General features: G+C 32.9%; 2 protein-coding genes across 2 annotated transcripts; both read right to left on the reverse strand.

Annotated features, from left to right (window-relative positions):
• Positions 1-27,982: 27,982 nt before the first annotated feature.
• On the reverse strand, positions 27,983-30,095 carry LOC128243208 (putative nuclease HARBI1). Its single transcript, XM_052960812.1, has 4 exons — positions 29,981-30,095; positions 29,141-29,367; positions 28,867-28,974; positions 27,983-28,200 (listed from the first exon to the last, which is right to left on the reverse strand). Exons 1-4 carry the CDS (start codon positions 30,005-30,007, stop codon positions 28,035-28,037), a joined length of 528 nt encoding a protein of 175 aa, XP_052816772.1. The 5' UTR covers positions 30,008-30,095; the 3' UTR covers positions 27,983-28,034.
• A 25,145-nt stretch (positions 30,096-55,240) lies between these two features.
• Positions 55,241-60,638, reverse strand: LOC128244246 (probable G-protein coupled receptor 139). Its single transcript, XM_052962266.1, has 2 exons — positions 59,676-60,638; positions 55,241-55,306 (listed from the first exon to the last, which is right to left on the reverse strand). The coding sequence occupies exons 1-2, from the start codon at positions 60,636-60,638 to the stop codon at positions 55,241-55,243; spliced, it is 1,029 nt and encodes a 342-aa protein (XP_052818226.1).
• Between the last annotated feature and the right edge of the window lie 7,489 nt (positions 60,639-68,127).

A 68,127-nucleotide genomic window follows, 5' to 3' on the forward strand; every position in this document is an offset into this window, starting at 1 on the left:
ATGGAGATACATTACCAAGAGCAATGTAGTTGTTTACCCAAAATATGCGTTCCTTGAGGCAAAACTCTATATTAGTAATAACCGACGAAGGATTTGTTGAACAGATACGATCTTTTAAAATTATTGACTCCACGAAAGTGCTAACCTCTGACCATCTACCCATTATCATGTGTTGTGACATCAAACCCAGTTTCACCCCAGTTAGTCCCCCATGGACCACCATAGCCTGGAACAAATGCACGGCAGAACATTTTTCACAATACCAAGCTATTCTGTGTGAAAATCTTAAATGTTTTGAAGAAACAAACAGTGAGCAGTGCGACCCTGATTTTTTTAACTCGATAATTATGCAATCGCTGTATACTGCTGAGAAGTGTCTCCCAGTAAGCAAGTTTAACAAACGTGCAAAGCCTTACTGGTGCGAAACCGTGAAGAACGCTCATACACACGCCAGACATTTACGGCGATTGTGGATTGAAGACGGTCAGTCGCGCGGACATGGAAACCCGTCATACAATTTGTATAAAAAGGCAAAAGCAAACTTCAGGCGCATCCAAAGACAAAAACAAGATGAAAATGAAAATAACTCGTTGGATGAGTTAAACAGAAACGCTGAAATTGACTACAAGCAATTTTTGAAGTTACTTAAAAAGCGTAATGGGAAACAATCCGAAAGATGCAATGAAATAATATTTGACAAACACTCATATAAAGACAACGAAGTAGCCAACGGTTTTCGGCATTACTTTCAGACTGTGTTCAGCAGACCCCACGAAACATTGCAAAAAAACAAATCAATAATAAGACGATGTTAACGAGTATTCTGTTTTGCGAACTCTTCAATAGTCATATACTTACAAAGCAAGTTACATTGACTGAAGTTCAAGAAGTTACCAAAACGCTAAAAGCACAGAAATCACCTGGGGTTGACAATATTCTCAACGAACACGTACTCAAGGGAGGACAAATCATCAAAGAAGCGCTAGTACGGTTTTTTAACGCAATATTATTCCACGAAAATGTACCGGGAACTTGGAAAACAAACATTTTTGTACCACACTTCAAGGAAAAGGGAAAAGAAAAAACAGATCCAAGCAGCTATCGGCCGATTTCATTACTTCCGTGTTTTTGTATTTTTTTTGAAAATATGCTTCTTTCAAGGATAAATACAAACACCAATGTGCATAGTCAAAAATTTCCATCAGCTCAGCAGCAAGGTTTCAAAAAAGATCTCAGTTGCATTACTACCTCGTTTAACATTCAAGAGACGATCTACCACCAAATTGAACGTTAAAGCAATGCCTACGTTGCCTGCTTGGACCAGATTAATTTCGTTTGGCACATTGGACTCTTCTTCAAGTTAGGCAAATTGGGATACACTGGGAAATTTCTGAGACTCTTTATAAGCTCGTACAAGGACCTGAAATGTGTGATAAGAGTGCAAAGACTTAAATCAGAGCCGTTTGACGTTCTGCGTTCTGTTAGGCAAGGAGGGGTCCTGTCAACATTTTTGTATTTGGTTTACGTCGACCAACTTCTCGTCGACCTTGAACGAAGCAATTATGAAAGTATGGTTATGTCAGTCAAGGGAGGTAATCCATCGTTATAATAATATCTCACTAGTATCAGTCACTCTACAACGCCTAGTAGACATTGTCTAAACATATTGCCAGAGCTGGAAAATTGAAGTCAATGTCAAGAAATCAAACACGGTTGTCTTTACAAAACGACGGACTCCACCACCAATTAGAATACTTTATGGAAACATGTACATTGAACAAACAAGCTACGTAATCCATCTTGGTATAAGCCAGGACTATAATTTAAAATATACCACTCGCATTGAAGAACGATTACAGAAGACGAGAAACGCATTTTATTCCATGGCTTCGCAGGGAGTTAATCCTTATGGAATCAATTCACTGATCTCTATAGATCTATATAAGACAATTGTCAAACCAATAGCATTATATGGTTGTGAGCTTTGGTGTAACATGTCTACGACAAATGCTAACTTAGTCAATAGGTTTTAACAATTTATTGTAAAAAAGATACTGGGGTTTACGATATTGACTAGATCTGATATGTGTGAAGCGACACTATAGTGAATACAGCAATTCAAAAGAACACAATTGACTCCTTTGTTCATATTTTGATCCGACCCTTAAAACACTTTATATATGATTTGCAGTCGGTGTATTTGTCCGACGGTTTCTTTGGTCGGCGGGGATGTCCACATAGTCGTACTCGTGTACAATTTGGTTCAAACGGACTTTTCGATCATCCATATTCAAATAGGGTTGTGTCTGTATGCTGTCGATGGCACGTGCAGACACGTCTGTCTTCAAATGTAAATAACGCATTATTTAATAATAAGAACTAACATGAGAAGCGACACACACTAATTTCAGAGTCGTAATGTTTACGTAATTTAATAAATAAGAATATGGAGCTATATTTGTGTTTATATTTAAAAAGGAGGTTTGGTGACAAAATGGTTTTAACAAGCTGTAAATGAAATACCATTATCATTTTGCAATACATTTTATTAGGTACGCTGATGATAGCTGAGAGTGTATGGCACTTTGCTTAATCCCATGCTACCCTCAATGGCCTCTTACAACACGACACAACAAGTGTTTTATGATCCCTATTCACTCTCTAGTGGTATGAAGCCACCGACGGTTTGTTCACTTCGAATAATGTAACGACTATACCTAACCCCGATCAGTGAAAGCTCTAAACCAGTCAGAACATTTCAATGATGTTAAATATCAGATATATTTGAACAAACGTATTTAAATGGAACAATTGTTAGTTCAAGGATTAAACCATTTTGATAACGTTATCTTGCAAGATTGTCAACATGGAATTAAACTTTATCAGGAACACTGAAGTGAAACAATATATGATTCTTAGTCTAGAAAATTACTGTTAATGATTATAATTTAAAGAGACCTTACTAGATTGATAAGGGCAATTGTCTAAACATTTGACTGAACATCATCGTATGTATGTCTTCTCCGCTCTCTATCTGCAATAAAACAGAATAAAAGGTCGGAACTAAATAGCGTACTTTTTTTTCTAAAAAAACATTAACATTTTTAGTATGGGGTAAAACTCGATAGACCAAATGTTAATGTGAATGTCTGAATTAAAAACAAATCTTCAAAATTACCATGAGGTTTACATCGCCTAAATAGAAGCACGGTACACATTGTTACCAGCACAACAAAAATTGTTCCAGCTATGGAGTAAAGGACCGACGAATTCCACTGTTGGGTTTCAACTGGTGCAAGGTATTTAGTTGATTCTGCAAATGAATAATTTTGTCAACTCAAGTAACTCAGATTGGTAAGTAAGGTTTCGTAACTATTGTTTTTCGTCCATCTTTTATTGTATTTATAGCATATATATTATTTAGTATAATGGCAACCAACATACCTTGAGAATCCTCTAATGAAATTATGTACGTTTCAAGTTTCGAATGTGAAGCATTTCCACAATCTGTAGAACACTGTATCCGTTTACCGTCCAAACCTTTACTAATGAAGTAGAGTGCATTTGAAACAGTTGTGTAACCCAAATAACTTGCATTTGTCCATTGCGCAGACGATATTGAGGAAAGAAAAACTGAATTGCTGCTCCACGCAATTTTACAAGGCATGCATGTATCAACAGTTGTGCAGGTTAAGTAAAGTAATTTCATAAACTGCTCTGGAGAAAAATCTGAAACACAATACAACAAATGAACCTCCAATAAGGTAAACGGAAAAACTAAAAACTAAAAATGGAATGATAAGGTCAAACCTCTTTCAATTTCGCTAACACATTTTAAGTGACGAATGCACACATTCATGATTCGTTTTTTATAATATTACTCTCTGTGGATAGTTGTTCCACTGTAAAATATCGAACTTATTTGTTATCCGTAAGAGACATTTAGCTATCAATTGTCTTGGTCTTGGATATCCTGAATATCACTCAGAAACCACAATTTCTCGTACTGACATTTTGAAGCTGTCAACAATTTCTATACTACATATAGAGTTGTTGAGCTCTGTATCTAAACATGATATCACTTGTTGTTTTGAGTCATAATAAGACAGAGGCCGTACATTGTACAAAATGTCACAGCAATGCTTACAGTCTATAAAGACATTGACTGTCACAGTGTTATTTTTACCATTGCAATCATGAAACAGTCGCATTCAAGGAAACATAATTATCAAAAGTAAAGAGGAGTTAGAAAGGGGTAAATACAAAATAAGTCATCTAATGTACAAATGTATTGACTGACGTCTGGTAAGCCCTGTAAGTATCTTTAAAAGGATATATTTGAATCGTTTTTACTGTCATCGCGATTTTTTTTTATTTCGCCTTTACATGTATTATTCAGTGTTAACAGGATTTCCTGTGTATTTTAGTATCTGTCATTTTAACAATGTTATTTTGTTCATCTTTCCAACAAAGCGTTTTGTGACATAAGCTTATAACATTCCCATTGTAAATTTGACGTTTAATGTCACATTCGGACTCAAAATAACAAGTGATATTATGTTATAATACTAATTCATTGAGAATTGAAACACATGAAACGATAAATACGAATAAAGAGTAGTTATGATACCTTTTAAGATATCCCCTTTTTAATTCTAGTTACAAGGAGGCAACACCCTTAATGAGAATACTATGCTAGACAAATACAATCGAGAAGACGGAAAACATTCTAAGTAAGACACTAACAGTCTCAGTTTTATTGGATTTTCACTAACAGTCCCGGTTTAATTGGATTTACATGATTGACCAACAAATAAGATCGAGTACGTACCTGATAGAGATACTGTGTAATCTTTGTTTAAATTAAATGGGAAATGATCACATCTTGTTGAACATTTTATAGTTCCACCAGCCATGTATGTATTTACATTGTAGAGCACGTTGGAAACATAATGGTTACAATAACTCTGACTTTTGCCATAAGTCCAGTGGTTGCTTTGATTGTATCTCAATTTATCATTGTCGCTTGACTATTCAATTGTGCAAGGCGGATTTGATATATTCGTTTCATATGAAATGTTTAAGAACCAAACACAAACATTATTCTTGTATTCATGTATTTTGTTTACGGACATTGAAAGCTCCAAAGGCATATCTGAAAAAAAGAACAGAATAAACTCTTCTATGAATTTAACTGTTTTCAATTCAGAAAATATAATATAAATGTGTTGCATTGTTGCATTTCGTGGCATGTTAAATAAACTTTTAAGATACTAATGAAAACCTATTGCTCATTGCTGTTTTAACACTTTGACCAGCCCAATTGCGTTTATACCCCGATAATGACATCCATCCCGCAATTAATTCCTTAAATAGTTATCTTAGGGTATAAACTATTCTCCATGTACCTGTATGACTCATTTTGTTTCAAAATATATCTACAAAAATCATTATTTAGGAGTCAGAATATTCGATGAAGAAAAAGAAAGGTACCTGAAAATTGAAGCTGAACAAAATTCGTGAAGCTATATGAACTGTAATTTAAGATGTACGTTCCTTTATCTTTTTCCTCGAAGTATAATATAGTCAATATGTACTAATATTCAGAAACTGTTCTCTCTTCGTAAGAACCTTCTTGTAGATGTATCTTGTGGGTGTTTTTCTTCCACGCTCGTCTACCGTTAGATATTTGGTGCTTTATAGAAAGGTCAGACGGAAAATATCCAAGTTCTACGTCCATGCCGCGAACAACCGGGCTTAAAATCACGAAAGCTCCACATCGTCTAACGATATCTGTAAATCATTAGGTAAATAAACGTTAGTGTTACAACAAAATATGCTTGTAGTGTCCGTTGTGATTGTGTACAAAACAAACAATAGCAACTTCATTGACAGAAGCAAAATTGGAAACATTACATCTCTTTTATTTTTAAGGTGTCTTCAAAGAATCAAACAACAATGAAAAACAAAAGAGAAACAAACTCATGTATGTTGTATCTATATACATAAGTATATAAAACAATACTACTTAATTTACACGTTAAAATAAACTCCAATGTTTACCTTTCATATTCAAAGATGTAAAGCGTGTCTTTATCGTTTTATTCTTTGAGCAAACGGCGTAGATGTCTGACCTGTTGTACTTAATTGAAGCCATCCCTTTTAAAAAGAATAACCCGTCCTCCGAATATGCTGTAAATGTTTTATCATTTATTTTTTGAGATTGTGTGCGACCATTCATTACGTATCTCCATTCTAAGTCACATTCCCAAGGATAGGACGGTGTTGCTTTTATTGTTACCTCCATGTTCAAAAAAGCTGGTTTAACCACTGATATCGTTCCATACTTATTTTGTGTTGCACAGATGTACCCAAACAAAGCTGAAATGTTGGAAGTAAACCATAATGTTCCCATGACGATTTCACACATATGTGAAATATACGTATTGTTATTTTCACATATCCAATAACGCACTACCAGAAAGGACAATTTCGAATTTGAAAAAACAGGAATCGACATTCAACTCAACATTAAAATAAAACAAAACTTTATTGAGTTGCACTTTGGTCAATTGACATAGCCCAGTAACGATACCAAAATGATTAAAAAAATATCATTACTTTGAAACTTCAACTTCTTACTACATCTGCCGTAAAAAGCGAGAGCTTAATGCTTTCTTCCTAATTCTGTCTAAAATACTTACGAATTGTGCATTATTCGTATGCTCAATTTGCACATTGTTATCTTGTATTTGCTTGCTCAAGCATATGTTTGTATGTTTTCATGTGTACAAGTTTAAAATAATACTGTTTTAACAAACTAGAAATATTTTTGTCCACTTTACAGAACTATAACAACAGATTCCAATTGAAGGTTTTAATCACACGACCACTATACAATTTCAAACTTAACACAACTAATTTTAAATCAGTGGTTACCGTGACAATATCTAGACAACATACCGAAACTAGAAATCAACAGATACCGACAACACTAATCCATTATACCTGCACATTCATGTAATTAATTATTTTAAGGGAACCATTAAGGTTTAATATGAGCCGCTAACTTTTCCTTAATATATACGAGATTTGTTCCCCAATTGTTTCAGTAAACAATTATGGTCCGAATTTGGCTCAATTGCATTCTAATTACTTAAGTCGCATTGTTTCAATGTAATGACGGCAGTATAAGTAAGCACACAATACAACAACACTTCAAATAAAATTGATCATGGCCAATAATAACCGGAAATGTTAATATTTTTTTTACGATGCAATGGACATGAATCATACATTAAACAACATTTGAGTAATCCCATTTAAGCAAATACTACAATAATGACACTAGTGTTAAAAAAGAGCTTTGCTAAAAATAATAATAATAATAATAATAATAATAATAATAATAATAATAATAATAGTAAATTATATACCTATATAATATATACATGTTTATGTCATGCACAAATTAAAAATTGTCAGTATTGTTATATTTTTAAATTCATGTAGAATCCTGATGCTATTAGTAAACTGGGATACACAACAATTTTAGGTGCACTATAAAAGAAAAATATGATTGATAATACACATATTCAAAATTAAAGGTTTAATTGTGCTATTCGTTCATTTTAATAATTTAACGTGCTGAGAGCGACTAAGTCGCGCCTCTTTAATATCAATACCAGCGCTTCTAGCGACCTATTGTAAGGGAGTGTCCCACTGAGTGCCTCGTTTTTTATCGTAAACAAATAAACTTAAGTATATATTTACTAAATATATACAAGTGACGTCATTTGGAAACCTGATACATAAACAGAATGCATGTTGATCAAGTTTTAGACCAAACGTTTGAGGATTGTGATTTTAGTGACGGAAATAATGATGACAATGATGGAGATGATAATAAATTAGAACAAATTACTTTGAAAGCAGTGCTCGTGGCGGAAATGGACATGCAACAAGCCCCTCGAGATTTGGGATTACAAGTTGACACTGAGAATGGGTGGAGCCCAGAAGATGGTGAAGCATTTGATCTGCCATTTTCGGGACAAAATGGGCTTACATGCAAGTTGCCAGAGAATGCAAAAGCAATCGATTTGTTCAACATTATGTTTGGCAATGAAATGTGGCAGATTTTTTGTCACCCAGACAAATCTCTATGCCGAAAATAAGCTTCCTACAATGAGGTTTAAACCACACAGACGAATGCAAAAATAAACAACTGTCACTAGCGACAAAATGAAGTTTATTATTTGTATTATTACTTTGTCAGTATATTGTCAACTTTAGTACATTTATTATTATTATTATTTTTGTTGTAAATGAATATTTGTTTATCCCAAAATAACATTAAAAATGTGGTAATAATCAAAATCGGAAATGAAGTAGAAAACAAAAGTAGGAAAAGTGTATAGCTAAAATCCATATGCATGTGTACATTTTTGAGTCTTTTATGCCATGCTAATAAAATCTTATTTTGAAATAATTCGTAAGCATTCGTTTAACTGTGTAACGGCATACATGTATATAGATGAAGTACTAATTAATTACATTCATGTTTATGTGTTGCATCGTGTAGTTGTCGATGATAATAGTCAGGCGGTTACCCGCAATATTTTATCACCAGTTTGAATAAAGAACCGTAAAAAGTAATGACATTTTGTTTTTACATGAGTCCATCTATTTCCTATTTTTCATTTCAGGTATTTTTGCAGTGATTATTGCAATGGGGTGAACGCAGAAGACCGATATTCATGCGTATTGGACGAGGCAAGAATGTATGTCAATACCATTTTTCAGCTCTGTTATGACGATTTATGTCCAATACTGCTTTGAACGATATCACACAATGAAAGACTATAAACTTGTTCAGGAGGAAGATTGTGAATGATAACCAGAAATACTACTGCAATATTTGCATAGAAAAACAGTACTGAGTATTATGAGAGTTGAAAAACTTTGTCTGAGTGGGACATGTTCAGTCTAGTGGATTTTTATGTACACTATTTGTATTTTATTCATGTATTTTCATTTCTTTTCTGTATATAAATATTTTTACCACGGGCAGAGATAAAACAAGTACCCGTATGGAACTCTTTTTTATTGTCATCACACAATTACCTCCCTTGTTGAAGACCGTCGTCTGTAGCATCATAGAAACGTTGTCTTGTGGCAATATTTCGATTCCTTATTACTTATATATCGCTTCAAATGGCACCATAAAAAGTTTTCACGCTCCATTCAAGAAATAATGCTGCACTCTACTCAGAACTATTTCAAGATTGATTTGACTATCAACATAATCTGAAACACTACGCGCATATCCATGACCACCACGAATTATCACAAATCTATTCGCACTTATTTTTACTACGCACAACAGAGTTCCAACGAAAAAATACAATTTTACTTTATTTTGTTTAACTGAGGTGGAAGAAAAGGCATCTATCATAGCCGCTCGTGTAAGATAGGTTCATCCCAACCCTCGCGCAGGGTGTTCTGCGGAAACACGATAAACCTCGTTTCCGCAAACCATCCTACGCTCGAGTTTGGACGAACCTATCTTACACTCTCGGCCATGGAATATACTTATAATCTAGGGATTAGATGCTAATTAATCATACTTTTTAAGTATCAAAGAATATCACTATAAAAAACAAATGTCCAGTTCAGTGTATTTTAAATTTATATATTATCTTGAGTGACTCATTTGTCTTGCCTTCCAAGAAAAATGTTGTTGTTTTTTTAAATGGAATTTTGGGAAACAAAAGTGTATGCATTGGCGAAGCTACACGAAAGCCTTGTAGGCCCGGTCCTACAACTTTTAAAAAAAAATGACAAAATTTAAATGGCCTGAAAATGCAAAAAAAAATCTGGCAGCTACTCAAGCACATTGAACGACTGAAAACTTTGTTTTATATACTACTGAAAAAACAACAACATAATTTTGTCTATCGTTGAACAAGGACGCATTTCATTTAAATTTAGTAGAATGTACACTTAACGAAGCAAACGCTTGATCTTTATTGCAAAGAAGTGGTTCCCCGCTAATGATATTGGTAAGTGTTTTTGCATGGCGTTCTCGCTACTACCTTCCCACATTAACTGTTTAGCCCATTGATTAGGAAAATACACTACTTAAAGTATATCCAAAGACACAAAGTATGTAGAAAATAGCAGACTCGCTTTTATTGAATGTCTTCACGAAAGGTTATGAAAAAAAGCCTAATCTGGGTTTAAACTAGTGCTGGGAATCGGACAGAAAAAATACTATCGATAATTGGTTTATAAAAGCGATCAATGATCGGTTATTAATCCATTTAATCATTATTAAATCATATCTGGTCATCATATTTAAGGCATACATATACAGTACATGCATCAGTTTTAAGCACCAATATTCCCTTACAATATTGTTTGTGCATTCCTTTGTTTAAATTACATTATTTATTCAGAACGCAACTATCCTTTAGTGTTAACAAGTTACTTTTACAAAACATGAGACCACAGGCTCTAATTTTTGTCTAACATTTAGTATTGTATACATGTGTAAAATAAACACAAAGGAAGATATCAATTTCTTTTTAATAATCAGTCAGTAACAAGTAAAACAAGCAGTTAACAATTTTATATGTTCTACAAGAACATTTTTTTCGGAAAACTGAGAAAACTAAATTCTTACATGGTAATAAGTAAACGGTAACATGTTTTAAAAATCATGAGAACAAACATGAGAAGCTGAGAACCAATCCTTTAAAAGTTAAATTACAAATAATATTTGTAATAAGGTACTGTAGTGACTTACTGACTTGATAATATAATGACTAGATAACTTAAAATAGTAACACCTTAACATTTCAACATTAACAAGCATTAATTAGAAACAAAACATATGTTCATGACAATTATTTACTGGTAGTCGGTAGCGATTACATCCCTTGTTTCTATAATCGATTGTTCAAATATCACTATCGATTGTCGCCGACGTAGGCCTTTCCGATCAATTGTTGATTATAATCGATCATCGGTACAACGCTAGATTGAACAAACACATAACCACTGATTTACATATGTAGGCATAATCGCTTGCGAATGACTTATTTAATTTATTTTACCATGACCCTAGTATCAACCCAATATATATTGAGCGGCGCTATGGATGGCCTTGTTAGGACTTTACAGAAGATACGAGATGATACCTTGCTGTGCATAGTCTAAGATCACAAATATAAGTTGGTGATATAAGTCAGTAAATCTTATTCATTACAAAGAAGTCAATATTTAAGTGAAAGCGGACCAAATAATCTGCCAATTGGTTAATCATACGAAATAAATTTAATCAGCATGCAAACTGATACTTGAGTAAGGTTTCTAATTGCATGACTTCCTCGTTCACCATGGAGGAGTCCCTCAGTATTTGGCTTAGTTTAAATTTACTATACATTCCTTCGTTGTTGTTTTTTTCGTTGTTTTTTTTTCATTTTGATGAAATCGCGTATTAATATATTCTTTAAAGCGTATTCTTGAACAACGTATGCATCTGATTTATAACTCTAAAATGTAAGTTCCTTTTTTTGCCATTACTGTTTGATAGGCATTGTTGTATTTTAGGCTGACATGGATTTGGAATAAGTCGTTCGCGAAGCTCAAGTGGCAGCAACTATCCTGCAGAATAAGCTAGTCGGCGAATCTGTGTACCAGGTAGTGAACTACATATCCGTCGACATGGCAGCAAAGTTTGAGGTTAACGTTTGTTTCAAAACAATTATTGTTATTAACACGACAATAAATATTTTTCTTCATAGTAGCATTTAAACTAAACATTAAACGAACAGCATTCACTATGATCACGAATACTTTAATCTACATACTTATGTTCTTCAAGTTTCGGAAAGAAAATTATGCCGTTTATACACGTAAGCATGGTATCATGAAGCCATCTCCATTTTGTAATTAACCTGACATTTATATTGTTTTATTATTGTTATCCTATATACACTGTCAGTGACTGATGAAATAATCGGTACTTCGAAAGGCCCGAAGACAAGAGCATCGTTCCAACTACGGCATCCGGGCAACCGAGGAATACTGGCGGGTGCATGTATATTACGGCTGGATCGAGTGATAAACAACGGCCACGTGTTTTCCGCGCATAGACTCATACCGTCCCATTTGCACCAGCTTAAACAAGAAAGTAATAACGTCTTGTTTGAGTATATGAAACCGACATGCCGTGGTGTATGGAAATTTCCCTAGCTGAGACCAATTATTTTTAGACATTTCCTTTCAGATGTTTTGTTGTCTTCCCGGAAATATCAGGTCTGAAGCTTTCTGTTACAAATACTGGGGATTTACTTCAGATCATTTTTTAATTAAAACAAAGCTCCATTTATGTTTGATTTTCGACTGTATGAATCAGAAAACAATATGAAAACCTCTATGTATGATATGAAATGCATTGCTGTAATAATCTAATATATGAATTTTTATTAGAAGTCCCGCGAGGCCTTGGATAATATTATATCATTTCTATTTAAAGCTACTATCACGCTGATTACGAGCGTTTTGACGTTATCTCACGTGGAAATAAAATCAAATACATTTTAGTGAAATACAGAGCACAAGACAAACCGTCATGATACAATGCGCATTTGCGACAAGTTATATACGGATCAGGCAAGGAATATTCTAGTAACAGCCATGACATTCACGTTTCTATTGACGTTTATACCGATTTAACTTATGCGTCAATACACTAAGTCTCACTGAATTTGTAATTTAAGTTAATGGATCTTGCTTAAGCCAATTACACTGGAATAAATTCTTGTCACGTTACTATTATTTTGAATCACTTGCCTGTACGCAGAAGTGATTTAAAGATTACGATATTTGAGCTATATCTGTAATATAGTGCTTAATATGTAAAGCATATATATATATATTAATTGGACATAATATATACATCATGCTAAGAGTTAAATGATTAAAATGAACTAAATTTTAATTTGTATCAAATATTCCTTGCTTAATTCAACAACATAGTTTTGTTTAAGACATTTTACAGTGAAATATTCATGTACACATGCATGTTATAATATAATATAAAATAATATTATTTAGAGAACCTTTTGCCTTTAACGAGTATTTGAACTACCAAAACGTGACCCTAAGTGGCAAATTATTTGCATTACTTTATATTTGCCTTTGGTGGCCGGATAAAACATCACGCTCCTAATCGAACTACAGCAAGAGAAAAACATGGAGATATAATAGTGTCTTTTTGTGCCTTTTCTAATGCCTTTTAAGGAATTCAATTAATCCAGAGAAGCGTCATCTATCAACATGATTCATTTTAGAAAGTCAATTTTCATTTGCTCGCTTATTTTCTCTATTTAGACAAATAAAGCGTAACGCGTCAGCAATTGTTGGCAGATTAATACTTTGAACGTAATTGAGCTAATGAATACTGTGTGTTGGTTTTCATGGAAATAGTTGATATGCTAACGTCTTGCAAAGAAAAAAATGGACCCATAAAGTAAACAATATTGTTATGGTAATACCATTCTACTAACAACACGTAATAAAGTATAAACACAGAAATAAATGCATGATATAATGTCGCACACGGCCTAAAAAAAGAAAAAGAAAATAGTGTTTGTTTTATTGATAAGTTTCCTCAAGTTAATGCATACTTTGATAAGATTTACCTTTTGCGTTTTATCTTTCTTAAGAATTGTTGGGATAAGAGTGAGGTTTGTGCACATAAACTGGTTTAAACCCCCAGTAAATTTACATTTTACTGACCGTTCCAAGGCGGTACCTAACAAATCTTGATAAACATACCAATTATTTATATATATATATTGTTTCTGTTTGTAGAGTTTTGTGCTGTTCTATGTTTCTTGTTTGTGAATTTGTGTTCTATCTCTTTGGCGTTTGCCCATTGCCACTAAACCGGGTTTATGTTTAACTTTTTTCTACTGAGCATGTTTCTGTAGCTTTTTGCATATATATTTGACATAAACAACGTTTTTTGAAAACAACTGGTCGATAAACAACATGCAGTGATTTCCCTTAATGAAATGGGATACCTGTATTTGGAAGTTAATGTCCAAAACGGCATACCAGAATTACGAAAAATGATTTAGGAAATTTTAAGGAGCATTCCTTACAATGAGTTTGTAAACATGATTGATTTTCGCTTGACTAACATTGTCATTTTTATGTGAGGCACATTTGTTCGTCTTGGTAGTTGTAGTTTATTACGGAAAATGCATCATAGTCAACGTGTTTTGCGTTAAGTTGAGTTAAAATTTTAAGTTTTTTATAGTTCTATATCTGGCTACAAACTTGATGTAGTATTTGCACTTCATTCTTGTAATAATTTATTTGAAATTATCGTGTGCAATGTAGAAAGGGAAAATTCGATTAGGTGCAATATAAAACGGTTACATTTCTGCACATTTCAAATTATTGTTCTGGTATTGTTTTGTTTCAATAAAGTAGTTTATTTGTTCGAAATATACAGAAAAAATGGTATTGTTGTTATTTTATTGCCCTAGTGCATCCCCGTTTTGAGGTCAAGAATCTTAGTAAAATAAACACTTCATCAAAAGAAGTATGACTTCATTATATAAAAAAGCAATTTTATCAATACTTAACTGTTTAAGTTGAGCTTCTGATTAAACTTTATCTCAATTTATTTCCGATTTAAAAAGGAATTTAATTATTTTTCGAAAATATCTTATTTAATGCTTGCTAGCTCTTCTTGGTAGTTTGCATAAGCGCGAGACAACATGCGATCAATACTTATATTTTCATTTTAAATAATTATTCATTACACTTAAAAATAAGCTGTATCTTCTGCACTTAAAGAAATGTAACCAACAACAAGAGTTTACATAAAAGAATAGCTGATATTTGTAACGCCGTATATCATTGGTTAAATGACGTCGCGATAATCCAATGGGAGCACATTATAAAAAATAAACGATGACGTCATAGCTCCTTGCGTGTTATACAATATGAACGTCAAGCCTTATTCGTACAAAGGACTAAACGAATGAACATATTGCTATTTGTTCTGGTCGATGTTTCTGCAAAACGTGAGGCATACATAGAATATTGTTTTACCGTCTTATCATCGGTACATTAGAAACAGAGGTTTCTAGTCATTATGACCGATCGTACATTTACAGACATTATACACATTAAGTGACAAATTTAAGATTAAATCAAAGATTTATTGGTTAACTACTATCGAAAAAAGGTTATATTAGGTAATATAGTTCTTTCGGACATTATTATAACATACTTTCCACCGCTAAAAAAACGTCATTTTTACATGGCCTTTTCCGTTTAATTAATTGAGTTATACGTAATTTATCAAGAAATTAATATAAAATGAAACAAAAATAAACACAAAAAGCAACAGAGTTCTAGCTTGTCCATCAATACTCATAGCACAGCTACAATGCTTTCAGATGATATGGATGCACGTGAGTATTTAAATAATTAGAACTTAGTACTTATTTATAACGAAGGCACACACCTTAGGCATGCATTGTTAAAATTAATTCTACACCGATAAATAAATAGATAATTTGCTCATCAACACTTTAATCACAATAATAGTACGTAAATGTATTGTAACTACATTTGTTTTTGATTACTAAATGTTCAATTTGTAGACTAACATTTTAAGGGAGGCCCAATGGACGGTGAGTTCATTTCCAATCAATTTCATTTAATGTAATCACGTCCTTTGAGTTATTTGTTTTGTACACTGGCTGATTCCTTACAATATGTTTAGATAAAATATTTGCAATAACTGCCAAAATATCAGTGTATAAATGTTAAGAATACACAAAAATGAGTGTGTCTGACTGGAAAGTGTGATAAGCTCAAACACACTTCACTGGGAGGGCATCGTCTGTAGGTCTTATATTACAATGTCAAGACATTAAAGCCATACATCTGTGTATTTTCAGCTCCTTTTAAATGGAGTGGCCCGTTTCCTTTGGATTGAGACAAATTCATTTTTGTGTTAATACATAGTTAATTGATATAAGTTTCAATGGATTCTTTTTTTTTAAAATGGTAATACCTTCCATTACTAAAAGCATACTGCGTAAGTGTAGTTGTCAGTTTTCACAAGAATACGCTCTCGTTATTATATAACCAATGTCCTATTTATACTTCAGTAAGTTTTCAAGGCTACGCAGATGATATACATTTAGGAATATGATGGTGTAAACGTGATCCTAGTTTCAACTCAATTTTGTATTGGATGAATTTTAATACAACTTTTCCAACACGATTAGCGACTTTCGGCAAATATAAATAATTTCAGTAGGTTAGATCAAAGAGCCTCGCAATGTTGGCATGTTTCACCTCTGAAGAAAGAAAGGGATATAGTAAGCTCTCGGGGAAATAAACATATACTTGTACTTGGTCCACAATGTAGTTATTTATGAACACAAATATACAACAGAATATTGTCGAAGAGCTGAATGTTGCATATACCTGTGTTGTCAATGATTGTCTCAAACCTATAGGTATTATAAAAACAATAGTGTGGCTACATTTTTTGAATCGGAGTAAGATTTTTAAATGATAGGTTTGCGAGAATGTGTCTACAGTAATTTAAGCCAATAATTAGCTTGCTGTTAAATAAATGGCAGTGTTGTTCACTGGAGCATAGATTGAAAAGAATTGAAGGTATGTACCTCAAAAGTCATGTCCAGATATATTTCATTGAGGAAAAGTGCAGAGAATATGAAGCATAGCTCTGGGTACAGTTATTTTTTAGTTATTTTAGTTATTGTCCATTGTTTAATTGTAATCCTTTGTCGTAAGGCGAAGTTAATACGACAATGTTCTTAATTCGGCGGGGGATTTGGCAGTCTGTTGCTGCGCTTGTTATATTATGTTTTACTCTAATATAGCAACCCTTTGCTTGACGTATGGTTATGTGGGCCAATATTAAACGATTTTGGCATATCTGTCTTTAAAGGAATGCTAAACACTATATACGAGTGTATCGGTGACTACCTTTATCACGGCACAGCGATGTAACGGCCGTGTATGGTTCTAGGTACTCTTCTATGTATAGTTGAACCCGACTGGCCTGTCATCAAAATATGTATTAAATATAAACTAGGTGTAACGAGTTGAATAATATCGTTTAAAATTATGTAACACTTTTTTTTTTTAAAAATCATCAATTGCATTGATTCAATCAGGTAGAGCCTTCGAGTAAAAGTCAAAAAGGATGAAAACGACATATTATCAGGATGTGAACGTGTTTGTGTAAAAATGTCTGCACGCACAACAAGGAATGTAATTAACTGCAATTCTCTACTAGTGCTGGCACATGAACGTGTGGGCAACAGTTTGTGTAATAAGTCATCCAGGTACATGTACATCGTATAGATGAAGAGATACAAGTACAAACGCTTGAGGAATTTGTTATATACGAGTCTCAGCGAGCAAATAAGTACACGCTGAAAGCGAAATCTTGGAAAACGGCTAACAACTTTACAAAGCTACACGTACACGTCGCGTTTGGCCACCTCTCCATTATGATATTCATTACAATACTGTTACGTTCATGTAATTCTCATAATGTTTAAAATGAAGAAAACATAGAACATAGTAGGAATGATCTATAACTGAGGTAACAATTTGCAAAATATTGATATGACGTCACGGTTCTAAAAAAGATTGGTCTGTATGGGACGGGCCAGGTTTTTATAACATCGCTTGAGTCACATCATTTTGTCGTCAAAGCTGGATGGCTCGATTTAAAAAAGGTTTCCACATACTTTGTTCTTTTGTTACCTTCTGTCAAAATTGTTGAATAAAACATTGTCTATAAACATGTCTTTTGGAGGATGTGTGCGATGAAAAGTAACATCAGTTTTGCATCGGATCAGAATAAGTGCATCCTAGCTATGCACATGCGTAATTAAAGAACGATTCCTACATACCCCTGCGCTTGTTAGACCAAACCACACAACTATTTCCTTCTTTTGCTGTACTTCAATCTCTACTTATCGTATGAGAATATCTACCAGGATACAGAGACGTTTCCTAAAACATGAAAACAACATTAAATGACGTCTGGGTTTTATTGCGTCTTGGAATGTGCAGAACAAACACACTGACAGCTTTTCATAACTTTTGTAATATTTATGTGAAAAACTACAGAAACAAGCTCAGTAACAAAAAGTTTAAACATAAACCCAGTTTAATGGCACTGGGTAAACGCCAAAGACATTCAATTTAAGACCGATTGTATTTGTTTGATGCGTCCTTAGATATTTTCACCCGGTAAATGGTTCGTTAGCCAATCAGTGGAAATTATTTACTTTAGAGTGTTAGCCATCCGTCCAATATTCACCCCAATTCATCTTATGCCCTTGCCAAATGCTTATTTTTGTCTAATTTCTACAAAAATGGAAAGAAACTTGCAGCCAAATGCGATAACTAACGTGATATTTCCATATTCTATTTTGACGCTCAGATTGTCAAACCCGAACCAAAGTTACAATATCAGCTCTCTTACTGGAGTATTTGTAATCCGATGTTCACGAATCTCAGTAAGAACGGATTAAACCCCAAACATATTTTTGCAACTTCACAGCGGCGTTTTTGTTAGTCGAACGTATATAAATGGTCCACTAAGCAATGCGATAACAATGATTAACTAAACGAGTTGTTTGCAAGCCAGACAGTACGAATAATGACAATTTAACTCATTGACCTTGACGCGTTCCTGTCATATCAATATAAGCTGGTATTTATCTTCCCAAGTATACAAGAATTGCTGTACTCAATACTAATACTGATGTATCTGTTTTTCCTAGAATAACGTTTTATTTATAGCTAATCAACGTTTCCATCTTTTCGCATAGCTTAATTCAAACATCTCGCCATCTTAAAACAACAACAACAAAGTTATGTTTGATATTGAACTGTAATGCTTTTTTGTTTTTGTTTTTCAATTTGAGTCTGCAAAAAGATTTAAAAAATACTAAAGACAAATTGAAAAATAGATATACTGGTATTCTGAGTTGGATGTTTTACGATAAAAATGCCCATTTATGTATATGGACATTAAGTTTGTTTTTCATGATAGCTATTTCACGTTCAAATTAAATGCGTATGTGCAAGTATTTTTCAAATTTAGAAAGTTTGGGATCACTTGTCGGTATTTTGAACACAATATGTAATATTTCATGAGTAGAATAATAAAGTTAATACTGCTATATTTCTTACTTACATTTCTTCCAAATAAAACGTTAACAGGTTGAGTTCAATAGATATACCTCTTGTTTGGGGGTCTTTAGGTTATTCCATAGGTCTTGTATGATATGGCACTCCCAATATAAGTGATTTTTAGTTTCTATTGCTAGAACACATGTCGCATAAGCTAGTGTTAGATAATTGGCATTTGAGTTAATATTCGTTTGTAGGTATGATTCTGTTTATTAGCTTGAATTGAAAAGCTCGTATACATGTATTAATTGTCGCAATGTATGGCATTTTGTAAATTTCTTTCCAGACTAAAACCTTATTTACAGAGCTTTGTTTGTGCTTAAAATGATTTTATTCTGCTGGAAATGAAACACTTAAATGTTAGGTTGAAATGATACTTTTTATACTCACATACTGTTTTCATATTGTTCTCGCTGTGATAGGTTTTAAAAACCTTTCTTGGAGACATATTACGCAAAAGGAATTTCATTGGATTGTAAAAAAGAAAATGAGCAAAAGGGAGAAGTGTATATTTGTCATTGAGGCGGAAGAAAAACTTGTTTTCCTTAATTTAGTCTTTAACCACTGAAATGTCCTTAATCGATTTTATTTTACAATATTTTACAAAATAAGCTTATCGCTAGAATTTCCAATGATTCTGAGGGCCTCAGATGACCGAATATCGTATGAAATGTATAAGTTTATCGTCACACAATCATAGAAGTTTGGCATCGACGCGCAGACCTTCGAAATGGGACCAACGTCGAAAATTATTTACGAGGCTGATTTCGTTTTTAATATGTTCAAGACTTTAAGACAAAGGCTCACGACAGACAGTAGTTTTTGTTGCAAAACAGCCAAATTTCACACGAGACACCAACGACTTTACGTCTAATTACCCAATTAACTTTTCTATACCAATTTCATACCTATTTTGACACAGGATTAAACCATGGAAACACTCCCATGGTTATATCAAAACTGGTTACCGCCTTCATATCATATCAAATACATGAATTTAAAAAAATCAAAAATTAAACAAGCAGTTTTTTTCAAGAATTAAAGAAAGGCGCATTTTTTTTCAGCGAAACACGACGCCGTTTTTCCCGCGAAAAATGACGTTATAGACGAATTAAAAAAACAAAAACAACGTAGAACAAGAGAAAGAAAAATATATGTGTGAAATTTCATAGCGGTAAACGAAGAATTGATGAAAATATCGGTTATTGTAGCTGGAACGCAACAATATGACAGACGTCTCAAAATTGACGTCAGTGGTATGTTTTGAAGAGTCGTAGTTTCAAAACTGTTCCGAGTATTGAAAATGTATGTCCCTAACTGGGCATATGCTCTTCTATTCGTATACCAATTTTCAGACAGTAACTCGAAAATTTGTTCATAGTCGCGTTCCGACCTTAACCAGTATGGCTTATGTTTGCCTTAAATGTTTCAGAAATCCAAACTTTAATGTAAGTGCTTATTAGGCCATGTTCAGTCCAAATAGTATACATTTTATTGTTATTCAAATATCCTTAAGATGCTTTGGAAAATCGCACTTCTTGAAAGCTTTGACATAACTTTAATTGTACAGAATGATTTCAATCAGTCTTTCTCCCATACCACGAACATTTTTTAGTCATTTGACATTGCGGTATATACAGCTTGTTGGTAAAGGTCTTCAGATTAGGTTTTGTCTGGCAAGAATGGACTTGTGTAAAAGTATACATTTAATTCGGGAACAGTTTATGATCAATAATTGTTTGTCTCTTTAAAATTTAGACCGATAATAGGAGTTCCAATACCATATATAAAATTCAAAGGAGTAAAAAATAAATAAAACAAAAGTAAATAATGCCATGCGGTTTTGTGGTAAGATGAGTACAGGTAGAGAAATAATTTGAGTACATTCGTGATACTGAGGCCAGGACTACTTTATAATAATGTATATGTTGTTCATCTGACAACTCTTCAACAACTGTATTAAATAAAAAATAGTTTTATTCAGTTTACGGGTAATATGGCTATTTTGTCAGCAATTGATATAAATAAATCACTTAAATGTTAATGGAAGTACCTCGGGCATTTATGAAGACGCAATTAAACACTTGTCAGTTGCAGTAAATAATGTTTGTTTGTTTTAGTCGGAAATATAGTTGTCCTGATGAAACAATAATACGATTCAACACGATACAAACAGGGTTTTATAGCTGATTTCAATGTGTTCAAATTTGGAAAATAAAGCGCGAATTGGTTTTATTTAAATTACTTTGATTTTTTTCAATTATGGTCCGAACCACTGGTTTCCTTATATACTGATAAGTGAAAACGGGAGATCATATAGTAATAACTGAGGATAAGTATATAGTTTTCTTTAGACTGTAAAGACCGGACAGACGGACGGAAGGACAATGCAATGGCAGTATGCTCTCCCTTCGGAAGGAATGGATTTACATTAGATCAGTTTCGTACTTTGTCTAGGATTTTGAAATCAAAACTCGGTTTAAAATATTGGAATAATATTGAAAAAAGAATCTACTGATTGAAATATAATGAGTAACTTATTGATTGATAGCTTGACTATTTCTTTAAAATCGTTCATTTTTTCAATTTCGCTTAAAAATATACCATTCACTTTGATCTTAGACGAGATAATATTATAATGACCATAAATTTGTTTGCAAAATCAATATATATATTTTAAAACTAAAAGTTGTTCACAATATTTCACACTAGGAATACAATGTTCAATTGTAGAAGATTATCGTTGTGGTTACTTTGAGTAAATATTACCTCTTTGTGACGCGTTTTATTGCAAGGGTTTATATCCTTAAAACAGATGTTACCGACTATTGACCTTAAAGCACGCGTATTATTACTGACTCATATATTATAGTTATTATTAAATCATCCACTCTCTTTATTAAAAATCACGTCTCTTCCAAAACGGATCACCAGAAAAATAACATTCTTTTACGAAACTTAATTAAATCAATTCGTCTGGAAAAGGTTGTTTCTTTCCCTAAGTGAACTTAGAAAGTATTAATTCGTATATGATTGATTTGCTCAAGAATATATCATTATACACTGAAAAGAGGAAAACCACATTTACGAACATTCACAAGGCTGTTGCGGGTTTAACATGCGACAATTGTAGGACAGTCAATTATGAGGGCATAAGATGACCAAATACTACGTACAACATTCGTAGGTTTGTCGTAACACATTCGTAGTGCCGTTGAGCATATGACATGACAGGACAAACAATTCCTACGAGGTTGAATTTTTTTGAACATGTTCGATACATTTTTCAAGGCACATACACGTTCTTACTTCCATAGTTTATTAATTTATTTTGGCCATAGACCTTTTGCATACTTATTTTACGACATTAGTTACGGCGACATTATCGATTGTTTTTTAGTTACCGTTTACATCATCACCTTAATGGGTTAACTTTGTCAAGATTTGTACCCTTTATAAACATACAAGTAAAGATAAGGTCCGTGATGGGTCAGGGTCTAGGGTTAGAGCAGCCGAAACATTCCGTAAAAGCCAAAGGAACCTTTTCCCTCCTCTGCACTCACTTGTTCTGTTATTTATCTTGTCACATGTGTTTCATACCATATACGACATGTAACCATATCAAATATTTTAATATAATTCAACATGATACAGATAAAAGTCCATTAAATATCCTAAAGATCTTCATAGAAATATATTTACGCAGCTTTCATTCAAGATCAAGTTATATAGTTTAATATATACATGTGTTAAAAACATTACGTCCGACGTCGCCATTTTTGGCTATGACCCTGTAAGAGGTTATTAATAAAGCAAATGTAATTAAAATAATAAAAATGCTTTTCTATAGCCAGGTTCTGCGTGGTAAGGTAACAAACTTGTAAAAACATTTATGACTTACAAACAAAATGAAGGATATGTAACAAGCCTTGTGTCAAGTTGACGCAATGTTATAACGCTTCTGGTCAAATGTTTTCTTCATGTAAGCTGTCTTTCTGATTTTACCTGATATAACAGGGGCAGGTCTAGAAATTGAAGTTAGAGGGTGCATTACATTTTGACATTCGCCCTTACCACATACTTGTATTAGTAATGTTTTTTTATGTTGGCAGGGTAGTTTGGTTGGATACTCCACAAAGAAAATTTAATCAATTTCCTTTTATAACAAAATATCTCAGATATTGACATCAAAACATAATTTTGAAGAGTAAGGGGTGTGTAGCGCCTGCTGAATCAACTATTTTATAAAAGTAATTTTATCAAATCATGCCGTCAAAATAACGTCACGGACACACTACTTCGACATAAAACGGAAGGAAAACGTACGAGGAATTCAGAATCAGATGTATCGTTTTTCATGAAATAAATACATCGAATGTCTTCTTCTTATTCTTGAAAAATATCACAGAACTTGTCATGTGACCAACTGACCAAAGATCATACGCACGTGATCAACTAATTCAATGAAGCAAATATTATAACTATGCACCTTATACTCATTCCGTTTTAATCAGTATTAATGCGTTTGAATAATAGCCCTTCACATAATTACATTTCAAAAAAGGGCAGGCAAAAATCAGGTAATTGCTTGATGCACTCATACTCTTAAAATATATTTACCACAATTAATAATATTGTTTTAATATTCCAAAAAGGATGAATACATTTCGAAAGCAATGGTTCTCATGAAGGATACCGAGTTTAATTTGAAAGAAATGAGCATAAAGCACGGTATATCTATCTTATGAGACAATAGTAGACCACAGTAAATACTTTAGCATTTACCAATCATTTAATATCTTTACGCTTTCTGCTATTAAATACACGGCTACAATCTTGTTATCAGTAATTAATATTTTCCATAAATGCATTATTTAGTAAGAAGTTAAATGTGTATAAGTCAAAAGTGATACATAGGTATGATTTAATTTTGAATAAGAGTGTCACTTTAAGTGAAGCTGTCTTTTATACCTGGGGCCGAATTCAATATACTTCTTAGTTATTTTTTAAGGAAATATCTTAGTTCACAATTTTTAACTTATGTAAGATTTTTCCCTAAATCCTTATTCAATATACAACTTAGAAATTTCTTAGTGAAGAAATTTATTTGGTCAATTTATTTCTTAGTTGAAATATTTCGTTCAAAAATGATTCGTATTTTTTATTTTCATGGGGTATTCCTCTCTATATATAGTAACGGTGCGCATATAAGGGTCATTAGAAATGGCGGATTGTTGTAGATTTATCATGTGTGTAATGAAAAATGTGTCAGTTAAATGTGTTACACACGTGTGAAACAGTTAAGCCGACATGTAACATTGGAAAGTGTATAATGGTTATTCGTTTTATGGATCAGTGAAAGGTTCAGTGTTGTTTTCGTTTACTTTCCACGCATTTTACCGATGACCTTTTCGTAAGTGTTTGCCATGCCGTTCAAAATGGCGTTTAAACATTTGTAATGATTGTGAAAACGAAATGGTAATTAAAAGTTCATAAATGTTCGAGATCAATGGCATGTCGTATTGCAAATATTCAGAACAGATTGAAGCTGTTTTTCTTCGACTGTTTCTGTTTTATTTGCACTCCGATGCAATCGACGAGTAATGGAGGAAATCCCCGGTCCGGAAAACCCTGCTTAAAAATAGAACCCGGAAGTGAACTTGCTGCAGCAGACGATTGAAAGCTGTCAAAATGGAAAAGGGTGCACAAAAACCACGACGGCCGAATTTTACCCAGCAAGATTGCCTCCTCCTTGCTCAGGTCATGGGGGAAGAACATCCTGAACTGAAGATGTCTTTCAACAGTGTTGTAAAACATCGATTTACAAATGGTAAGGTTACACATTGCTAATCTAGTATTTGAAGTTGATCTTTTCACAAGCAACAGTTGGACTGAGGCAGGTTTCTGTACTTACCGTACTGCATTGCAGTCGCGTAGCTGCTAGGGTTAATTTGGGATTATGCAGGTCGATGCATAGTGGGGTACGTGTAGGCACGGGTGTTTAAAATCAGTGCTACACGCCTGCATTGTATTTGTTTGTTGTATTGTAAAACATAATAATTGTTAAAACTAGGATGTAGTCCACATATGTGTTCAAAAGCATCAGTAAAAAAATGTTGGGTACTTTTTCTCAAAGAAATAATATTGTGAATGTGTATGTCTATTCATTTACCTGTCAAGATTATTTAGAGAATTTTTCAGAATTGAATTAAAATTTAAGGCATATCCAAAAGAACATACAAAGAATTGGTTTTATTTTAAAACCTTAGCAAGCAAATGTGTATTTTGAAGGAATTACCAGTCAGACCAAGAAAACTTGCTGGAAAATGATCCAGGCCAAGTTCAATGCGTCTGGATCTGAGCAACGAGATGCAGACCACTTGGAAAAAAAGTGGGACATTCTGTGCGCGCTGCACAGGTCCATCTATGCTGACCACCAAAGGTCACTGGCCATGACAGGTAAGCTGACAAAAAAATTCATAAAATAAAACCACCTGAAAATAAATTTGTTTCACTTTAATTTGAATCAGTTAACATCATCATGATTGAAGCATGACAACCAATGCATCAAGTACGGGGCCTAAGAACTGGTAATGTACTAGAACACGAGAACATAGTAAATGTAGTAAATAAAAAGGAAAAAGGCTAAAATTAAATAAAACAATATGGATTTCGATTCTATGCAATGTTAATATCATTAAAGTATAACGATAGATCCAACCGACATCATTATGCTGAATATCTACTGTATAATGTATGCATGGCCATTATATCATTATCAATGAAATCACAAATTTATGAGTATATGATAATAAATGGAATATACGCGGCAAAAAAAAAAATACCCGAACAAATGTGTTTTATTAAGGCTTAACAAATAAAGTTAATGGACTTCACTAGTCTTGTGTAGTTGTGTTGTTGTTGTCTGTTGAAAATCAACTGCATGCAAGGTATGATGTACATGTTATCATTATGCTAATTCATTGATTAAAGGGATGGGACCAGTGCCTTCAAAATACAGCCTCATCACAGAGGCTGTGATGGATGTTGTTGGCAGGAGTACTGCCTCTGTTGTTGGAGCCGCAACTATGGCTACTGACAGCACCTTCATCATGCTTATCAGGTACACCATTTAAAGAAGGATTATTTTGAAGTATGATATGCATTCAAGCTGCAATCTCACAAGCTAACCATTTGTTTGACTTCTTTTATTTTTAATTGTCACCTGTGAGATATGAGAGTCATTCATGTCAAACTCATTTGATTCTGCGACAAAAATAAGCTATGGCAAAACTGTTTACCTGTGAGAATGCAGCTTTAATATTGAAAAATAAAGACATACACGGTTAAATACCTAATATCTGCATTTCATCATTATTTCAAATTATTTGCAATTCCTTAAATATAATATATATATTTATAACATAATAATATGAGATAATGCTACTTAAACTAAAATGTATTGTCTTAATGTTATAGTAATTAATATATTATAACTTTTCGTCTAAAACATGTGAAAACGTTTTGCACAGTCAAGGAACAGAGGTTGTCACAGAGGTAAACCATTCCCCCACGGCCCCTTTGGCGCAAGCAAGGGACTCTCCAAGGTTTGTTTCTGCTAAGTGCAAAATTTCATTTCCCATTGTAATAATTGTACACGTTTTAAAAATGGAGAAGCAATTAAAATACATCATACTCGCAGACTGTGACCCAGGCAATGTCTGTTCATTTTGTCATTTTCTATTAGTATTTAAAGCTTGTTGTGTTATATTTCTGTGTTATAAGATATTTACTCTAAGCTACCCGTTAGAACATAATCATAACACATTTTTTTAAATACAATTTGGTTGATGATAGGTAACATGTTTTTCATTTATAAAGGAACATGGAGAGTTTAAAAAGTTTAAAAATTTCCATTACAGTATTGAACAACCAGTGTTCATAGTTCCAGCCCCTGCCCTGACACCATCTCAAGGCCCTGTAAAGAGGTATGTTTTACGATATATAAACAATTCTATATGGAATCATACAACATAACTATACTGATTGACAAAGTCAATGTCTGTTTCATTCATTTGTTGAAAATACAGCATATATTGCCTCTCTTGTGTCAGCAAAGATTCATTTAAAAATATAATATGAGGGAAACCTGACCATTTTATCTTTTTGTTATGTCCATAATTTAATGCAATTTCAGAAAGTTTAAAACATTTTTGTTTCAGTGATTAATCTTTATGACTCACCATAAAGCATATAATGAATGACAATGAATGCATTCCTTCATTATTTTTCTGCAAAGCAGTGCTCTGACAGTGAATGAATTTTGAAATTCTTTAATTGGATGCCATATGTGATGGTGTTTATTTATATAAGTAAAACACTGTTTATATATTGAGATGGCAAGCTGTTTTTATTTTTGAAATTTGATATTTAATATCAATCACTTACAGAAAGAACTGTTGCTGTGATTGCCACAATGAGGTGGAAAGACTGATGGCAAAAAAACTGAAGTTACAGATCCAGTATTTGAAGTTTATAAGATGATAGAAGATATTAATTGAACATGAAGTTTTCTAATTAGATGAACACATATAATTGAATACAAACACAAAATACCAAATGCAACTGTTTCATTTCATAAATGTCACAATGGGATTCCAAATGGAAATAAGGCATGAGTGCAAATGCATTTGCTTCTCATACGTATAAATATGGAGATGGTACAAGTCTATATTGCATTTCTACTACATTCAAAAAAATGATTGGGCTACAAATTCCCTGTAACGCAACCCTTCTTGGGGCCCTGCATATACGCCCTGGTTCATCACTTGACCTGCTGCATTCGGTAAAATGTCAAGCAATGGAATGTTGCGCCGCTTACAAATGTTGTGCAAAACAGCACATGCAATGATAACCCTGCAATGGAAAAAAACTTATACTTTATTTTATATCTTTATTTTATATGTAATTCAATACTCACAGTAATGTGTGTAATTGATATCTTCTATCTGTATAATTGTATACCCACAAAACACATTTGTGAAAGCTCTAGTGTTGATTGTGTAAACATATGATATGTAAAAGGTCTTTTTTAAAAATCTCACAGTTGTAATCTATCAAATGGTTAGAAATTCTTACTGTTAGGTTTTCTTTAAAGGGAATATGTACAAATTCAGAAAGTTACTGTTGACTTTCTCTTAAGAAAAGCCAGCCAGCAGTAGGATTCAAAGATGTGTTAGTGCATTTAAAAATACTGAAATGAAGATTTATTATATGCTCATATTCCTTCTGTGAAGCCCTGTGTGATCAGTGTCAATGTTTGTACATAAAAACTTATTTGAACTGTTTTTACGTGTAATAACTAGGATACTGACAGTTTAATACCTTCAACTATATTTTAATCAGTTTCTCTGACAGTGGTTTAAATCAAACTGGTACCTTTTTCTCCATTTAAAAAAAAACATGTACAGTATAGAATTAGACAGTAAAACATTCAAACTTCCAATTGGCAATTTTGTAAGAAAGGGTTTTAGATGCCAGAACCTGAAACTGTCCCTTAAACCTACGACTAAATTAACTTACTTGCACGCCTTTTCTGGTTTTAATCGTATTTCCCCGTTCAGGATTCCCCACCTCCTTTTCAGTTGGCCAATGCCGCGTTCCACTCTTGAACGGGTTGTTTTATGAGCGCTGTAAAACAGTTTAAACTGTGAAGATAATGAAGCTTTAGTTTGAATTTATAACAACTGTTTACTTTGCAACTATTCCAGATTCATGTTTAATGATTAACAACTAAGCATAGAAAGTAATAGTTCATTGTTTCATATTAATTTTACTTACTGATAAACATATTTACCTGTTGTAGCGGGTTTGGGCTCCTGGTTGGGGATTTACATAAGGTGTTAGTAGCCACCTTTTGCATGGGTATCCACTATCACCCAGTAGGTAACTGTGGTCACCAGGTACATGCCCTCCTAGAAACAAAGCATGGAGTCCGCTTTCCCTAAGCATTCTGCTGTCATGGGTTGCACCAGGCCATCTTGCAACAATATCTATGATATTGTCCCGGCCATCGAAGACTATCTGTAAATATTTCAGGATTAACTGAATATTTTTCAGCACAACCTTTCACTTTCTTCATATCTTAATAGACAGTGTGTCCTTAACTTGCAAAATATAATACATTTACATTGTTGAAATGTTAGCAAAGATGCAATCTTGCACAAGTTTGAAATTGTCACACATTGCATTAAGAAGTTGTCACTATGCCAAGTACGGTATGGAAAATTGCTCATACCTTTCATTTTAATTACTATGAATCTGAATGTCTGCCTTGATAAACTATTGAACCAATATAAAACGTGCTCACAGGGTGTCAAGAAAAATACCATAATGTTATAGATTGTTTATCCTAGAAATTCTGTGAGCAATAAAGAGACCATATGTATGCAAAAAATCTCATGAGACTTGGTGAGCATGTTGTCACTAGCAGAACTAAATATGTAGATAAAGTTTCATTTCAGATAGGCATAGAAGTCTATCGCTATCCGAATCCAGCAAGATATCTCAACTCAACAAGATTGTTTTAATGATATTATTTATGTTATTCGTGTCACTGAGGTTTATTATACAATTGTTGTTTTTCCTATGTTTGGCATAAACAAGCCGTAAACTTATATGTTGTTGTTAACCATACCTGCGTGTTGATCGAATGGTAACCCATTCTGTTCACATACGCTGGCTCATCATGTGATGGGGCCTTGATTTGCACATGTGTCCCATCAATGACTCCAATAACATTAGGAAATCCTGCTATACCATAAAAATCTGATTTGGTATCATGAAGTGTCTGTGGTGTCAATGGAAATTTCAAATATTGCCTGCTCAACTGTGGATTTGCCAGCGCATCAATAACTTGGCCTACTGCTCTTGAGACAGACGGTTGAGATACATAATGGATATCTCCATCATTCAGTTGAATACCCCCAGTGGCAAGATAGCGCAGTGTTATCAGAATCTTTTCTGTAACAGTCATGCTCCTGTTCCTAGTTGCTACAGGACCTATAAACTGATTCAACTCTGCTTCTTAAAACTCTATCCCCTCTCTGTCCAGACGGTATCTCTCTAGCAACTGTCTACCATTATAGATATCCAACACATTTGGTCGATGATTGTTTGCAGCCATTCTGAAAGCACATAATATTATGATTTTCCAGCAAAACAATCGCCACACCCAATTGGCTATGAGATAACATTTTAAAAGCATGTACAAACCATCCTAACTTGATCAATGACAGTTAAATAGCTAGTAAACAAGAAATAATTTTGATTGCATTTGTCACCGTGTGACTTTCTATTACAAATTCTGTTAGAAAATATATTTTTATTTTTATTTGGTAACATCTTATTCTTCTATAATATTTACTGCCATAGTTTTCTTTTTGTCAGTCTTTCTAATTGCAATTGAGTGTTTTGACATTTCTACTGCTTCCTCTTATTAATTATTATCAGTTAATTACCTAAGATCATACCATAATCATAAACCTTACTCTTTGAGACTTTGACACTTCTCAATTATCATAAACCTTAATCTAATTGTAAATTTTACTTTTTGACAATAATTGTTTGCAGTGACACTTCCTCAAATCTTCATTATCTTTTTATCACTTAAGTTTTTGATGTAATTAAAACAAGATTCAAATGTTTGCAGTTTTATAGACCACATACCAAATTTCAAGAATGTATTGTAATTTACAATTGCCAAATTTTTCATTTCAAAATTGAACTATTTTTCGGTGCACAGGGGACACATTGAAAGCCAATATAATATGCATTTATATTCACTTATTTATATTCTGTTAATAAAAACATTAGACATTTATGTGTATATGTTAGAGTGTATTCCTCAAACATTCTTCAGTATCACATTTTTCACAACAATTTCCTCAATATTCATCAGCATGTAATGATGCAAATGGAAAATAATGGCTAAGAGAACAACTTACAGCAAACAGTCACATATATAACATTTATTACTTCAAATTGAGTCCAAAAAACAGAAAAATATCATCAATTGTAATGGAAAGTAATAGATTTCATACATGTTTAGTACTTTGTTATGTAATGGAAAGGGTGCACAGGGGACAAATCATAATGCAAGTAATATTTTTTAATTATGTAATTATATTTGTAACTTAACTTTTCCTGGTAAACATTTTTACAATAAGAGGAACTGAACTTTCAGTAAAGCTTGAAACAATACTGTAAATGTTTGCAAGATTACATTAGAGCCTACAAAACTAAATTTCTAATCAATGGAATAAAGTATGTATAAAAAACAATACCAAAATACTATATCATTCAGTTTCAAAAAATAAAACACATTTGAATAAAGGTCTTCGTGTAAAACATCACACTTTTTTGGGTGCACAGGAGACAAATTTAGCAACATAATAATATTCTTACACAACTTTTTTGCTGATTGAGCCATCCATTTGAAACTCAACAATTTTCTTAACAAGATTGATAGGCCCATTATGTGCCTGAAAACACTTCTCAAAAGTGAAAGGAATAAAAGTTAGGAGAGATAAAAGAAAAAGCCTCATTATTTTGAAAAGCACCCTTATTGTGACTATATAAACTTGTGTGGAATTAATAAAGAACCAACTTTTAACATCTAAATTGGACTGGAGTTGTTAATCAAATTCAAAGATTAAACGTGATCTGAATTTAAACGGCGACTCGCAGTTGTGCCAGCTAATTCCCTAAATTAATGGCAAACTATTAAATGCTGATTGTCAAGTATCAAAGTGAGTAAAAAATGAATAATAAATAAATATCAATAAATACTAGTATGACTTGTACGAAAAAACATACGAAAGTAGCACTCATATAGTAATCTTTCATTTGATATTTTTTTATGCATTAAAAATAACAAATCCATATAAGCATAACATTTTGAAAAAAAAATATCATCAAGTCATATTATGAAGTGGCTTTTTCAGCACATGAATTTGAACTTAAACACTGGTATTTTTGAAAAAAAGGGTTTTCAATTATTTCAACAGTACTGACATACATTAATAGACAAACAACGTTTGTTTACATTTTATTTCTACAGATATAGATCTACAACAGAGTCTAAATGTATTTAATCAAATTGAAATAAACACAGGATGTTTAAAAGGGGGTTCAAAATAGTGTCATTATTATCCAGCTGTTGTTAACTGAATTCCATATAACTATTTGCCTTCAGCAAGAAACATGTTCAATTTAGAGATGCAAATTAATATGCTATGACATTGTTATGTACAATTCCATCCATTGATTATATCTTACAGATGAAGCAATCAAACTAACATAAACATCAATCATGTTCAATTTCTTTTAGCACTTTTTTATAGTTTTCTTCAAAATCCTTCACTTTGTAATGACACAATAGTTTTTGTACACAATATATATATAATTCCTCAATTTTCCTCATTTGTGTTGATCCTCAGAAAGTTGCGTGATTTCCGACATATGTGAAGCAGCTTTGGCTCTGTATCTGGTAGTAAACACCAACTCATAAGGTATTCAGGATGCTGAAGTAATAAAATATTGAATTCAGTATTCAATTTCATTTGTATTATAGAGAAAAACTTTAGGTCTCCGATGTACAAACAAACTGTGTTTTTCTTAACATAGCAGTTATGTTGAATTTGGAGGCTAGGTATTGTGACCCCATACACCTTTGATATAATTTGGAAGGGTTTTGTGATTATTTTAACAATTAATTTTTAATAATTAATTTGTATCAAAGTAATATTGAGCCATAAAAGATCATTCTTTTGTACATAGGATACAGTGTTCTCAATAAGAACCGGCTGCCGGCCAAAATGGACATTTCAAATGGCAATAGGGCCGGTTCAAATTTGGAAAACTAAATGAATTTTCAGTAGAATAAGTAGAAGCTGGTCGGTTACCTTACTATTTGAAACGGTTCAACCGAAACTTATTGAGAACCCTGAGGATACCTTGAATGTACTACTGAAATCTATTAATTCAAAATATCACATAAACTATGAATAAAAGCACAAAGAGAATAACATGCAAGTAATGTTAATAGTACTTAGTGGGTTCGAAACCCGGCATGAGCAAACTGCCGATTTATTTGTTGTGTTTTTTTTTCAACCAACTATTTAACGTTAATTGATATGGTTGATTATGTGTATAAAATGTGCCCCAATCAACATAAAAAAATAAACAATCTTTACCTTTTTTCGATTGTTGAACTATCACAGGCTTTGTCGTGCTTGTGTTCCAGCGGTCGTGGATTTGAGCCTCACACTGGGGGCACTTTTCCACCTAGGTTTACTTAAATGGTGGCAGAGGTAAATGGCAGGAAGGCCTTCATTTGCCTTAAAAGTTAATGGATGATGATGATGGTCGGGTGTAGTAGTGTGTGTGGGTTGGGTCCAGCCGCCCAGCTAGCTCAGTTGGTTGGAGACATTTTGTATTGTTCCGGCAGTCATGGCTTCCAGCTTTATACTGCATGTACTTGGAGCACAACTACGGAGGCCACAGGGTTAAATACACAACAGGGAAGTAGGTGGTACATCATTCCTGTAAATGAGCATGAATTGTTGGTATGAATAAGTTCACACAAAATGAACAATTAAGTTATGCATCAAGATGAAATATTGAAATTCAGTGGAAAAACATTTATTGAACAAACGTTAAAAAAATCCTTCAGCAGTGTTGACATTCGTTAAACTGTGTTAAATAATGACCCCATGGAATTCGATACATTTTAATTTTATTGACTCAACCTAGGTGATCTAGAAAAAAATGATAACATCATAATGATTAACACATACCGACAATGACTTTCCCTCATGGCGTATTTTCTAGCGATGTGTTGCGAGCTGACAAAACGCTAAATTTTGGCAACAGTGTTTATCACCGATTGAACGACCTTGACCGACCGTACCATCTGTAAATAGAATCTTTCAAACGAAAATCATTACAGAATTAAGTTGGCGAAATAAAAATGCCATACATTAACTTACGATGATGAATTTACAAAGAAAAGAGGTTATATCGATCGTCTGCGGTGAGTTTTCAATATAATGCCGCCATATTTAAGAAATTTTCTTACAGTCTAAGGTACCTACAGTAATTCCTCAATATTTAAGGGGAAAATTGGCAGTTTCAAGGCAAACTAAGAAAATTTCTTACATTAGATGCTTATTGAATAAGACATAAGAAAAAACGTTAAAACTTAGGAAATAAATGCTTATTTAAGAAATTTTATTACAAACTTAGGAATATTTTTAACTAAGAAGTATATTGAATACGGCCCCAGTACAAGTCGCCCGTAAAGTGAGTGTGAAGCTTGAACTTTGCTATTGTCCTTCAAGACATTTAAAAAATATCGATATAAATTAAGCGTTTGAAAGAGGTATAAAACGAGACTTTAGACACTAGTGTGTCTCAAAACTTCTAAGTAAGTATTTCTTTGTTCAAATATCATCACGGAATACAAACGTCAAAAGCAAAATGAGCTTCAGTGGTTTAATATTCTTTTTATTGATAGCGATGGGAACTGGTAGGTTGTGAATATTAAAGAATAAAATTAGGTGGGTAGTTTATATCCAATCTTAAATCGCATCTTCTGCAAACATATGCCCTTTTATTCATCTTGAGACATTCGGAGATTAATGATAAATGTATGTGTCTGCCCTGCTTGCTGCAAAGCAGTTTTCCTGCAATTTCCATGTCACTCTGGGATTGTCAATGTGTTTTAAATTGCCCAAAGGTAATTATGTCTCTTTATACTTCACAGAACGTTTTTCATAAAACGTGAATCTTCCTTTATCTTGAATAAGGACTCATCATCAGACTCATGCCATTAATTTGTTGCCATTTAAAGAAACCGATTACAGCGTAATGTCAGTACAAAGCATGTTTCATTCGTTTTTTTAAAGCTTTCCCGGGAGCTTTGTGTACAAAAAGCCTTATTAAGATGGCGAGTATTTCTCAAACAGTGAAATAAACATAAACAAATACAAAAGAGAAGAAACTGCTTATAGTCGACGAAATAAAGAAACTGTTTAATTCAATTTGATTTCAGTGAAATTCAGCAGGGTGTGCCGCAGGTTACCCTTCTACAGTAGCGCACGTCTTTGTGTTAAAAATGCTATTCAAAATCCAGAGACAATCCATTTGCCTAGAAATTAACATTATGTTTAAAGGCAGATGGCCAAACCAACACCGAACAAGAGAAATGACACTTTAAGACACACTATATTGAAAACATTATCGCCATGGTTAATGTTAGTATTACCGCCTATCACGTTCAGACATGTTATCATTGAAGGATTTATTTCCTTATACGAGACTTAGAGCAGAGACTTATTGTCATGTGATGCCATTCGGTTTTACATTGTATTCTTAAGACTAAACTTTGACCCTTCGAATAATACATTATAGCGATGCTTAAAGGGGATTTAAATGACTAAATATCAAAATGTTACACTGTCTAGTGAATTGTTGTGAAGAAATCACCGTTTTCTGCAATTTAAACGAAATATATTGAAATCTAGATGTTAAATCTGAGTAAAGGCAAATTCGACATATAAAGCAAAATAAATGTCGTATAATTTAAGAAGATAAAATCATTAGTGTTTCAATGTATGTCAGTAGGTAATTTGTGTATACATTGGTAACGAGAAGAGGCTTGCCCAGTCTGTAACTTATCAATTCAAATCATTCTTATTCTCATCCTTGAGACATAATGTTGTCCGATAAATTAGTGTTTTTGTTAAGTACTTATATAATAAGGCTAATCAGCAAAGAAATCCAATTTGATAAGATTTATTTGCTGGTCGGTCAAATTAAACCACCAAATAAATCATCTCTTTCGAATATTCCGGCTTTCTTGCCTTTCTTATGATTGGTCTTGGCGACTGTGCTGGTACACTATTACACAGATCTGAGACAAAGCAAATTTCATTGTGGCTACACAGGTACTAGGTATTTAGTTAAGTTCATAAAGCTCAGCTCACTTCTATTCCTACTTCATTATGATCTAACTTCCTGAATCGACGTTGTTGTTGGCAATGCTATGTAGCTAGCACCAGGCTTCTACAATACTAGTAGTGTACATGTTTGAGTATTATACACCGAATCTACTCAGATACCAAGTATGTTGTCTGGTACAACTACGTACTATCTGGATACGATGCTCATGTTCATGACTCTTTCCTGTTAACACGACACAGTTCAATATTATTTTTGTTGTTGCTTCTGTCTTTTTCTCAAATTAGCGCAGTTAAGCACTTCTTTATTCAACTGTTTGTTGTTTTGTTATTTATGTTTTACAACCTTATTTCAAAGAACCCATAAACTATGTTGGCCATTGCTTAATCACGTTTCCGGAAATAAACTTCAAAATAATTTGTGAATAGGCTGGATAGACAGTCGCTTTTTGTCAAAAGTGTCATGTGTTTTACTGTGTAACGGTTTTGATAACAATAGTACATCCTCTTTCCAGGAAAAAAAGGTTTTGATTTTAATGGTCCAAATAAATAATGGAAAAAACATCGAAGTGTCAAATTTAGTGCTTTCTTCATAAATCCATACATTATTATTTAGCGCAATTTCACTCTCAATACAAAAACAACCAATACTAACGCATACTGCCTTAATAGTCTGCATGACTTGTTTTTTTTAAAAATCTTATAATAATAAATTCAATGATTGAAAAAGGTTGGAGTAGCAATATAGCTTAAAATACCTCTGGCCAATATGATTCAATTGTCTTAGCCAGCGTAATGTTTAGGTATCTTTTAATTGAAATGGAAAAAGGAGCGTGATTTTTAGTCCGTATTTAGTCCGAAGTCTAAATAATATGTCTTTTTCACTTGAATAAATGAACAAAATTAAGATATTCTGGAACAAAAGCATACAACTGGAAAGAATTGACACTGTTGCACTTGCCATTACTGTAGCTATATTGAAGAGTCACAATCAATCCCTTGCCCATATTCACTAACTGATTTAATTTTGAATTTGAGTCTCAAACTATTAAATGGTTTCGTAAATTATCTCAGTTATCCATTTAAACTGACACTTTTATCAAAATCAATACATACATATGTGTAACAAACTTAAATTTTGAGTGATAAACCTTCAACACCTTACTAAATAATGCATTTATGGAAAATATAATTACTGATAACAATATTATAACCGTGTTTTTTTATAGCTGTAAACGCAAATATATTCAATGATTGGTGGATGCAAAAGATTTACTGCGATCTACTATCGCCTCATAAGGTAGCAATACGGTGTTTTCAGCACATTTTTTTTTTCAAATAAAACTTGGTATCCTTCATAAGCACCATTTGTTTCGACATTTGTTCATCCTTTTTGGTATATTAAAACATTTGTGTTAGATATATTAAATCTTATTTAGGAGTAATAGTACATCTTTAAATGAATCAATTAATTGCTTCTTTTACCTAACAGTACCCCAGGCAAACATGGATACACAATTTAACACTTGTCAGTTGCAGTTAACAATATGTTTGATACAAAATATTGTCCTGAGGTAAAATATGAAACGTTTAATTGTCACAAATAAAGAGTGAACTACATTATGTCAGTTTTGTTGTAAAGGATTAGAAGTGTACTTTTATTTACGTTTAGCGAAATCGTTTCACTAACTTCTGGAGTACAGCAAGGTTTATATTCTCGGTTTTTCCTCTCTTCTACGCCTACATTAACGATAATACCTATACGACATTGTTTGTGAAATACATTTTTCATTTATTCCTTCCTTCAATAATAATCCTTCCTGAGAGATATTTGGTCTCCTCCTTTAGCGTTTAAACATACATCTTACCCTACTTTAAAGATGACTGTAAGTAAAATGTTACGCATGCAAAACTGTGTACGCATGGTTACAAATTAAATGATTCGGGAACAAAACTGGAAAAACACAGAAAGTGTTAGTTAAAACAGAAAGAAGAAACACATCACTTCTTTACCTTTCTGCTTAACGATGATATGCAATTTATCTTGTTAAACCATCTCTTCAGTTTATGTTTCTAACTGAGTTACCTATCAGGGTTTTTTTCTCTTCAATTATTCCTTTTCGCATCGCAAGACATCACTGACCAGTTCAACTATATAATCTTAAAAACATATCCAGAATAACATTAGCCTTACTAACATATTTTAATTCTATAAACAGTTTGATTATACCCCATGGCAACCACTTGCCCCCTTTCTTTTCTCTTCGACAAAAGAATATCTCCAGTTTATGTTTCTAGCTGTCTTAATAAGCTCTTGCTCCAACATTCACCTGCCAAATTTCATACATTACAAAATCAGTTTACACTGCTAATTCAAGTCCTCGATCACCTTGTGTTCATCAATTTACCAATCCTCTTATTCCCAAATAAAATGTTGGAATGACACACTTTTAAAGGTTTGGACTTTCGTTACAAGGTGAAAAAAATCAAGACATTTTATTTCGTAGGCCTTATTTTAAGAATTGTTTAAGTGATAATTTAGAATCAGTGTTGATTAAATGGATTGGATTTTCACTTAAGATATGGTAATGAATAAAATTGATTATAATCATTTGACAGTTTTGATCGAAATAAACATGCTGAGTGAATATTTCCGATTGCATCTCTAATTATATAGTTATTATTTTGAGCTAGTTGTAGGTAGTTAAGCATCCCTAACAAAAGCATTGCACTGCACTTGTAAGTAAACGTATACGGTATTTACTGATAATGATATGATGTAGTGTTTTCGACGAATAATATATTGATTGAACGAAATATAACACGACATGTTGTCAAACATTTAACGATTTTACCACTTATTAACTAATCAGCGTTTTCGAAAATAAATAATCAATATACAATTGGCGAAGTGTCGCGTTATAATTTGTAAAGGTGACATAATGTAAGTCGAAGGGAGTGCATTACCATTATATACAAAAGAAGCTTTCATACAATTTCGAAGAAGACAGTTGCTTTCGTTGTTTGTTTAGTTGAAACACATACGAATATGAATTGTTCCACAACAACAGACAAATAATAATGTGATTGATTGAAATAATTCATCTGACATAACTGCATTTGACGAAAGAGCTATATATATTATAAAGAACCTAGTGAGGGTAAATACATATGCATGCTGGCTTGACGATTTGTTTTTTTATTCAACAGAATATAATGAAATTAATAACAAAGCGGCTAAATCTGGCATATTGGACGCATTCAATCCCTATACGCCTTCAACATTATGTAGGAATTGTGAAAATAAATAAATATTTTGAAAAAATAGTCCATATAGTTGTTATTGCCAGTCCTAAAACAATATAAATGCCTGCACCAGCACGTTGCTCTCAGAAACATCTGCTTATACGTGTCCTGTTATAGCAAGAGATTTACCTTGTAGACAGTATTTGCTAAATTCTTGTTTTCTAACAAACAAAATTCTGTTAAAATGATGTGTCATCATTATGGCTTGTTGTGTTAACTAAAATTTATTTCCTATTAAGATACAACATTATGCATACACGCATTTACATATTCATCTAGGCTTAACTACATTATACATACAACCAAAAAAATCTGTACCAAATTAATTGAGCTTCTATACATAGTTTTGATGTAGATGGGTATAGGGAAAAAGCCTAAAATCTATTCAAAGCGTCGCTTCTGTCTTCATTCAAGCTGCTCTTGATAGTAAAATGGATGATGTTGTAAAGATTGAACTAAATAATTGAAGATACTAAATGGAAAGGAACGAAAATATAAATGCAGATAACTATTGATAAAAATATATCAAGGAGAATCATTATAGAGTAGTCAGGTAAATGGGAAAACAAGATAGAGCAGAAGAAGAGAAACGTAGGGAAAAGCTGAGCTTCAAGATATTCATGGCAGTTCCGTATACGTTTTGCAGTATCAGAAACTGTTTAAGCTATGTTTGATGTGGACAGTGTTCATCTAATATGTGGCTTTTTCAGACCAAAGATGAGACAGAATAAGGGCCTGAAGTGAGAAAGTTGATTGGAAATATTTAATGGAATGTCGTGCTTTCTGAAAGACGCTATGCTTGGTTTATTAAGTTCGGTTACTTTTCCCTCCATAATTGGCTTACTTCTAACAATGGCATGAAGTCCTTCTTATGTTTATTAAGGAATAAAACACGTTCATGAGATACGACCACCTTAAGCAAAACGCTTTTAGATAAGATGAGTATTTCCAAGGTAACTGATTGGTTTTATTTCTGAGTAAAACCAAAAAAATATATAAATTAGTGTCGCTAAAACGGAATCGATTTGATGATAAATCGGATACCGACCAATACAGAAACTTAAGTATAACATATATCTAATTCAAACAAGCCATTGCGCATTTTTTTGTTCAAAGTTATAATGTTATAAAAAGTACATTCTCAAACACTTAGAAGCATTTTTGACAGGGGCCATATGACATTGCTTTTTAAAAAAAAAATAACCGAAGTTTAATATTTGGATTGAGATTATTTTGAAATAAAAATAAATGCCTTTAAAAAACAACAACATTTAATTGCAAAACATACCTGTGTTAAGAAATATTTAAGTTTGTTATGCGACCCCAGGTTGTGAGTTATTTGAAATAGGGGCATGCCGTTTATGCTGTACATTTTTGTTAATGTCGTTATAAGAATCCTGCCCGTAATTAGACGTCATCAACGTTTTTTTTTTTATTCGACCAATGATAGTATCTTTTGAATCTACATTTTGTTTTTAAATTAATGCACATAACCGTTTTTTTTTATCAATTTGCTTAGTACTGGGTTTACTCCTTATAGTGTTCGTCAAGAAAAAAACTGAAATAGATACATTTTACTTGTTTTAGTTGCTTTCAAAAATGTACACAAATCGACTGCACAACTGCCAAGCTTGTGTCGAGTAAAGGTGTGGGGTAAAATTGCTCGGAATATAGTACGTGTATGGTTAAATCACTATTACATGTATTTTTTTACTCGACACAAACATGACACAATTACATTTAGAGGTATATTTCCTCGTATACAGAGGCCGTGCAAATATCACATAATTCCCATGTAGGTATTATATATTCGATAAAAATGAAATGTTGATAGCGAATGAAAATAAATGCACATGAATACAATATAATTATGAAGATGAGCTCTTATAGACTAAAATACATAAGTTAGAAATATTATTTGTTTAAGAGATAATTTGATAAGTCTGCACAGTTTAAATCTAAAAGTTTTGTTATCAGACGTCAGTTCTATAAACAAACACATGCTTCGTCTAATATAATTAAAAAAAATGTAGTTGTTGTTTCTGCTGAAGAAATTTAAACAAAAACAAGTTAATATAAAGTGATATTCATCTTCGAAATCACAACACAAAGATAAGAAAACTTTTATTTCTGGAAATATTGTAAGTTGCATATAAATTGGCGTTGATCATTGAAAAATGCACTAAGAATTAAACGTACAGTATTGCGGCAAAACATTCAATTATAGTTCATACTACAAGTTAAATGTTATCAAACAAGTTTGCACATCTTTGCTTAAACGTATGAATTTATTGTTTTTATCTTTACGGTTTTTTTTCTGAACATGATAACAAATGTGTAAATATTATACAACGATGGATTATTGTAGAAAAGTACGTCATATTGAACATTTAAACCATCAGGGGAATAAACACATAACCGACAACTGATAGTTTTACATTGCTAAAAGTGCGAAAATTTTGAACCAGAAGTCAAAATGGCGGAAAACGTTAAATGTCAACACTGATGTCCAGTACAATCATGCAGTATATCGTTTTAATCAAATAAAATCTCATGTGTAACAATCGCGAGCAAGTACTATCAGATATGAGTGTTTTTACTCTGATATGGCTTATGAACTTGAAATCGTTGATCAGTTCTATTTTGGAAATGTTGATATTGTTGACCTATATATATGATAGTTTTGTTTGAATTTTCATTAACCTTAGATAACTGAATGCAGTTCAAATGGTGGTTATCAAACGTAGAGATGTGTTCATTGGAAGAAGTGGCGGCCACTGTCCAAAAGTCATCCCGGGGTAGGTACCAGGTTCGATAACCCGCAGCTTATTGAAAACCCAGCCAATTCGGTAACCCAGCCTATTGGATGGACTTCTAAAAAACACACTGTTGAACCCAATAACAGGACGAAACAAGTACAACAATGTTAAGTAAATACACCTTTATAATCTTAATTTGGATGAAACAAAATCATAGTCATTGAATTCCTGAGCATAAAGGTATATCAGGACTGATTTGTGATAATTAAGGTAATGGATGATAGAAAATATCAGAAATGGTTTTGGTTACAGTTTTTTAACATAGATGCGTAGTCAATATAAATGCTAATTGAATTATATATATTTTAAAACTGTGAAATTATGTTTTTACATAATGATATATATTTTTGTGTAACTTGTCTTGCAGAATCACTAGTAGTCATCCAGGGACAGTGTTTGTGCGGTAATATGCCGACAATCCAAAGGATACCCTGTCTCTAGTGGTGAAGTGCTAGAGAGTATTGAAATCAAGGACCCTCATGCAAAAAGGCCTTTGTACCTGTAATAACATAGAGTAACTGTGTGTTTTCTGAACAATTTTTCGCATACGATGTCCTTTGGCTTCGAACCTGGATATTGCAAATTTGAAAAGTACATTTACCGTATTTGTCATAAATTCTCTCTATTTAGTGAAATATTATTTAAAACTCGTTTAATTAATAACTTTCTGCACGTTATTAATGCCAATAACTCAGGCAACATCTGAGAGTGATTTAACACTTGAATTTGATGCAGAATGAAATTAGCAAGTTGTCTAAGGAAAACTGATACGTAAAATCGTGACATATAAATAAGAGTGGTTCAGTTATTTGACCTCTAGTAAAAGAGGTCAAGAAGAAAGACTTATTGATAAAAATAGTTCGATACAACTCGTTAATTTGTTCAACTTTCTTACTGAGGGTGAACCCACTGCCTTTCTGGATGGTTTTACTATTTGGGACAGTTATTTTCAAAATAGTCCATCTTCATTAACATTTGCACGGATAGATATTAAATAATTATTATAGTGTCAATTAAATTATTTTTCTCTCATTTTGTTGAGGTTGAGCATTAGTTTACAGTATTTCTTTGAATGCCTTTATTAACAAAGGGAAATCAATAAACAAAAAACTGGCATTTGTAAATTTATGATACCGAGGCAACGCTAACTTTTGATGTTTGTATCAATGCCGCACATATTAGCATTGAATGTCAAAATTACCAATCAACAACATTAATTTTCATTTATTTAGCAAAGAACACACTTTTAAAAACAATTGGACATCAAGTTGTGAAACCTAAATCAAAATGCCACTAGCAATTTTGCTGTCTTTTTGGGTTGTTGTACGTTGTGCGTCCCTCGTTCAGTTTCTGTTGGTACGCCTAAGCCTTAAGCCTTTAAACAATGTCTGTACGCTTTAGCTTTTGTGCTATTTGACGTGTCACTTCAATTTATATTGTATCATTAAGCTGAATTGAAACTTAATATATTGCTAAAACAACCAGTATCGATGTTACGTCTGTCACATAAACAAGTCCATTATTCTGTAAAAAGACAACTGTACGTATTTCATAAATCATTGTTAACAGCGAACTGCATAAAAGTGTTTTCCTAGAGCGGGCGCCCTGATTATTTGGAAGGCGGGAAAATAGATCTCCGCCTCCGAACAAGTCGAAAACCAATGACGAATAAGTTCAAAAACATGTATGCTAGCTACGTATTAAGGCAGTTATCAAAATATCAATTATTTAAAATATTTTGATGCGTGTGCAGCCTGTCATTGTTAGTTTGATTACGCCTTAGAATTGTGCGTTTTTGTTTGATGTTTACTGTTGGGTCTATCACTGTAAGTTCCATTACATTACAGAAAACATTTTAGGTAAACAAAAAGTAATGTGTTTCCAAAGATGAAAACCTGTTGACTTCTCATTCCAACAGAAATAGAAATGGCCACCTGTTTTCTTTTTATGACTTGGCGAAAAGCCATACGTGATTGTGACCGATATCGGCATTTACACGACGTTATTATGTTTCAATACCAACGTTATCAATATTCATCCATACTCATTGAGTGTAAACACTAATCCTATTAAAAGCTTAACAGTCTTGAACCAAGGACGTAAATGAATAATTATAAGAATCAATTATAGTTAAACAAGTAGCTTAGCTTCATCCGACTTTTTACAGAAATTTTTAGATTCATTGACATTAATGCATTTATTCAACCTTTGAAAACAAGAAAATTACGATAATGCCTTTCCCTAGAAGCGTTTTTCTTTTGTAAAAAATATAAATCCGCTGGACTTCTTCGATACAAAGTATTTTCCCCGCAATTTCAAGGGCTTCCCGGGATTGTAAATGAGACTTATATCGTCAACACGCATTATATATCATATAGGTTTTCTTTTAATCGTGATTTCCCTATTAATTTGCATCCAGACGCTTTATCAGACTGTCTTGTTTTCATATATTTTATCCATATTCAATGGAATGGCAGTTCAATTGCTTGTTTGGAGTTGGCTTCGAACAGTTAAGTAAGCCAAGTGTAACTGTATAAGTTTTGCTAATTTATCACAAAAATAATTAGCATTCCTATAGCAACGTTATCATATAAAGAAACATTTGATTATAAATTCCTCCGATAACTAGTTCTGTTTTCCATTTCTTCTGCAAAATAAACTGAAAGGCTTGTAAGTTTTGTCTGCACTAGCATAAAAGAAAAAATATCCATTTTGTATATATAACCATGTACACTTGTCAACTTGCTAAATGTCAACTTATATGCTAGTTATATAAGAACAAGATTCAAATGTTATTTATAAGAGATCGAGTTGTACTACAGCCATGTATATTATGCAGTTACATTTTGGCGATATACAGACAGTAGAGCGGACCTAACTTGGCTGCTTTGCCACTCTTTAATGCGTTGCATCAAGGCACTCGTCTTGATTATTAAATAAAATATAATTAAGGGTAGAAATGTACCAAAATTATGAAAAATCAAAGATAGTTTTGACGAAGAGTTTGCTTAAACATTTAACACTTGACTTTTGATTAACACACGTTTTCCATCCAAGCAATACTGTACGACACAGGAAGAAGAGGAAGAGATTTTTGATTTGTTCAAAATCTGCAAAATATTGTGATACATTGCAAATTATGCTATCCGTGTGTTTATTTGTTTAAATACACATCTACAGACTTCGTTTTGATATGACGTGTTCAGTCGATCTCGAATCTTCGAAGAATTGACGTCTGCATCTTTTTGGAAATTACTCCGATAGGAAAGAAAAGCTCGGGAGAATAATATCTTTTTTGCATTGAGCCTCGCTATATTTTGACACAAGAACGGCAATTTTTGACGGGATTCATGCATGAAGGAAACTGTTTAGGAATTTCTGCTATCCCATGAGACTTCAAATCGTCATCATGTAATTGGATCTGAGCATATGTCCATTATTACTTCTTGTGTTTCGATCAAAGATCACAGGACACAATTTTCGTTCTTTTTTTCATGTGGCGGGAGCACCTATATTTGCTCATTGAAATTTTTCAATGCATACCTTACACTCAATTTGTAAAAAAGTCACATTTCAGTTTGAAAAATATGCTAAATGTATTGTATGCAAGCAGTTTCGATCGTAAAGACAATACAAAAACCTTTATGGTAGAAATAGATACAATTTCCAGTGTTCTACACATTGCAACAATATCCGATTAATAGCATCAATAGCATGCTTATGTTTTAAGTAGGATGTGGTTACGAGGGATATTGCATCGAAACATATACAACAGTTACAGGTTTGAACCCGAACGAAGATTCAAATTAGGGGTACCAAAAAAAAAACCAACAAATTATTTAAAATGATAACAGGAAACAGCACCTTTTTACTGAAATGTATGTATTGTAAAACTTTAAGAGACGAATAATGCATTTATAGGCAGACATTCCACCCCCACACATTTGAAACAAAAACACTCCTACCGTTTATTATTATCAAAGAGCAGTAAAGACGGGCCTATTACTAGTTATTCGAAGCTCACTTTTCCGCTGCTCGCCCATTGAGATAACTGCGTCTGAGATTGAGAAACATATAGGAAATTGTCAAAGAACCATGTAACCTAAATCTAATCGGAAAATTTGGGATATAAAATTATTATTTTTAAAAAAAGATATAAATTTAGACTACGTTATGGATTGAAGTATACATTTAAAACACGCTGTACTACAAATATATTTTATCGTGCAACGTGGAATATATCAAAAGCATTTACTGCAATTGGTTTAAGCAATGGAAGCTTACAGTATTATCATATTAGTTATACAAGCGTATAACTCGTTTACTTGCAGTTCCGATTAACAAATATGATAAAGTATAGAAAACAAGCTAATGTTTTAACTTACTTAAAAGTTATAATACTTAGCTTTACAAATTTAAGAAATTAAGGGCACAAAGAACATGCGTGTATTGTCCAAGTGTAAGCAATAGGATATGTATATGAAAACTTACAGAAACTAGCCCATTAGCCGAAAGTTTAAACACAAAGTCGACAACTGTGTTACGAAAAGCTATTTAACATTGAGTTTGACATAGTTTTGAAAACGTATCGATTTGAAATTATTTCAAGAAGAGAGGCATCAAATGACTGCTTCTTGAAAGAGTATTGCATAACATAAGAAACATATTAATTCGCTGCAGACAGATGCCATTTGTAAGTTTTTGTTGCAAAAAGTACATGATTTCGTTCAATTTTCTAGTGTTGAATTGTCGGATGATCGATCAGTTTGAAACATAACACGATCGTCCTTGTAGACTCGACAGCTTTGAAAATGGCAGCAGGTAATGATTGAATAAGTGTTCTAGAAATGCCGCCATTGTCAGTTACTCATACATGTATCGTAAACCCTTACTGATTTGTTTCTGTACTATGCAAAATACTCCTTATCAATATCTGAACACAATGCCCATTTCAGATATACTTATTGATTTTTGGTAGAGTTTAACAATTTTAACATATGCTGTAAGATTTTGTCCTTGTCGAGGGGAAAACAGAGGAAAAAAGTTTTCATGAAATTATCTATTTCATGCGACGTATTTGACCTTTTTTTATCAGGGAATACGGATAACTATATTGTTCTAAGATCCAGCTAAAACCCTTATTGAAATTTGCCCTATGTACATGTTAAGTAGACATTTAAAATCTTGCCATCCATTTTCTTACATTTCAAATAAGTCAACATAATTATAACAATTCGTTTTGATATAATTTGCTAAGTCAGCAGAAAACAATTTGACAATTATACTACATGGCTACATATGCGCTTTATTTGCAATACTGATATTTTCCTGAGAACAAGTAAAAGCCTTTTAGTATATTTAAAATTAAGATGCACTTAACAATTCGTACGTGATATTAGATATCAATTGTACTTGAGATAATAACGTTTCTATAGAAGCGGTAATATGTTGCTAAAATGTGCAGATGCGTTCTACGTTATGGCAGTCTGAACCGAATCTGAAATTCTTAAAAGGCAATTAAACTGATGATCCATTAGATGTGGACGATTAATATGGTAAAAAAACAGCCCGATAATGTGTCTAGATGAACACTAATAGGGGAATTACAATACAGGGATAATATCGTGTGCATTCTAAGTGACACGTGTTGTGCGTTGAGGAATATTAATCTTATTTAGCATCCCCGAATGACAAAGATATTGCATGGAAATCAAAGAATTCCAGTATCATAATCATTTATCCATTTTCCAGAAGTAAATTGTGAGAAACACGATGTATATGGGGAAATGTATTATCGAAAGCATTTTGTTTTCAAAAAAATGCATAAATGCTTTTACGTAAATAATCCACGCATGTCCAGAGAAGAGCCAAATTAAGTTATGCTTTTTTATTCTATTTGACACTTATAATTATAATTAACATCCTAAGTCTACTAAAATTTATATGACAAACTATAGAAACAAGCTCAGTAGCGAAATACTTAAATATAGCCCCCGTTTAATGGCACAGGGTAAACGCCAAAGACATAGAACACAATGACAAAAACATCACACAGAAGAAAGATAGAACAACAGGACAAAGCCCCACAAACAACACAGTGCATACATTCTATATAAACAACTAGCTGTGTTTATCAATGATTTTTATAAGACCTTTTGTATAGGAGTATAGTATGTACACTCAATGAGTACGGATGACATATAAATTGGAATAGAATTAACTTCATTCAAACCCAAATATCTGACACATTAAAGGCCACATTTTGTTTAAACCACGTCAATAAAAGAACACAGGTTTTATTCTCCTCTAGTCGAGAACATAAGCGAAAACGTGTGTTGTCTTCTATTTTGAGTTTGAATGTCTGTTATAAATGCAACGCAATCTACAGGGACCAGTACAGCAACCAAACATTAAACAAATGCGCACACTACTAAGGCATAACAGTCGCTAAACGAGAAACAAAAAACATGTAATAGAGAACACAGACTGACCACATTCGCAACAAAATATCTTTATTATCAATGATTTGGGTAAACGCCTTATTAAATAGCCATCATACGAACATTGTGTTCATTGGATTGTACTGTCATCGATTAAAGTAAAACAGTGAGCTTTGCTTTTCTAGCATTTCTGGATTATAATCTTGGCATAATGCAATCCCATACGTGCTCTATGTGACAGACTCAAAAAAAGATAGTAGATGTCGCATGAACAATTGCATTAGAAACAATATCAATTTAAATTGAATTTTGTGATACAATAACCTCAGAAACGGATTATAATGACCCAGTACAACGGCACAATGATAAGTCGTTCTAACTTATACTGAACGGGATATAAAAACAGCCAGACAGTACATACATCAAAATAATTTTATTAGTAAACGTTGGGATTCTCGATAATTAAACTCGTATTTGTCTCAATATTTAACAAAATTAAACTTGTGATGTAAGGTAATTGTACAATAAACAAAATAGTCTTAGGCATAATATCAAACTAACGTGTGTATATATTCAAAAAAAGATAACGGGTTTAAAGTGGCCACGTCAAATATGCAGACTTAGTATATGCCCCAAATATTATTATATAAATTACGGACCTTGGCAGTCAAAACTTACTGAAGAATGTGTATGACCAAAAACAACTTTATCGCGCATCTCATCACCCCGCTGATACTCAATGTCATGTGAACTTGCGTAGTCACATCTTCATTGGCCATTGAGTTGTTACAACCTTTAAAAGTTAATAAATATATCATTTTATAGTTATTGTAGCCTCAATAAAAAGGCTTTTATAGTTATTGTTCTTCAAATAAGTGCATAATTGTACACAATACAAGAAAAACAAGTTTAGCAACACATGTCTTGATTCTACCATACTACTATTTCTTATGGCTGTACATTATTAGAACAATTACTGTCCATTATTTGCACAATGACTGCCCAGTATTAAACTATTTGACGGTCCTTTCTTTGAATATTGGACAGTAAGTAGAAATAAAGTACAGAACGCAATCCAATAACCCATATGGAGTACAATAAAACAATGAATCGTCACAAAAATGTTATAACAAAGGTTACTCGTTCATTCAATCCATAATGAAACAATCGATATATGAACCAAAATGCAGTGGGTTATCTTCTCGCTTAAGTTTCGTAAGAAGTTATTGTACCAAGAGTTAAGCAAATGTAACACAACTAAGAAACAAACTTATTCTAATGCATTTAATCTCGCTCATGTGATAGAGATGCGTTATGTCTGATGTAGGGCGCAGTAACAAAGTGTCATGAGGAAATCTGATACGTTTAAATTCATTTAATATATGAAACCTTTGAAAACAAGATACCAACTATTTCCCAAATTGCGTTATTTTTCTTAATCTAGAGTCTTCTTGTATTTTTCATATTTTTCTGCTGCAAAGCATTAACCACGCAATGTCTACGCCATTAGGGGGCTGTTAATTAGATTTATAATTCTCAACATGCTTTATATCTCACCTTAACTTTAAAGAAAGTTTCTCTTTAATCGTGATGTCCCTATTCATTTCCATCCAGACGCTGTATCAGTCTGTCTTGTTACCTTATTAATCATGCATATTTAATTGATCTGCAGTTCATTTGCTTCTTTAGTTACTGTAGTTTTTCCAATGGCTTCAATAAACTTAAAGCCTTGTATGCACTAGTGGGACATATTGAAAATGCTTTGTGTATATCTAACACTGTAGTCTTGTCAACGTTTTCGATGCCGACTTGACGAGTTATATACGAACAAGTTCTCTACATAATGTTCTTTTGGTCCTTAATACTCTATATATGCCGACTTCTTTGGCAACAAGACTAGATGAACTTCTATTTGATTTAACAAAAATGATATCGACATAACTGATTTCTATTTACCAACATCAGTTAGTCAACATAAGCCAGTTAATAAGATAGGAGGTCGACTAACCTTTTGCCAACATAAGAGGTCGAGTCGGATTAAAAAATCCATATCTCTACTTTAGTTCAAGTACATTGTATTTTTCACGTCTGATTTCACAACATTTCACTAGTAAATGCTACTACATAAAAGATGGTATGTGGTGGGGTTAGAGAGAATGTTCAATATTTCGTTAAGCAATTTTTAAAGTTAAAGAAAGGTAAACTATATAGTTCATCTCCAGGGGAAAAAATTGTGGCTCTTCGATGCGTTCGATCAAGCCATTTGTCTCGATTATTAAATGAAATGTAGATAAATGTTTAAATACATACAAAGATATGAAATTACTCAAAAGACATATTGTTGAATTCTTTCAGCGTTCGCCTTTACTTTAAACACATTCCATACTTTCAAACCTCTGTGCACGTTGACTATTGATTTAACCATGTTTTCTAGCAAAGGAATCTTGTTAGCTCTCATTTATAGAAGAAGAGCAACCTGTTTTCTCTCCATGATTAGGCAAAGACCAATATATGGGAGTAGGGACACCATGTGTCTTTGATTATGTCCGATATCGGCGTTTACACGATGCTTATAACGTTCCTATATCTATGTCATCAAAACTCATCCATACTCATTGAGTGTACACACTAATCCTATAAAAAGCTATAAAGTCTTAAACCAAGGATGTAAATTAATAATTATGGCAATCAAATAGAATTAAACAAGGTGTTATTACCCTCTTTTGTGATCGATATAACGTGTATAAGTGTCTTAGCTTTATTTGACATTATTGCATTTATTCAACCTCTGAACACAAGATACTTATGATAATACTTTCTCTAAATGCTTTTTGAAAAACAACAACATTCCTTCTTATCTCTGCCTTTTGGGAAATTTAAATCCGATTTATTTTGCTCAACGCGCAATGTGTATCACCCGGACTCTACAGAATGCTTTCCTTGCATCATGATTTCCGTATTTGTTTGCATCCAGACGCTTTATCAAGCTGTCTTATTCTTATATTTATCATACATATTTGATGGATCGGCAGGTCAACTTCTGCTTGAGAAGTTTTCCGTTTGCCATCAAACTGTAAAGAAAGCCAAGTGTAGAGTTATGTTCAAGTTTTGCTCAATTATCCCAGAACATATTAACATTCCAATTGCAGCGTTTTCATATACTATGATATAGAGAACATTTGTTACGATATCCTGTTCTATTAGCCCGATTTTCTTCAAAATAACCTAGCTTGTAAGTTTTGTCTGCATTAGCATACAATTTAGTACATGAAAAATCCATTGTACGTATTTGACTATAAGTATCTATCATGTGTTACCGGTACGGATTGAAAAATCCGCCCCGAGGACACGCGCGTAAGGCATGATTGATATTTTTTCTTGCATATCTAAAATTATCAATTTGTGAGGAAAATGACGTATAAAACGCTCTTTTGAACATTTCACCAAAAAGCGCATGCGACGTTGTTTACTGACGTCATAAAGCGCAGTTACTTTAAATCACTATGAACGTCAAATAGTTCCTCTAAAAATCGCGTTTTAACGATTATTTATTTTCAATTTTAATAAAAAGTATTGCATACTTATATATTGAATTGCGCTTTATTGAAATGGCATAATATACTTTTCATAAACCATACAATAAAAGAAATAAGAAGTGGCGCGTTGTTGCGCGTGACTCATCTTACACTCATCTTAGACGGGTTTTTTAAGCACTGGTCACATGAAACACACGTCCTGTATGCAAGAACATGTAGTCTTGTCAACCTATTTAATGCCGACTTTGCGAGTTATGTGAGTAAATATAAGTAATAATCGCGTTATGATGTCATAGTCGGAAATATGAACGCAGTCGAGCTGGCTCTTTCGAACTTCAATTACTTTAAGCAGCCCAAATGCGTTCATATTCCAATATTGACATCAATTCCACAATTCATGCCACAATTGTTCGTTTACTTACCAGATACGCTGACCTTTTTTATCGACAAGACCAGTTGAACACTTTTTCGATTTGACAAAATGTTTTCGACATTACGTACAGATTTCTATGTATGGACATCAGTAAGTCAACATAATATGAGTCTTAAAATCTGATAACAAAACGCAGTCGAATATGCTGCCAATAGTATCTCGTTTTGTTTTTTTTATATTATTTACAATCTACTATAAACTATATTTTTTTCTATCAATGCAATATTTAACATATATGCACTATTAAAATATTTACTTTACGAACTTGAAAATATGTATCTTTAACATTTTTTTTTATCAGTGAAGTAATAAATTCTTAAAATATTTAGCACGTTGAAAGTGTAAAAATAATATTTATTCTTTCAATCATATGGTATAAATAGTTACACTATATTAAAAGGATTTCTATCAATGATACTTTTCAGCAACCTTAAGTGATTCAACAATGACTGGTGTTTACTTACAGAATAACGATAATATCATCCCTATGGTCAACACAACTTGTTTGTATGTTAGTAAGTACAGAATCATTATATTTGTTAAAAATCTGCCAAATAAGGGGACATTTTGCAAATAATGTTTAATCTATTGTGTTTGATTTAAGGTAGGAATTGCGGGTTTGATGTCATTATCGGGGTATGAACGCTGTGTGGAGTCCTTCGCGTATTTTGACCAGCCCAATTGCGTTCATATCCCCGATAATGACATCAAGCCCGCAATTCATTAGTTATTATGTACACCAACATTTCATTATTTCATTTAATAATTGTTAAATAAAATGTTTCATTTCCTTTAAAAAACACTTTCAGTAAACCTTTCTTACCCATTCTGTAAATATAACGACCCGACTTTAACCGGAAACCTTTTTTATAATGACGTCACAATAACGCGGGAATAGATCAACCACTTAAAACCACTTTTAAATGTAAACTTGAAACATATGGCAACAATATATGTAAAATTTAATAAATGAACACTTTCTAAAATGTTAATTTATAGTTTATGGGATCCGCTGACACAATACAAACAATAACAGATCAATAATTTTCATGTTTATTGGTGTGCGATGAATTGCGATCCGAACATATCCGAAGATGTTGCGTCCATCGATTGATAAACGCAATTGCCGAAAGGCAGTTCATTTAAGGAATGGAAGTTGAGGTGTAAATATTGCTCTTTAATACGCATACACAGACTAAAAGCAAGACACACTACGGATTGTATACTTGATATTCCGTCAATCGGTATACGGATAAAAGGGTTTTAAGGTTGTTTTATCATGGCTTTGATGTATGTGCTATGCATTCTTGTTATTGTGAATTGATTGTTTGTTCCATATTTTGATTTTTAAGATTCCGGTTTTCCATTTATGACTCTTTCCGATAAAAACTGCTTGTTTGGGTTTTTAACACGTAGTGTGTTTAAATGTTATTGTCATATGTTTAAGAACAGGGGAAAAAGAGTTTAAGGCTTATGTACTATGTGGACATTACACTGTATTTCTTAATTCCAAAACATGAGCCCCGCTTGATTTGTTTTGTTATGACGTTTTATTCGGTGTATAATGAAGAATTGACGTCTCCATCTCGTTAGAAATCACTCCGATAGAAAATAAATGCACTGGAGATTAAATATACACATCTTTCGTGCACAGAGCCCCGCTGGAGTTTTGCACCAAGAAAAGCAATTACTGGCGGGATTCATGGATGAAGAAAACTGTTTGAAAATTCTTGCTATGCCATAGACAGCAAACTGCTATGATGTGATTGGAACTAATCATATGTCCATTATTGCATGATGTCTTCTAATCAAAGATCATAGAACACATAGTTCGTTCTTTCGACTTAAGATGGTATCCACAACGTTTCTTTATGAATATATTTTAATGCTTAATTTTTCAATAGCCTTTTAGTTTAATTAAGTTTTACACTAAGGCTAATTTCGCAGTTAAATGTGATTATTACAGTCTGTAAAATAATATATAATCTACGTTACTAATTGTGTACAGGCCATATAACCTTTAAATATTAGATTTAATAACTATATTTAACACAATCACTCGATTAAATGAGTCCCACGTGAAATGTACAACTATCAAAGACCCAAACCATTTAAAGTAGTTGCGTGCCCGAATTCATAACTTTAATTTTAAGGTGTTCTAATTTCATAAGCAACGAACATACAATATCCGACTATTTGAAAATGAATACGAAGTGTGACCTTGGTTTATGGCAGTTTGTGACGTATCTGCGTTTCAAACGATCTTAAATGTCATATCTTATTTGAGCATACAAATCGAATGTTATTACTGACTTGATAGTCTGAAAGTAACGACGTTAATTGATAATTATAGGAATCTAATATGATAAGTAAGATAATGTAACTTTTCAAGGTTTTCGTCCTAAATCCGACGCTCACGGGAAGAAAGCACGCTAGAGCTAACTTTTAAGTTTTCTTCTTTCAGCATCTATAAATAAGGAAAATAAACAGTATATTTATAGTTATTTTTATGGAAAAGATGGGATATTGTTTTTCAATATTTTCATCCTTTCCTTCGTAAATAAACATCTGATTTGCCGCAATTAAAAGCAAACCATATCTGCATCGGTCTATGCTATTATATTCCATTCTTTTCTAGACAACCATTGTTTTCCAGAAAATTATGTCAGCCCTTTTCTGAAAATGCACTCAAAAACTCTGCTAGAAAAAAAGATCAGGTTCTAAACCTGCAAAGTCGCAAACACATGCAGGGACGAAATAATGCTTTGTTGAATTTCACATTATTTCAAGCCATACAACTGGTAAATTGTAGAAAAATGGCCTACCATATCATTAAGTTCTGATATTGTAAGGTCATGTGTTACTTTCTAGCCTACTGAATATTAGTTTAATTTGGTATTCCAATTTTAAAACAGAGACATAAACGCTAATACTTTTTGCCCATACATTTGTATTTCCTTATATTAAACATTTGGTTTAAAAGTTAGCTTGCGTCTTTTGGTTGCAAGTCATTTCTGGAGCATTCAGGATGAACACGGATGAATCTTTTATAAAACTTAATTTTGCAGTTGTTAAGCAGTATCATGCTGTCTTCCAACCATTATAAATCGAAACTTAATTGAATAGCCTTTACCTGGTAAGCGCCTTAAGTTCTATAAGCATTCGTTTTTTTTGTACACAGAATTTATACAGACATTGGAATATTTCTGCAAGATGCAGCTCAGTAAGCATTCTGTTTACTCAAAATGATTAATAATGCAATAACTTATAAGTGCAGGCAACATTATTTATCGATCCGACGTGTGTTCCGAAATCGACAAAGAACGACACTCGGATCTACAATCATCTTGCTGCTTTGATGAATGTGTGGTCTATGGTGATGTGTATGTGTTGTTTATGTTTGTGATTCTAGTTCATTGTCGTTTAGGCAATGTGCCTAAAACCAGGTTTATTTTTTAAATGAAAGACTAAGCATTGTATTATGACAAAAATAATAATTATAGACAGTCTAGAGACAGATTATGACAAATGGTACACCCAGTACTTTCTAGGCAGATATTTTACCTCGCCAATTCTTAACGTTAGCACTCCAAATGTATATTTCTTTAAATAGCAGTGAAGAGGGAAGCTGTTGTGAGATACACGTTAAGTTTTAAGCTAACATTTAAATAAGTTTTATACTTAACAGGCAAAATTGAAACTTAAGTATATTGCTATATCTCTATAATTACGTGTATCTTTCATTTTCCTTTATAACAAGTGTAACTGCAAATAAAACCATCGACTGGAATCATAATTTGTCGTGGCATTTATGCCGTTTATTTTCGTAAATTTAATGAAAAATACGATGTATTATCCTTTTAGTTCGTACTCTTTTAACGGATTGTCATATAGTTCCAATAAACAAAGAAGATAAAATAAAGATTACAAGCTTTCGTATTGAAATGATTATAAGTAACAACATTGAACTTCACAAATTGTTGACAGTGAAGACACAATGTGCATATATTTTTATATATATTGAATACCCGGCGATAAGCAATGGATGCTTATAATTGTGATTGCAAAAGCTGTTTAAGATTGATTTTGAAGTTTTGAAAACTTTTTTTTTTTTCGATTTTCCTATTTCAAGAAGAGAAGCATCAGATGGTTTTGTCTTGAAGCACTGAATACCAGAAGAAACATTAAATGATGCAAACAGATGTCAATGCGAGTTTTTGTAGCTAACGCTGACAATTTCATAGTGTTCAGTATTTTTTGTCGATCGATACATCCTACGTCGGTGAGTACCAGACAAAACTCGAATACAGAAAAATAATGCGAAACTATTGCGTGCCTTTTGAATCTACTCCGAAGCATTCCTGAGAGTGTCACAAAGCATTGATTATTTACAATTATCCATAATCGATTCTTACTATGCAGGTTTATTTTATTTAATTTCGAAATCTATATAGCAGATTGGTTCCTCTTCAACTATACCGCTATTTGCAAGAAAAACTGCGTGATACATGCATGCATATATTTTCTATCAATCAATTATTATACATTTCTATTATTGTATTTCAATTTGAATATACCGAACACATTATTCCATCTACGTCCTGTATTCTTCTTTAAGCATTAAACAAATGTTTATTAAAGATCATGTGCAATGGATAGTTAGAATATGTCTCATGCTATCGGAATACGTATAAACAGCCCAACTGTTGTTTTCTGATCCTAATGCACGTATTTAGTACAGTCTTTAATAAACACAACATAATCAGTAAATTAAATACAGTATCATAACGGGCTAATTTGATAATGTCCATTTATTCTCTCATGTATATATCAAATAAAATGCGCAATTCACCATTGATGAATTAACCTTAACAAAGAGATATAAACTTTAAAAGAATAAAAACATGTTTTTGAATAATATTTGTTTTAGTTGTTAAGAATTTAAATAGCTGTTGCAATTAACACATAGCTTCAAAAACAAATATGGAAATATTACTTAATATTATATTTTGCAGATTTAAACAATTACCATGGAATGCTCTCGTGAATGTATAACAATAAAATATAATAAAAATACATTGTTTGAAAGGAACGATGGTATAATAAAAATAGAAATATAATCATACTTTTAAGCAACAAAACCTGACTTATTACATGTACTTTTAAAAAGTAAATTGATCAAATCGTTTCACCAGTTGTTTTTTTTATAACACAACTCCTTGTTATAAGATTGCTTCTTTCGTGCTTCAAAAAACTGGTTTCCTCACAACAATGTTAGACATCATGATGGATTGTGATGATATTAGCAGTTACGGTAGCTTACCTCAAGACGTAGCTATGAATTGCTGGTCAATTTCAACTTCATTCAAGACTTACTAAAATAGAAAACCAAATGATTTCCGATCAATAATTAAATTTAGAACAAATGTATGGTTTCGAGCTTTGGTATATAGATAGCTCATGTAAAGGCTCATGCATGGTCAATGTTTTTTTTACAGAAAATAGAAAAGAATCTGCTAAAAAAATAGGATATAAAATAATGTAGTAAATTGTAACGATGAAAGCGGCAATTTATGTTAACATTTACTTTGAGACTACATTGGAGGAAAGTTGTTTCAAGGTAAATGTCATTAATGAAAAAAGTTTGAAAAAAAGGTTTTATTTAATTACATGGGTATATCATAACAAGTGTTTTTATATAGTAGCTTAGAACATCATAGGTATGTGTGGAATTCGATGTCAGGGTCAGTGGGTTCAATACTATTATACTTTTGTTCCCAATTTAGAAAAAAAACAGTCCTGCCTTATACATTAAATAGGACTTTTGTATAAGCTATGCAACTTTGAATGAAGCTAACGCATGCTAAAATGTACATTTGGGTGCTGCTTTTTTGGAAGACAAACCCAACGTTAAGGTCACTATTCCCAATATATAACTTAACCAAGGGAAAAAGTATAGTTATTAAGTTGTATTTAGCAAACTCATAAGGATACGTTGTTTTGTATTTTGTAAGGAATTTGTAGAGTCATGGTCGCTGGTGTTAAATTATATAAAATATATATTCTATCAACAGCCTATGTGTATCTACATATCTTTGATTACATTTGGGTATATAGTTGGGTCACGCCCAAAGTCAATGGTACAGAAAATCGGAAAACAGTCTTGTTTCAATATTCTAACTGATTCATGATGTGCAATTTTTAATATTTTTTTATCAAACTTATGTTTATAAAACTGATTGGTCATGTACATAAATTCAAATTTATACTCCATTGCAGACCAATCTTATTTGCAAGTTAGAAAAACTATAACACTGCAACATGTATTGACAAATATTCCTCCCATAATAGTTTTAAAAAATGATGTAGCAAGGATGTGTGTTACATATCCACTTCCTTGACTCTGAATGATTGTTTTCGGCTTAAATTAATCCACAAGTGAGTATCGAAATCCCTCATTAGGCTTCCAAATATCTTTTTAACAGTTTAAGTGTGTGTTTAGAGTGTGGCGAGAGTCGAATCGAACATAAATGCAGACCGTTAGAATAGCATGAACAAATATGTAACAGCCTTTGTATTTAACCTAGAACGGAAGTATATACACAAGAAGTGGAAACCTTAAACATATATTTTAAATTTAAAGATGGTCAGAAAGTTGGTCACTTTGAGCTTCACAACTGGACTTCTGCGTCATTACACTGTGAACAATTCACATAATCCGTTCTAGAAGAATTCAATTTGAATACACGAAGACTACCGAAAGAGGATCGATTTGACCGATTTCTAAAACGGTTTAGGACCTGTTTTGTATTACATGTACACATTATCGAACGTACTTGGCTTCTAAACTTCTTTCCAGTCGCACAATAAAGAAAGAAATTAATGCTGTGATTCGTGTACATCAACATTTCAGAAATCGTGTCGATCAACTTTCGTTTGACAAGAGCTCCAATTTCTTGCGGAGTTTCTGTCACTGAGGTATAGATAATGTAAATATTCATTGGAAGTGTAGTTATGAGAAATGTGAACGAGACCGCCAACAGCATACATGTTATCCGTCGGCTGACTTCCCCGTGATCTTGTCGCTGTCGAACTTGTGTTCCCGAACGTCCGCTTAAAGACGAGTGCTGCCGAAGCATCATTCGAGCGTTATTTGCATTAATTACATTTCGTATAATGAAAAGATTCAACACAAAAATAAAGACGAATGGGGAAAACGAATACAGTGCAGCATCAACCCACGGCCAAAAATGCTCCACGAGATATTTGAAGTTTTCTTTTGCTCTACACTCTGCAACAACCGTGTTATTTCCGTGCGTATAATGTAAATCCACTGACCATAAGAAATGGAGATTTACGGCTGTAAACAAAACAATGATGCTTATTATTCCAATTTTAGCGTACTTTGCATTACAAATTCTTGGCGCTTTTAGTGGAAACAACACAACGATGGTTCTTTCAATCGTAACAGCAACAATCAGCCACACTGACACCTCGCTGCACATATATCCGAGGAATACTGCTGTTTTGCAAAACACTCTGTTCACTTCTTCGACGTTAATCATGAATTGTGCTATCCACAATTTCATCAATCCAATGTAGAGAACCAGAAGATCCATTATGGCCAACACGCTTAAATAGCTGTATGTGGATGCCTTTCTCGTATTTTTCAAAAGTATGATAAACGAAAACAAGTTTCCGAATGTTCCGACTACTAAAAGGATTGGAGGAATATACAGAAGTATAAGTTTTTGAGCTGCATATTCAGGATGTGTCATTAAAAGTTCTTCAAAAGACATCTTTCTTTCGGGAATTAGAATGTATGTAGTTTAATTTCAATTCAGAAATTTCTTTATTGGATACTTGGGTTAGCGACTAATATTCGTGTTGTATTCCCGACAGCATTCTGAAATAAAAATAGAGCAAAACATATGTTACAAATGTTGATTTAATTTAGATTTATACTAAACATAACAACCCATATAATGTTTGTGGCCCAGGTTATTGCTAATTTGATAAAATGAAAGTGCTAATAAGGTAATGATCATGATTTACACCTTGAATAAGCAAGAACTACAACGTAAGCACGACTGCGAACATGTCCTGCACGATGTCAAGTGCATATTACAGTACTTAGTTTGACTGCCTTTTTAGGTAGTTTATTTTAAAGAAGAAAAGTCCGAGTCCTCTGATACTATTGCCATTGCGGCATCATTGCGGCATCATAAGCGTATCAAAGCTTTGACCTTGGTCATAACGAAAACTATGTTAATTGAAACTTAGCACACATGTTGTCAGAGACAATGCAAATATGAAAAGTACACAATAACTCTGGCTTTTATAAATGTCGAATAATGCCCCTAGTTTCATTTATCAAAAACTCGTAGGGATACGCAGCGTGGCGCTCTTGCTTAAGGGACATGCTGGAACAGAGAACGTACGGAACATCAACACACGCTAAAGTTTACATACAACAGTCTCGGTTTTATTGAAACTGTTTTTTGACAGTAATTCTAAGTGCGTATTGTCAACGTTCAAAACAACACATACATATATTTCTCTCCATGTGAATACATGTCTTAATCGAAATAAATTAGTCCAGCCATATGACTTTTGATGTGATCAGTTAAGTAGGTTTCTAATAAAGAATTGACGTCTTTCATCTTGTTAGACAGCAGCAAGATGGAAATGAAAAAACTCTCTAAACAATATCGCCATCTTTTGTCGCTGAGTTTTACTTGATTTGTCACTTAAAAGGTAATTGCAGTCAGTCTTGATTATTGCATGACATCAAGTATACAGGAATATCTCATTTTTGCCGTAAATTATCAGTGATGGAACATCAAATGTCACGATGTAATTTGAAGACGGTAGATGTTCTCTATTTTAAGTTGCCTCGCGACCACAGATCTATGGCCACCTTTGTTGGATACCGATGATAAAATATTATCAAAACTTATCTCAAAAAACATTTTAAATACTTTCGGACAATGAATTCCAATGATGAGTTTCTTTCAGACCACTAACTGCACTTAGTGAAAACATTGTATATCGTAACTACTTAAACGAATATATTTTGAGACATATCGTGTTGTAATGAAAGGCCTTTAATAAAGAATTCTCAATTTGGATTGAATGAATATGCTTCATTATATGGAGAACAATTTGTAAATTTTAAATAAATTGATTTGTTTTGCCTAACTTGAATCTAAGTTAACATCTTATTTAACAATATCTTTCTTTTTAAATAGTTAACATTGTATGGGGCGTATGAACACTCTTGCGTCTTTAAAGTTGTGTAAATTATATATAGTCTGTGCGACCATATTACCGCTCGTGCGTAACATTGGCTGCCTCATCCGTCCGAGTAGTTTCCTTTGTAACAATTTGTGGTTTGTAGCTAAAGTATTAATGTGAATATGTTTAGTTATTTTAATTATCTTTACGGTGATATTTTATTTTCCGTTGCTTTTATTTTGTACTCATAATATGTTCCTGCTTATCATGTTGTTCAATTAGCAGATACTTGATGGGATCGAAAAGCATAAATTGCCAATGGTTATTCCGCAACTAAACAAAATATATTAAACCGAAGCAATCCCCATATTAGATGTCGAAGGAAATGTATGTATGTGTGCATTCAACTGTGAATTGTATATGTCTGTACTTGACCAACTTCAGCTAAGGCATCTTTGTTTGATTTATATCTTTAATTGTGTATCAATTGCTAGGCCTTTTTTGGAGATAATGAAGGGGTTTTAGATATGGGAAGTTAATTTCGGGTTTGTCAGACTGATCGTCCTTGATTATATGAAGCTACATGTCGGATTTATCAGACTGGTCGTCCTTGATTATATAAAGCTACATGTCGGATTTGTCAGACTGGTCGTCCTTGATTATATGAAGCTACATGTCGGATTTGTCAGACTGGTCGTCCTTGTATATATAGCTACATGTCGAATTAGTCTGACAAACATCATTTTTTTCACATATACGGCATGTTTTAATAAATGTATTTAATTTTTGATTTTCCAGAAAATATCGTAACATATTTCATTAAAAGTATAGTTCTTTGCTTAGATACAGCGGGCGGGATAAAGGCCGATTTTTGCAATTGTTTTAGCCTGCAAGATCCTGCGCTGATGGGGTCGGATTGGAAGTAATGTGAATATTAATATACATTTCTTAAAGAGTGTGAGGGGTTCCTTTGTCTTCAGTAGCTGCAAATATCTAAATATTAAAAGTAAGAAACTACAGCTGAGAGTCAAGCAGGTATTGAACTTTATACTTTTTTAATTTCGCAATGAGTTTTCGGACAGTAAAAGCAGTCGTTTCGTTGAGTTATAGAGTTTTATGAGGATTCCTATGAAATATGCTTAATTTAATTATGATTTATGATGTTTTTTGCCATTAAGTTGCCTCCGAAGAGGCGTGTATGTGTAATTTCTCACTACTGTTTATAAATGTTTGGCAAGTGAAATGATTTGAGCCGGTGAAAAACATCTGTGAATTCTTGCTTCTTTTTCACTGACTGTAACAAAGCGGTAACCTACACATTTCTTGATGTCGATATTTAGCATTTGTGTTATACCTGTTGTCTTGTCACGCTGTGTTTTTGGCCTTTAAATAAGGTCTTAGTTACGTTTAAGGCCACTGGGCCTTTTAACTTTCCTTGCTTTATAAGCAATACTTATGAATAAACGGACAAACTTCTTATGGACATAGATAAGGTCTTAAAAGTATTAAAAAAGTGTAATTCAAACATCTATTTCGACATTATTGATATTACGGCCGGCCAGCAATTTTTATAATGTGACTTCAATCGGTTGAATTCACAAAGAGTCCTTGCTTAGTTTTCACGGACAGTTCTAAGACGGTTACCTAAATACTTACTTTTATAAGGATTAATACACCTTTTTGAGGTCGTTACCATCTGCAAAGGCCAGCAAAATGGTTTAAAGCCAGAGTGCGTAGCACGAGGGTTGTAAACTATTTTAAGGGCCTTTGCAGATGGTAACGTTCGTAAAAACGTGTATTATCGCTTTAATTGCATAAAATACACACCATGAGAAACGTTTGTGTTTAAAAAGGCTGTTAAATGTCACGAAAATGCAAAAACAGTTAGTTCAGAATAATCTCCATAACAGGTGCTTGTGTGACGTCATGAATGATGTCATTGAAAAAGTTTTACATTAAGCTCGATTCGGGCCGCAACATAACTCGGCAGTTGCATTTTGTTTTGACGCCTTTTTTTGCAGTGTTCATTCGTTTGAAAAGTGTGTTGTTTGTTTTGGAAAATGATGGGATTACTGGGATAATTTACACACAATACCTAATAATCGATTTATTACCGATAAAGTCCTACTTTAACCATTATTTGTTTTGACAACTAATTTAAGCCTGAAAATTGTGAAAACGTGTTCTTGATAAAATGTACAGCATCTTCCGCCTCAGAGAAAAAAATATTTGAAATTTCTTTGTTCATTTCATACGACGTAATGAAGTCATGTCCATATAAATCGTATGTTCTGAATAAAATCGACAGAAATAACTAAAGTTCGGAGGAGTTGAACCTTTTAGACTTAATATAGTGTTTTAAGGGAAACAAAATAGTCAAAACAAATGAAGAAAGTACTATCTGGTAAACACACACCAGCCTGCCAGGAAAAGACAACTCAGAAGAAAATATGTAAGTTAGATGTGGTTTATTTAATTTGTTGATATTTGTATACAGCTATATATGCTGAAATTTGTTTTTGTGCTAAAGTTGGTATCGTTGACCCACTTTCGGTCAGAAACCAGGTCGCTCAGCTGCCAATGCATGATGCGAGCCCTGAAAGCGTTTATATAAAACAAAAACCCGTTCATTAACGGCACGTGAATTTACTGAATACTGCACGTTTTCTACCGATAACGCCCGGGTTTTTGCGTTTTAACACACCGCGATAACGGACCGAAAACACACATTTTATGCAATATTTAACGATATTTGTGCTTTCTTTTGACAGTAAATGTTCCTCATATGTATCTGGCTCTGGTCCGTGTTTCTTTAAACTTAAAAACTGAGTTTTTCTTTGTAGGTTTGATGGTTGTGTTGCTAAAGATAAATGTTTCTGATGTATATATTAAAAGTTATTAATTCATATACGTTCATGGTGTTGCTTCATTGCGTTCTGCAAAGGGGGAAACATAGTGCATAATAAGGTATATTTTACGAAACTCTATTCAAAAGAACGTTGTTGAATATCTTAAATGCCTTTTCGAATTACAAGTAGACAAATAATAATGGAATACTCAGATTTGTTCAATCTAAACGTCTCTCTTTTTGTTGATGAACTCTGTTTGTATCATCACCCATATCAGAACAAATACACTTTTTAAAAATATGTTATCTTAGATTTGAACTTTCTGATCTTGGCTATTTTAAAGAAATTGTTTGCAGACTGGAGAACGTCTTGTCTGTCGGTTGGCAAATTTATTGTAATAAACTATTTCAACAATGTCAAGCCAAAAATAATTGAATTTGTCTCCTTTCAAATTTAGATACATCGCAGATTTGTATTTTTATCTGTCTCAGAGGAAAGAAATACAACAAGTAATTCGTAAACCAATGCACAAATATTTCATTTACATTAACAAGGGCTAGCCCCACAGAAAAATAATAAAGCTCACATCCTATTTGGAGGAAAAAAGCGCAACATACGAGCTTTGAAATAATCCTAGAATCTTAAAGATCCTAGAAAATAGGTCATTCCACGTTTGATTTATGATGGTTTTAAAATTTAAAAAAGCCTCAACATTTAACATGACTTTTAATAAAGCTATCAGAGTCCTAGCTTTTTGTGGGTCGTATTCCTTAGTTGGCGTTTTGTTTATGGTATTTAGTGTATGCGTCGTTACCGCGATTCCTTTGACATAAAATATATCATTTGGTAAAGGAAACAAATACATTTTTTTTGCTTCTAATGAGGTTTAAATCTGAATTGTAATTTAAGCCTACAAAGTTACAATTATAGATAAATTGGTTTAATCAAAGCAAATGGTAAATGCTCTAGTCCAGAAGTAGCTACGGTAGTTATTTGGTGATTTATATTTCATAAATAATGTACTATCGTCGATTCTGTTCAAACGCTTTATAACAATTATAGAATTGTTAAATAGTTGAAGCGATAATACTCCATGAAATTAGAATAAAGAAATCAATAAACCAACCTGCTACCGTCTAATAATCACTTTGCACTTCTGTGACTGAATGAATATGTAAACCGCTTTATATGTGATTATAGGAAACATCCAACTTGTCTTAGAACAAAGTCGACAATGCCTTTCCTTCCCCAATAATCCTAGCAAGACTCATACAGCGCACGGCCTTATTGGATTTCTCGCTGAGGAACAAGACTCTCGATTGCCAATTACAGTATTATAGGCCTGATAATGAGCCGAAATTGTGGAAGAATCTTGCTTGATATTCAAGTCAAAGCTTAATCAAACAACCGTTCACCCAAGGACCGTTCGCTCAACGACCGTTGACCCAAATAGTAAGAACATTTTTCCCAAGTGAAATTATATTGTATGTCTTATTAGAGTTTGTTATTGAGAACACTTCACATGACGGGGATAAGAATTTCTGAAAAGCACTTTGACACAACAGTAACTTTTTAAAACAAACAAAGTTTGTATTCAAAATCACTTGGCACTGCATCATGTCTTTGCTAAAGCGCGGTTGTTTTTATTTCCCTATTGTTAAACTCGTCCGTTGTTGTTTCAATACAAAATAATTCGAAATATTGTAATCAGTGTGTTGTATAGTTACGTTGTACGTATCTCTTTAAATGGCGGAATTAATCTTTCATCAGGGATTTTGGTTTAATGATACGCTACCGCGTGTTTCCCCAGTAGTATATAATTTATTACTTTTATTTTAAAATACATAGTACCGAAATGCTTTTCCTGTGGGAGAAAAAATAAAAGCAGATATAAATACAATGTAATATTATCACATTCCCTTCCTGACATGCACATAAGCTGGTGTTCTATCATTATCATATGCTTTTTCAGAAAATTTAAAAACAAGTAATGTTCTTTATATGGTTCGAAATCAGCAGCACCATGTATTGATGTGTTGTTAGCATCTACTATTAAATTGGATTGGTAGAAGTCCCTCGTTGGTAAATATGTGGTAACCGTTTTAACTTTAAGCCCGTAATGAACAATTTCCACAACAGAAGCATCCTTAGTTGTTATTGCCTTCTGTACTTGGAGTATATATTCCTTATTTGAGAATGATAGCAACATATTTCACTTCGTGAGCACTAAAAGTTATATTTCACGAGTTGCTTTGCTTAGAGTTAAACACATACTGTTGGTATGTATTCACAAGTTGAAATATACCGAGGATTAATGTTTGTTTAAGTGAAAGATCGTATTAATATATTTCACCTTGTGAGCACTAACAACTATTATTATTTATTTAAAGGTGTTATTTTGCGATCTTACACTGATATTTTTCTTTTTTTCTTTTTATGATATGCCTTTAAAAGAATTTGAATTGACAGTTTATTTTTTTCAGAAAACCCCGCAAAATTGAATGCGAACGTAACGTCATTTTGGAAATTACGTCGTTGAATTTTTGTCCAATCCTGTAGGCACTGTCGTTTGATTTGGAATTGAGAGCGGGCCAAAATTTCAAAATAGTTAAAGATATCAAAATGTTATTTCACTATAAGTGTTTCAAACAAAAAAAAAATCATTTCACTGGTAAAAACTCTATTGACCACCGGTAAACATATTATAAATTGTAATAACTTTATTTCATACAGTTCATCGACATCAATAATTGATTTATTGATAAATTGGAAAATCGCGTGAAGAAGGAACGCCAAAATGATTGTGTGTTTTCCCAGCACTGTGTGAAACGGAATGAGTGAAACAGTGTTATTGTATATGGAAACACTCTCTGTTTCAAACGATGAGTAAAATATTATGTTTTTTGTTTTTGTTTTTCTTTTGTAAAGATCAAGAAATACAAATTAAACGCACGTAAAAGAATCAAACAAAAAGGATAAGTGAATTTGGCTACAAGTTTAACGAAATTTGTTTCAGCTTTGTCCAACGTAAGCAATTCGGAATATAGTCAAACGTTAATAACGTTGAATTAAACTTATTATCATTTCGTCTGTGCAATTCATGTGGATAGATCGAGGTAAGCAGTAAAAAAGTTTCGCTTTTCAGCTAATATGTGTATTGTTCACGCTGAATATGCTTCGATTTTATAATGAATACCGACAG

This window comes from Mya arenaria, chromosome 8 (assembly GCF_026914265.1).
Source record: "Mya arenaria isolate MELC-2E11 chromosome 8, ASM2691426v1".
Taxonomy (NCBI): Eukaryota; Metazoa; Mollusca; class Bivalvia; order Myida; family Myidae; genus Mya; species Mya arenaria.

Coding starts and splice junctions, on each gene's coding strand:
- LOC128243208 (XM_052960812.1), bottom strand. CDS start 30,007: ATGGGTTACCATTCGATCAACACGCAG. Junction 29,368..29,980: donor ACCATTCGATCAACACGCAG/GTATGGTTAACA, acceptor AAATATTTACAG/ATAGTCTTCGATGGCCGGGA. Junction 28,975..29,140: donor GCCCAAACCCGCTACAACAG/GTAAATATGTTT, acceptor ACTGTTTTACAG/CGCTCATAAAACAACCCGTT.
- LOC128244246 (XM_052962266.1), bottom strand. CDS start 60,638: ATGTCTTTTGAAGAACTTTTAATGACACATCCTGAATATGCAGCTCAA. Junction 55,307..59,675: donor GAAAGAAGTTTAGAAGCCAA/GTACGTTCGATA, acceptor CCTTATTTATAG/ATGCTGAAAGAAGAAAACTT.